General features: G+C 40.8%; 3 protein-coding genes across 11 annotated transcripts; 1 reads left to right on the forward strand and 2 right to left on the reverse strand.

Annotated features, from left to right (window-relative positions):
• Window positions 1-7,434: 7,434 nt before the first annotated feature.
• Window positions 7,435-40,923, reverse strand: RALA (RAS like proto-oncogene A). Of its 8 annotated transcripts, none has more exons than XM_044454279.1 (7): window positions 40,668-40,919; window positions 29,250-29,397; window positions 27,430-27,638; window positions 22,442-22,616; window positions 19,800-19,863; window positions 19,344-19,424; window positions 10,744-10,868 (listed from the first exon to the last, which is right to left on the reverse strand). In XM_044454279.1, exons 2-6 carry the CDS (start codon window positions 29,361-29,363, stop codon window positions 19,375-19,377), a joined length of 612 nt encoding a protein of 203 aa, XP_044310214.1. In that variant the 5' UTR covers window positions 29,364-29,397; window positions 40,668-40,919; the 3' UTR covers window positions 10,744-10,868; window positions 19,344-19,374. The 8 variants fall into 8 exon arrangements, 7 of the variants coding, with proteins under 7 accessions (XP_044310171.1, XP_044310214.1, XP_044310160.1 ...); XM_044454270.1 differs by lacking the exon at window positions 10,744-10,868 and adding an exon at window positions 17,481-17,585; XR_006417014.1 differs by lacking the exon at window positions 10,744-10,868 and adding an exon at window positions 7,435-8,671 and having other exon boundaries at window positions 19,344-19,863; window positions 40,668-40,917.
• A 9,069-nt stretch (window positions 40,924-49,992) lies between these two features.
• YAE1 (YAE1 maturation factor of ABCE1) lies at window positions 49,993-54,542 on the forward strand. 2 transcript variants are annotated; one of them, XM_044454305.1, is made up of 4 exons: window positions 49,993-50,058; window positions 50,550-50,753; window positions 51,483-51,604; window positions 52,771-54,542. In XM_044454305.1, the coding sequence occupies exons 2-4, from the start codon at window positions 50,637-50,639 to the stop codon at window positions 53,207-53,209; spliced, it is 678 nt and encodes a 225-aa protein (XP_044310240.1). In that variant the 5' UTR covers window positions 49,993-50,058; window positions 50,550-50,636; the 3' UTR covers window positions 53,210-54,542. The 2 variants fall into 2 exon arrangements, with proteins under 2 accessions (XP_044310240.1, XP_044310228.1); XM_044454293.1 differs by lacking the exon at window positions 49,993-50,058 and adding an exon at window positions 50,087-50,225.
• An 821-nt stretch (window positions 54,543-55,363) lies between these two features.
• On the reverse strand, window positions 55,364-62,293 carry LOC123017640 (mediator of RNA polymerase II transcription subunit 1-like). Its single transcript, XM_044419126.1, has 4 exons — window positions 62,109-62,293; window positions 60,507-60,602; window positions 57,715-57,820; window positions 55,364-55,499 (listed from the first exon to the last, which is right to left on the reverse strand). Exons 1-4 carry the CDS (start codon window positions 62,230-62,232, stop codon window positions 55,364-55,366), a joined length of 462 nt encoding a protein of 153 aa, XP_044275061.1. The 5' UTR covers window positions 62,233-62,293.
• Between the last annotated feature and the right edge of the window lie 9,351 nt (window positions 62,294-71,644).

Here is a 71,644-nt window from a genome sequence, read left to right on the forward strand (position 1 = left end):
GCTCGTAGAACTCATAGGGACGGACTCAATCGTTCCGCCACAACTCTTCCGGTTCCTGATTGCTCTTGCTTAGCACCTCCATATGCGGTGCAAGAGCAGAGGAGCTGCGTAGGAATAAGGGAATATTTACATAAATTACATTGCTTAGGTCTTTGAAATTATAACATTTAGGATTCAAAAGAAGTCCTTCTTTTTCCCCTCTTCCAGGACTTCTGTACTTATAAGGCATTTGTAAGAAACAAAAATTCTACATACGGGGGAGGGCAGACTTCACCTGTTGAATGTCTCTTGTGTTGTTTAGAATTTTAAAGGTGCAGGAGTTTAACATAAAACCCCACTTTTTTGGAAAGTACACCGAAAACATCAGTCCAACGCCAAACAGGGCAGTTGTGGATAGGACATTCTGGAGAGCTTTCATTCATAGGATCCTCCTAAATCAGAGATGAACTGACAGCACAGAAGCAGCAGCTGCAGCAACGAGTTCTGTTCCTGAGATTGTCTTTAAGTTGATTTTTATTTGTATGCATGCATATAAAACATTTAAGAAACACTCCCATATATGCCAAAACATCTTAAACACAATAGAGCAGTTTAATAATGATAATAATACAGAAATAATAACGTAACTGTAGGTACTGAAGAGAGAGAGAGAATCTGATTGTTGAATAAATCCTAATGCATTGCTAACGACTGATGGCATCTCACCTTTCTCTGATTGCTTTATTATTTCCACTTTAGTTTCGATTGTGATTGTTTTTCTTTTCTTCGGTGCATCACCTGCACTTGCACTGGATTAACGCTGGATTAAGGCATGGTTACAAACCAAATACAGTGGTACCTTGGCTCACGAATTTAATCCCCATAAGATTCAATGTTAATAAGGTTAATCTGTTCTGGCGCTCCAAATGTGGTTGTGAGCCAATTTTTGGTCGCAAGCCAAGTCAAATTTCCCCATAAGGTTCAATGTAAATAAGGTTAATCCATCCTGTAACTATTTTTATCAGAAATTTTGAAACAAAGTGACAAAGAACAAAGTAACAACGTACTGTACAGTACAGGGGAGAACACTAACCTAGGTGGGGGGGGTGATTCTTCTGTTGAGGGAGAGTCCCCCTCCATAAGGACATTGGGGAGATCTCTTTCAGGGGTTTCCTCTCTTTGTCTCTTAGCTGCAGGGTCAATTTTGGTGAAAAATCTGTCTATAGTCACTTGTTTTTTCATGCGCTGCATAACCCTCTGGAAATGAGAGACCACGTTATTGTTCATCAGATTCAACACTCTGTTCGTTACATTTATGTTGGGGTGGTACTTCTCAAAGAAACCCTGGCATGGGCGCACTGCTGCAGGAAAGACCATCCTGCAATCTCAGCCATCTCCCCCCCCACCCCCACAACCAGCACGATCATGGCCATCTCCCCACCCCCACCCCGAGTGGGGAGATGGCCAGGATCGCAGTTGCGTTCATGCAGGGAAGATGTGCGTGATCACGGGTGCGCTCCTGCAGGAAAGACGGGCGCAGCACAGCACAGCCATGATCACACATGTGTTCCCTGTACGAACGCAACTGCGATCGTGGCCATCTCCCCACTCGGAGGCGGGGGGGGGGGGGGGATGGCTGCGATCTTGGTCACCTCCCAAAGCGGAGTTTGTGACCCAACTCAAAATTTTCATGAAATTTTTCTTCGTGAGTCAAGGCGTTCGTGAGCCAAGGCACCACTGTACAATACAAAGGCAACACTAATTAACATGTGACCCAAAACACTCTGGCTTGGATACACTAATTCTGCCATGGAACTAGTTCTGACTTAGCTTCCTGCTGCTTTTTCCCTCCTCCTTCCCTTTCCCTTCTTCCTTCTGCTTTTTCCCTCCTCCTTCCCTTTCCCTTCTTCCTTCTTTCCCTTCCTCCCTTCCTATTCTTCCCTTCCTTCCTCCTTTCCTTTCTTTGCCATCCGGTGCCTGTGAGTGCCTGCTTGCTGCTTGAGGATGAGGCAGAACTTCTGGGTTTGCTTGTTCATAAGTACGGGTTGTTCATAACATGAATGTTCACAACTAGGAGACTGGGTGTACATTAGGCTTTTCACTTGAAACCCAATGCTATGTATGTCAAAATTACTGCAACGGGGTGTTGGTGGGCCTTGTGGGATTGTATAAATCTTTTGCCAGTTCTCCCTTTCTGGCCCATATTCTGAATCTGAAGGACAAACACAAGGTGTACTTCTGAATCCAAGTGTATCAGGAACAATATAAAACACAATGCAATGTATTATGTCTGTTAAAATTGGGACTTCAAATGTCATTTGGTCCAGGAAAAAATGAATCAATACGGTATCACCCTTGAAAACTGAGGGTTAAACTTTAGGTTGCATTCATTTCATATTGAAGGATGGCTATTGTTTTATTTTAGAGTTCATACAAGTAGCTCCAATTTGGATTAAAAGCATCTCATATGGGGAAGGGAAGATTCAACAACATAAAGATATAAAAGGGAGGAAAGCCTCCATTGACACCAGCTGAGCCTTTTCTTCTTTGCTTTGTTTTTTAACCACCATGTAATCTAGTGAAAGGAGGTGGGATTTCGGAAGGGCAGGGGTGATCACATCCAGCATGATCAAAATAGATGTGCAGCTTGACCCTAAGATATGAGAGTGAAGGCCAGATGTGCAACACAACATTCTACCTTGCAAGGATGAGAAAATGTCAGTCCCATATCCATTCTCAAGGAAAGATTTGCTTTGAGTATTTTTTTAGACACTCAGGGTCTAAACATGTTGAGATGCAGGGATAACCTAGGGAGCCACATACTTTTAAAACCAGGAATTATGGGGTTTGTTCAAACCGCTATGCCAAGGCAAAATGTTATCAGTGTACCCTTTTCAAGGTCTTAGGACTTGAGAGTGGAGAATTTAATCAGAAAAAAGTGGGTGGCTAGTGCAAGAAGGCAAAGTGGATTCCTCTTTATAACCTTGAAGAAAGAATCCCAGGAAAGAACAGAACACAACTGGCACCCAAGCCAAGAGAAGCAAAATCAGGAGACAGAGATGAGGTGACAATTGGAGGTGCCACTGCTGGTATTTGAAGAACCTCAGAAGATCAATAGACCATTATGTTTTTGTCAGGAAGGAAATAAAACCAGGACAGGGCTTCTTCTAATGCTCCTTGGGTGCAAACACTGGGCTTGTTTTATAGGGTCATTTTGTAGTGGTTAATGCTTTCCTCCCCAGTTAGACAGCCTCTTCCCATCCCTGGATAATATTGATGCTACCCATGTTTTCACACAATAATACCAGTTTCATCTATACAAGTGTCTGGGGATGGCATGAACTTTCCCCTTGGAGCTAGCTCATAACCTGCCTAGTTTGTCATTTGCTGAACTTAGCCAATGCACTATCTTGCCTATTTGATACAAAGCTTCAGGCACAGTCCCATACCCAAGCCCTTGGTGTACATAAACCTCCAAGCTCAGAGGCTTATATGTATCCCATGCTTGGACGAAAGTGCAGGGGTGGTGATCTCTGGGGCCACCACAGCGTGCCTCAGGGTATTTGTTTTCTAGATGGTCATTTTCAGCTTATCTCAATTTAGTGCTGGGAATGAGGAGGAGAGAAGGCTGAGACATCCATATAGGAATCAATATGAGTCCTTGGCCCCAGCCTCCATTCCCACCCTGCCACTGGCATGTCCCTTTTTCCAGTTGGGAACCCTTTTTGTAAGGGGTTGCAAGGGGCTAAGCCTTCGGAGTTCCAGCTCTGAGATTATAGGATCTTAGAGCTAGGACCCTGAAAAAGCCTGTGTTGGGAAGCCATAGGGTTGTGCCTTTATATGTTTCATTTTAGCACTTGCTTCATGCAGGGTCTTTTGCAGGATTATGTTGAAGAGACATAGTACATGAGCATGAATGAGAGGACAAACTCCAGGGCTAGGTGAGCTTCGGTCAAGGAAATATTCTGGATTCAGCAGTGTGGTAAAGGATTGCAAAGCATTTCCAACACTGCTGTTTTTTTGAATCAAGAAACAAAAAACATCAAAGCAATTATGTCTCTTTTCAGCTATCATGGAACACCCAACTTGAATAGTTTCCCAGAACACCTTGTCAAAATGGGGCACTGATTCCACCATTTGATCCGGTACTCATGATTTTCAACATTGGGTAAAATCCAAAAATGTGAGTGGGTACTTTCAGACAACAATTTGCACAGCAACCTGCTTTTGAAATATAGGTGACTTTTGAGGAAAAAATGCCATATATCTGTGAGTTACAGGTGGGAAGGGTTGCTGTTGGAAGGAAGGAAGGAAGGAAGGAAGGAAGGAAGGAAGGAAGGAAGGAAGGAGCGAGCCCCATGGAATGCAAAGAAACTCATACAATGATATAAGAGGTCTTTTTTGATTTCATGTTTGGCTGTAACATACCCTTACATTTATTCACTTAGTACAGCACAGTCCTGACACTTGTAACTTTCTGAACTTTGCAGATTATGAGCATCCAACAGGGAATGGAAACCATGAATCAAAAGGTTGCTTCCATGCTTGCCCCTCCCTGGAAAACACGATTAGCCAATTTCAGCCATTCAAGTCTTTCACCCCAGCACATGAGAGCCCGAGCAGCTGCCATGCTATTCTGGCAAAGCCTCACTCCTCCCCAATCAATCTATCCCTGGGAATGCCCACAACCTCCAGCTCCAAGGTCCACCTTCCAACCTTGGAGCCATAGCCAGCCCAATTCTTCCCAAGGCAGTTGTGCAGGTGGAGGGAATGTGTTTCTGAGGTCAGAGCTAGGACTCCAGCTCTCCTATGACTGTTTAGACTTTGTCTATGATTGCATTACTTTCTAACAATGAGAACAGAAGAGGAACCATGCTGGACTGGAACAAAGGCCTGTATAATCCAGCATTCTGATCACACAGTGGTGAACCAGCAGCTTGGGAGGAGCTTATGAGCAGAACATAAAAGCAATACCACTCTCCTGCTCGTGTTCCCACCAACTGGTATAGATGCATATCACTTCAGATATTGAGTTATAACCAACATGGCTAGTAGCCATCAGTAGTTTATCCTCCGTGAAAATTACCTTATACTCCAAATATATACTGCCTTTCCACAAAAGTTCTCAAACTATTTTACCCACTAAAACTGGAGCTGTTGTAATAAAGATTGCCTTCTGTTCACAGATTTCCTTTCTGCTCACAAACATGCATGAATGTAACCATGAGAAGGAGAATCAGGCCACCAAAAGAGTTAACAAATTGTCAAGCCTGCACCCACATTCAGTTTTCACACATTTCCAGAGTTGCACAAAGATTTACATCATCTGCAATTTAATCTATGAAAGAAATTTGCACAACTTTGAAAACTGAACAAGTTGGAAACTTTTCCATAGCTTTCTAATTTGATTGCTATTTATTTTGTACCGTTTTCCTATGTGTCCAAAATGAACAGCGATTGCAAATGCAAATCAAGGAGAAATAACCAGTAAGCTGCTGTTCAGAGAATCCTGGCAAACATTCACCCATCTCTAAATGATGGTGAGGAAGCCATTTCCTTCTGTCACCATTGTGGTCTTAGCCCATGGAATCCTATTATTGCTTATGAAGGTATTGCTGGCTAGTTCATGCCAGCTAAACGATAAGCTGGAGATGAGACAGAAAAAGGAGAGCAATGAACATTTCATTGTGTGGTGTGCAAGCATGTGCATATGTTCACCTGATTATTTCATAGTTATTTTTCTCTATCTACTTGGAAGAGCCAGCCAAGCCCGGTATGCACAGAACTGAAACCCTAAGGCAGCCTACCCTAACCTGGTGGCCTTCAGAGGCATTTGGATCACAACTCCTAGATTTCCCATCCAGCAGGGTCATTGAGTGGGAATTCTGGGAGTTGCAGTCCAAATGTGTCTGGAAGGCACAAGGCTGGGGAAGGCTGCCCTAAGGAACAAGTGCCTCTGCCTTCTTGTGTGAATGCCTTGGGTATCTATATAAGCATGAATGCTCTGGGGCTTCTGGGATGCTTTTGCGTAGGTTGTTGTCACATTCTCCTTCCTGCACTGCTTCACACGTACTTGGCACTCCTGGTTCCAAAGACAGTTTATCCAGTTTGTTGCTGGAATGTTTAAAAGCATGGCTTCAAAGGAGTGCTTTGCATGGATCACTCTGATTAAAACTTATGAATGAATGGATTTTGCACATTCTAAGAACTTGCTGCTGTGCCTGACTATGGGTTATGTTAGTACTGAATGCAGTCCATTGTTGCTATACCCATATCATTGGTATTTCTTATTGTTAAATTAAGTCATGCAAGTAGTATTGTACTTCTACTAGTACGTACTCCAGAGAGTTGTAATCTAGCCAACTAGTGGTCTGGGTTGCTTGTACATGTGCTTGTTTTTAGGAAAGTGTGTGTCAGGGAATGATGAAGTGATCAGTGAAAAGAAGGAGCCTTACTTTCATTTCCTTCATTAACTTTCCTTCTGGTCTCAAAAAGCCAGAAAAATCCCCAAATCCCCATAGTAACCCATGCAACTGATGAAGTGGGCTATAGTCCACAAGGTTGATGCCAGAATAAGTATGTTAATCTTTAAGGTGCCATCATGGTTTTTCCTACTAATGAAGTTACGTGGAGTTGATATTCATGCAGAAGATGGAGGCTATGGATGGTGCTTGAGAAGCAAGAGATGTTTTGCACCCTCTCTCTCTCTCTCTCTCTCTCTCTCTCTCTCTCTCACACACACACACACACACACACACACACACAGAGAGAGAGAGCGAGAGAGCGAGAGAGAGAGAGAGAGAGAGAGAATTCAAATACTAGGAATAGAGTAGGAAGCTCCATACAGGTGGCGACCCCAGGATTTCTTGTGTGTGGCTGTATGGATTACCCACCTCCACCTTTGCATGTATAGTCTGTAAAGTTCAGGTGCTTTAGTCCTTCCATTCCATAGGATGGGTGGCCAGCTCTTGAGGATTCAAAGGCTGCTCTGCCTCTTCTGATTCCTAGCCTCCACCTTCTGAGACTCCTAGGCTCCACCTCTGATGACCTCTCCTCTCCGCCTGCCTGCCCCGCTGATGCCCCATCAGATTGGCTATCAGTCTTGACTGATGATGACAATATCTTTGTTTTCTCAGGATTGTTACTGCTTGTGGCTGCCTCAATGGGCCAACAGCAGCTGCAGAGAAATATGGCCTTTTTCCATCCTAAAACACACCAAGGCAACATAACACAGATCCTTGTGTCCTTGCGAGTTGTGACTTCTCACCTGAGCCAAGGGTATTTTTTTTACAGCTGCATGGCCAGTTTCTTCTTGTTGTTCTTAGCTGCACCATCAGCCAATTAAGGAATGTTAAGTTGATTAATCCTTTGCCTCCAAATTAGTCCATTATTCCCTTCAGTTTAATGCTGCCTTAAGATAGATGTCCTTTTGAAATACTGAAGGTAACAGCTGAATTAGATGCAGAATCTAGTTTTATTGTCAAGACTTGTGTCATAACAAATAAAAACTGAGTGTGGGGAGTTTATCACAAAGATAAAAAGGCCATGCAATAGACGAGAATTGTGTGCCATTTTAAAAAAATGTATATATTATCAGATCATCTTTGCTGTTTTATTGAAGTATTTTATTAAAGTAACTGCCTTAGCAGTTGTCTACTGCCTCCACTTTACAGATATGCCAATTATGTGGAAACTGGGCAAAATCTAATCCAATATAAAGACCAAGTTAGGTATTTCTCTGTAGTGCCCTTTATATAGGAAGAACAGTTGAACAGACTATTTTAAAATGCAACCTTTTGCTTAAATGTATAAAAGGATCTAAGTTTTCCTACCATTTATATTAATCACATGCTAAGAAAATGTAACTTTAGAAGGAAAGTCCATCATTAATTTCCTCTCCCTCATTGCCTGTTACAGCATTGAACTGTAACCTAAAATAATCTTAACAAGATCCTACCAACTAAATTTTGCCTTCATTAATTACATCACTGATAAAATGAATAGTACAATCCTATGCATAGCTGCTCAGGATGATATTGTCACACACTATCAAATTGCCTCCTATTTGTGGTGACCCCATGAAGGAAAGCCCTCCAGAATGTCCAGTCGCCAACAGCCTTGCTCAGCCTCAGCCTCTTCCAATTTCAAGCCTGTGGCTTCTTTCATGCGGTCAGTCTGTCTCCTGTTTGGTCTTCCTTTCCTCCTCCTGCTGGCAACTTCCCCTAGGATGATTGTCTTCTCCAGCGAGTATTGCCTCCTCATGATGTGCACAACGTCCAACAGCCTCAGTTCCACCATTCCTATTTTCAGGGTAAGTTCTGGCTTGATTTACTCTAGGACCCACTTGTTCATCTTTCTGTCAATCCAGGGTATTAGCAAGCCATTCCTTTGGCACCATGTTTCAAATGCACCCATTTTATTCCTGTCAGTTTTCTCCACTGTCCAGCTTTCACACCCAGACATAATGAGGAATAAAATAACATAGAATGCCTTTTTCCAGGTACATGTGCATAGGATCACAGTCTTAAGTTTGCGTTGGCATTTTTAGATCCAAGGCCTGATCCTTCGTATTTTGAGGAAACATTCCTCATGTTTTTGTGCTCTAAAATACAAACTACCAAGCAACCATTCAATCATTTATCTCTCATAGACAAGATAGTTTTTGAAAGAGATGAGTTCGATGAATTCAGCACTTCAGAAACAAAATAAGGAAACAGTATTTGTTATTTAACTATTTAAAATCATTGTAAACAAGGATGTTTAAGGCTGACAACAAGCAAACTTCTAGGTTTGCAAGCCTTCTAGCTGTTCAGACAGGGAAAAAATCCTACTTCTCATTGGGCATGCTGGGAATTTAGGACACTTTTTCTGCCTAAATATGCATGGACTCACACCCAAAAGCGGTAAACATCAAATTGTTTTGAGAGTGGAGTGTGGCAGCAGTATTAGCCTTCTTTCTGTTGGGTGCCCATAACCTTCTGGGCACAGCCCTATTTCTGCAGGACAGAAACAGTCCTATAGCCCAAAAGTTCTTGTACACACTGTATCCTGCATACGTGTTTCCTAGGCAATATAATATAAAAATGGGTGTCATTCTGCCTAAATGGATGCAACCTGTGCAATTCTTTGCATATTTAGGCAGAACAAAGTTCTACAAGAACTTTAGGACTGTAGGATTTCTTCTGTGCAACAGAAATAGAATTGTGCCAGAAGGTTATGGGCATCCAGTGGAAGGTGGGTACTGTCCTCCTCTCACCCTCCAAAACATTTAGAGGGTCATTTTGGGGGGCAGCTAACATTTTTCCTCAAAGGGGAGGCTGAAGCACCACTGGGATGGTGGATTCAGAGGATGGTGTTCCCCTCGCCTCTCCTCCCCTACCAAAAGGAACCATATCAGCTGAGATAGTGCAAGGAAGACCCACCAAGGTATGGGTACCAGCTCTTACCTCAGGGGGTTTTTCCAAGCTCAGGGCTGGGACTACCACCTTTCCCATGGCCTCTCACAAATTGCTAGGAGGCTATAGGATTGCACCTTTACACTCATTAGAATAAAGCAGTAGGATACTTAAGTAGGATCACAGTAGCATTTAGAAGAGCATGCCAGTTAAGAGTACAAATAAATTTGCACAGATAAATGAAAGATGGCTACAGGTTGGTTTAGGATATTTTGGTCTGAGACAACTTGAGCATAGAAAGTGACTAAAAATCTGCACACCTTCCATTTTTATTAACTGAGATGGTATAATTTGGGTTGTTGCAGTGCTTCAGTAAGTGGGCTAGGCATAACATGCAGGAAGTATAAGAAATTTGGGTCATCCAACAGCTGCTGGCTTTCATCAAAAAGTATTTCACCCGTTGAAAACAGAGTATAGCTGAATCAAAGGGTGATTTGTTTTAGAAATGATAGAAAAATCTATGTTTTAAAACTTTATTTCAAGGCCTTGGAAGCTTTCTTCCAAACTGCAAAGAAAATTTGAAAATGCACAAATACTTATAAAAATACTCTAAAATCAGTTGCACTAATTATTAAGCATGGGTGTCACTCTCCCATAATCCTGGGCAGATTAGATCTAGCATTTGCCAAGGAAACAAGTGTGAGGTGTTTTTATATTTTATTTTCACCCCTGAACTTGTAGTATTTACTGACAACCTTGCTTTAAAATAAAAACCAAAACTCTCACAGTTTGGGGGTTGTTGCTGGTTTGTTCATATTGGACTTTGTTTTTGCCATTTTGTTTTGTTTTGGTCAGTTACACAATTTAAGTGAATTGAGAAATCCTCATAATGGGCAAGAGTGGCATCTCATCTTGCCCAATCTTGTTGGCAGAATGTACACTATAGAATAATCTAGGTTAATTATAGCTTGAACAGTTAACCAGGTGTTGACTCATTAAAGCACTTAGTATAAATGATATGGGTGTTGGCCTTTGTGATGAAGGAAGATGAATTCACATAAAATGCAAGATTAAAATGCCTTGGGAAGCAGAAAATCATTGTGATGACATGATTCTGTGGGCTGTTATTAATTTTTAGTTTCTACGGTTACTAAAATCAAATCTCAGGGTGGTTATAGTTCTAAGAAGGCAGGCTGCTTCAGTCTAATTGGAAGTTTTAGCCCTTTTATACTCTGCTGGAATTCAGAGTAGAGTGTTAAAACCTAACTTTTCAAAAGAGAAAAGGAATATCCAGTTTTTGTCTTCATGGGTGGAGATACTGGAAAAATCTGCAAAGGATCCAAATGAATTTACATTTCCATGACTCCAGTCTGCAAGTTGTACAGATTCTGTAGACTTGTGGACCATTTTCTGGATAGGATTTGTACAGATGTGCATTAGTGCCAAGTAGTGCAAGTGGAAGAAAATTCTTGTACATGCTTAAAAAATGTGTTTCTGTGAATGAACAGAATGAAAGACAGCTTACAATATGCAAAACACAGTAAATTCAACAAAATCTGTACATTCCTAATCATGGGAATAAACAATCATAATGAAGCCAAGAAAGTTCACATCCTTTAGGGCAGAAGAGATGTTTTACTGCCAAATGAGTAGTTATTTATGCCTGTTTTATACAAAGAATTATAAAAGTCTACATTATTTATTTCAGCCTTTCAAAAACTCCCTTCAGCCTGACAGATTATATGTGGCATACAATAATAAAAGTACTACATAAATATAAAAACAACACAACAAACTTTAAACAACAATTAAGACTAAAAGGCAACAAAATCGTAAGACTGGCATGCGGGGGGGGGAGCAATTACATCACTGTAAAACATCAGTACAAATAAAAATGCATTGATCTCATGCTAAAAACATTCTAATTTTCAGCACCAGTCTGACTTAGGGATGGTATTCTAAAGTTAAGGTACCAGCACCACATGCATCAATCTGGCTTTGCAATTCCTGTTGGGAGCTGCCACCTGCTGGTTAAAAGTCTTTACTGCAATGCTTCCAATTCCCTGGTGTTTACTTGATTTGCCCCTATCCCTTGCTGAAGCCAGTTATATTACAATGTTCTCACATTTCTACATCATTGTGAATCATGCAATGGATGCCTGCTCATTCATTGCATCCTTTCATTAACTGTAAGTCCATCAGACATAGACTTTGGAACATTTAGACAAGAGGGTCCCAAACTTTTTGGGGCTACCACCCCATTCCTCTTGGGCATCAACTCTAGTGCCCCTATGCCTCTCTCTTTGTATTAGGACAGTTGCTCTTCTGCAAATTTAAAACAACTCCCCCCATATCTTTGGACCTGGACTCGATACCGCCCACTGTGGGAATCACTGGTCTAGGCCTTGAGAGCAGCTGGGAAAGTCCTGGACACACAGGTCTTTTTTTGGTGGTCTATACTGCTAACCTCTTCTTGATACACTGTTGGTTAATTTGAATCAACATTGTTGTTTGCCCATACTTTGTGTGGGGGAGGGGCTATTACCGAGTGATACAAATTAGGATCTCAGGATTTCCTGAATGGAATTTAATATAAAAGAATCCCTAGATAATGAACACAGTCCTGACCTGAAGATTACATCTTTGAATTGGTGCAACCTGGCTCTACTTAGCTAAGCCAATAAAAATTCTAGCCACCAAGTGACGTTTAAGGGTAGCCCCAAATATGATGTCTTATGGTAATCCAACTGGAAGATTACCAGAACATGAATCACTGTAGTCAAGCTATTCCTGACCAGGATCAGCAGAAATTTGTGGAGTGGCTGAAGTTGATGGATCAAGGAGCACTCCTGAACTGTGGAGCTAGACCTGTTCTTTGGAGATGAATAGAACTCCATCCTGAGCTAGTTAAACAGAGATTTCCCTAGTCCTAAGAACTTCCTACCCAAATAACCTCCATCTTGTCAGGGATCTGCTTCATTTTATGAACCCTTATTCATTACCTCATCCAGACAACGCCTCAGCACCTCTACAAATATTGTGGCTAGCTTTTACAATCCAGACATTCCTCAAAAATAAGCTTCAAGATTGCTCCAAAAGCTGCAGGCCAGCATATGGCAATGCAGAGATTCTCATTTTCTCTAATACACTTTAGAGTTGCAGGAGCAATCCATTCGATTTGTACTTTAATGCAAACTTACCAAATTTACACATTGGATTTAATACACACACCAAAACACCTTACTTCTTACAGGTTACACTTCTCTGATTTTTTAAGTGAGTTTTCAAATTTAAAAAGTGTATGACCATTTGTATTTTAGAAGAAAATGCACTCAAGAATGTGGATTAGTAAAAACAAAGTTCACAATTGCACTACATTAGGAAAACAGCTTGCAAAATCAGTGTACATTAGACAAAATTGCATGTGAACATATGTTTATCAAGATGTATACAAAAATATATACACATGTTCATGAGAACTTTTTTCTCAAAGTTTGGGGCAAACAGAACATAAGATAACCATTCAAGATAGTTCAAGATAGACCAAATTTTTAAATTTTAAATCTCTAATCATTTTAAAAGAAAGGGCTTCCTGAAGCTCCTTCCAAAATACATATGTCACAGATTTTAAGACAATGGTTCTCATAGCCTATATTTGAATTACTGGAAATGCTACTAAAAACTGCTAACTCATCTCTCTTGAAACAAAATAAGGTGTTTCTTGATGAAGTACCAACTGAAGAGCTGCTTAAAACACTTAATACACAATTAGGAATTTGGAAGTGTCAATTAGTAAAATATACTGATCACATTAAAGGGATGACGCTAGGACACAAATTGGTTTACAGTGAATGCTGGGAACTGACATCATACAAAAGAAATCTGGTCACTTGGGCAGAAAAGTCTGAATAAGGAAAAGCTATATAGCTAATGCTGAAAATAAACTTTTAATTTTTAATGAACCAACAATGCAGTATCTTTAAAAGCTAGGTATCTGGGAAAATGTTATCCACAATGGTAAAATTATGCTGGCATAATCCCAGGGCCTCCTGAAATTGTTGGATGCAGTACAGGATTATTCAGAGCTGGGATTTTGATGGCCAAGCCCTGCCCGTTCCACTAGTGGCACAGAAAGAATTGTGCTGAGGTTGGAAATTGGCCTTGGGAGGGGACTAAAAGGGGGGATGCAGGGAGCAGGGCATGCAGAAGGCCCAGGATGACAATTTGCACTGTATTCAAGTGGTTCCCCAGCCTCCTTCCCTATCCATTCATGGTGCTTCATCTGGATGGCTGCAAATAGCTGTCTAAATGAAGTGCAGGATGCAAGATGGCAGAAACTGCTTACAGCCGCACTGGATAACCCAGGCTGAAGCTTACATGCACTGTGTGTGGAGGGCATTGTATTGTACCCTAACAGTCCAATGGGACACTAGGTAACATCTAGATGGCCACAGAATTGCTTGGATCCCAACCTAAGGTTCTAAAATGCTCTGACCTTGTAACTAGAAATTGGACCTCTGGCACCTGAGCTATGGGAGCCAATGTAGCATAGTGGTTAAGAGCGCAGGACTGAGACCCACACAATCTGGGCTTCAGTCCTTGCTGAGCCATGGAGCCAACTGGGTGACTTTGGACCAGTCAGACTCTCAGCCCAGCCTACCTCACTGGGTTGTTGTGGAGATAAGATGGAGAATAGGAGGAGGAAAATATGAGCCATTTCGACTTTGTTGTAAGGGAAAAGTGGGATATAAATCTAATAAACAAACCCCTGGTCTCCCAGCATGGGAAGAACTGAACCAGTAGCATCTAGCAGCCCTTTAGTCATGTTTCTGGAGGCATCCCAGGGCACGGAAGGTAAGTCTGGCACCACCAAGATGCAATGCATCTTGGCAGTGCTGCAGCCTTCTCCCACTCCAAGGCACTGCATGGAGACAGCCATCCATCCAAATGTTTTCTGGGAGACAAAGGAGCATGGAGGTGACCTTTGCTTGCACACTCCTTTCACTCTATATACAATGTCCATAACCCTCCTATTTTGGAAGAGTATGGGCATTCTGATTGGACTGCACCCTTGGTTAAAAGGCACATTTTGAGTCAGGGACTGCCTTCTCAAAGAGCAGTTTGTGACCCACATCTAGCCTGAAATGTGTGTAAGCTTATTGTATATGATTCCGTTTTATGGGATTTTTAGGGAGTTATGATTCTGAATCCAAGTTTATGGGACAGTAGATAATAACAATGAAATATTTCAGAAATTGTGTAAATGGACATTAACAATTGAATGAGTTGTTTTTCCTTTTACCATACGCTTCCCAGCTTTGCATGCTTGTCAGATACAACAGCTTTATACCATACTGCAGTAAAATATTATCTTTAAAGAGATAGCACTTAAGATCTTGGAATCCCAAGCATTTATTAAGGAGCCATTAATGTAGCTTTAATATGCTTTGTGTATCACCTTGTTCACATGACACAAGAATCCATCATGGATAATCAGCCATGGTGGGCTTTTATGCCATCCAAACCTGGCATGATTTCTGTAAGGTGGCTTATTAATTTTACATAGAAGCCACACTGAGAACCCATGGCTTGTTTTAGGGTTGCTCTTTCTCGCAATAGCTTGTTGTGTCATCCAAACACAGCATGACAACTTCATTGTGGGCTGTCAAGAATGGATCTGCTTGGCAGGAACAGCAAAACCCTCTGCCAATTGTTTTGGTGATCTCACCAAATGATTGCCCTTCCACCAATGCAAACCTGGCACTTTGCAAGGACCAACACTTATCCTTAGCTTTTCCTTTTTAAATTGGAACCCCAATGCACAATTGGAGTCTTATTTTGCTTTGTTGGCCCCTGAACATTGCAGCTTTTTGAACTGTCAGCCCTTCACAAGTGCACACAAGATGGCTATCTGGTATGTCAAGCCTTCCCTGATCAATTTCTTGTCTGACTCTGCTGTCAGAGAGAGGACAAGGCACGCATGCAGATGGGCTAGTCCCAGTGCCTAGCAGCAAATGGGAAAAAAGTAGGTGCACAAAAGAAAAGGGACAGTATCACCCAATTAACAAGCCCATCTTTTTGTTTATTGAACTGACAATCAGTTCTCAGTGCCCTCCCCCTTTTTAATGTTTCCTTCAGTCTCCAGCTACTTAAAAAAGGAGATATTAACGCCTACCCCTAACACTTAACACTGCTCCTTTTTGGAGTACTTAACTGCTACAGTTGCCCAACTGTTCATTTGTTCTTTCTTTCTTTCAAAAAAACCCATAGAAATATACACAAGTTTAATGGCTGGGAAGTAAATGAAGGCAAAAATTGCACCAATTTAAGGGGGCTGGGAAGTAAACAAGAAGAACTGAGCATCTTCAATAACCACAAAAAGGATTCTGCCCATATTGTATATTACAGAAAAGGAGAACAGGTATTGCCATAGTTATCCAGCTAGAAGATAAAGCTTTCTACTAGGGCACATCTGTTTAACTGTCAATGCACTTTTAAATGCAGTTTCACCTTTAATAATATGGCCTTGAGAAGTGTTATACAAGCCAACTCCATTGTGCATGCTGTTTCCCTTTGAGCAGCAAAATCTTACATCATGTTAAATTCTGGTTTAGAAGCTCAGCTTGTAACAAGGATGGGGAAATCAGTTTGAGAAACAATTCTGAACTTATTTGGAGTTCTTGGGATGCAAGCCAAATGTGCACCAGCTATGTTTTGGCCTAATAACTTGTATGCTAGGAATTGCAAGATGATTATATATTACACTTCTAACAAATTAGACATGTTATTAGTATGTCGAATTTGGCTTAGAGTACTGAGATTTCTTATCATCAAAACATGATGTATGTATTCATGTGAAAGGAATCCATTTTGGGCAGAAGATCCGGCATATTGCCTGGTTCTGGCTTTCCTGACTCCAGTCCACTTTGCAGTGGCCCAGTGTCCACAGCCCTGGTAAGTGCACCCAGGATTCACAAGCAGTCCCATTCTCCCCTGCCCACTGTTGCCACCAGCAGCAGTGAACAGGGAAGAAGGCTGGCTGCCAGAAATGGAGGCTGAAGAAGTTTGCCAGCACACAACTGAGGGTCCACAAGAATTTATAGATTTTCTCCTGGCTTGTCTTGCTTTGCAGGACTAGCCTGAGCCAGAAAGGAAATCCTCCAAATCTGGAGAGGCAGATTCTGAAAGGGTTCATCCCAACCGTATTATTTACTAACTCAATTCTTTCTTCATTTATAGTGAAGAGGCCAAGTTTAGAATGAGTATGAAGCTTTGTGAAGAAAGGGAGCTTTGGATGAATATGAATACAAAGTATATTATTTTAAGTCATACAATGCACTCTGTCCTATCATGCTATTGTTCTTGCTAACAACTCCCCCACCCCTGCTTTGGCAAGGTCTAGCAGCTTATAAGATGATAGGATGGAAATGCCCAAACAATACTCAGGAACAAAATATGTTGAAACTATATCCCACGAGCCAACACACTTTGACATATTACATCAAAGATGGTCCTAATCTGTAAAACATGCAGTGGCTGGCGACAAGAAGTTTATTACCAGAGTTTAAATGTCTACTCAGCAAAAAGGTCACATGCCACATATTTAAAGAATGCCCAGATAGTTAATTCCCACTCTGCTCTAACTTTGTTTATGGATACTTTCTCCCAGACAAGATAATATGTAGAGGAAACTGTAAGATCTGCACTAAATGCAGTAAAACCAACACAAATGCATCAAGGGATGTTCCATGGACTTTTTGGTCTAGCACAGAAGCACTTTAGGGTGCAATCCTATGTACGTTTAGGCAGGAAGAAGCCTTCTCACTCTCAGGATTCTGCATGCACTGAACTGTATCCTTACATACTTCTCTCTCATTCACATGCACACACACACTCAGAGACAGATAAGACAGACAGAGACAGAAAGAGTGTTAGTTTAAAGCCAACATCAGGAGCTGGGTGCATGCCAAACACAGTTGTACAGAACAATGTTTTCATAAGCTTTTATTTTGATTCTGGTCTATAGAGGAGCCATTATGCAGTAAGGAGCATAAGCAGAGTGTCTTAAGACAGACCACAACAAATTGGCCTGCAGAGAGCTCACTTCTGCTGTCAACAACTTAATTTGGGTCTTAATCAAAAATTGTATGCTTCTTGCAAGACCATCAAGGAACTGATCTGCGTGTCCTTTCAAACCAAGGCTGGAAAATTCTGTATTGGAAAATAAAAGAATGTCAAAAAGTCAGTACATATTTGTATTAATTTGCTGTTTGATCTAGTTACCGTATTTTGATGAATATGTGATTTTAGCAATAACTTTGATGGGAAAATTTTCATAAGGGCATACATCTGCATATAAGAAGTTGCCTTGAGATGCAATATTATGTATCAGGTTCTGTCCGTGTAGGTAATTTTCATTAAAAAGTGTCAGTAGTCATTTAAAAGCTGAACTTGTCACACTTGCAACAGTCTGCTATAAGGTATAATAATTCTAAATGGATAGCAAGCTAGCAAAAATAATTGTTCTGTGACTTAGATAACCTTACCAAAGCAATAGTAAAGCTGCTGTGTTGGAATGTATGTTTTGTAATTAGCATTCTACCAAGTATTTTAAAAAATGGAAGTTTATTTATAGTCAATGGCTCAAATTGCAAATAAAAAGTATCTGATAAGGCATCAGCCTATGACAATTGTTTTTATGTGTCCATTGGCTTCATAACACCTTGGTTCCAATTACACAAACATCACAATGTTAGTGGTTAAACTCCCTGGTAAGACAGACTGAAAACAAATACACACTAAGATGAGGACCAGTCTGCATGGCCAGGCACATCAAGAACTAATTCTGCACATAGTAGCATCTACTGAAGAATGCACATACAAAATGTCTTGATAATCAAGTGTTCTACAGCCACATTACTAATGTCTACTTGTTAGCATGTTAAACACACACGTTGTCTATTTTGCTCAGACACATCTTGAACTGACAATTCATAAGTTTACACATGTATATAAAAAGTATTCTTTTTTGGAACTGATCTAACCTTTACACCCATACCCAAGAGGCTTAAAAGCCTCAAAGATAGTGGCTTCTTTTTAGCTCAATTCCACATACTAACATTGTGCTAGTATTCTTTCAAATGCAGAAGAGTTGAAGACAATACATTTGTAGTGTATTGATGAATTTCGGAAGCACACTGTCAAGTCTGTCTATACTGCAGAGCAGGGTGGGTGACTCAATTGATATTTAACCAGGAAACATAGTTGGAATGCTTTCCCATTAAGTAATGCACAGTTCATGTTCCCAAAGTCTTAATGTGAGGAACACAAGAAGAACCAATTATTTATCAGCATTTTTCCAAACATCTCTAAGGGCAAGATAACATATGCGCTACAGAAGTCCACACTGTGCTCCAGCCCTAGGAAAATACCCTCCCTAAACACATAAACATTAAGTACTTGACAGAGGTCAGTGTCAGACTCTGCATTAAATGACCACTTTAGACTGAAATGTGCTGTATCCTTTTCATTTTTAAATTTAACCTCAGATGAACTTGTAACATGTCAGCCTTTCACTTAAAGCAATCTTCACTGAAAAAAGGTAACTCTATGCTCTGGAGTATTCAAAACCCAGAGTATGGCACACTTTTCTGATCATACATACTGCTAGCACACAGCTAGTTTGCAAAATTGCTCACAATAAACTGCACTCCACACTACAGGATATAATTTCACAATGACACACACCTCAGTGCATCACCAGGAAAATATACCCTTAACTACATTAATGTTTTCAGCTTTTAAATTAAGGCATATTCAAATATTCTCATGAGTTTATACCATTTGTCTAAGCTAATTCCTTGTATAAATGACACCCAATAGAAGCAGAGAACAGAGCTAGTTTCTCCTCCTTAATTTGCATAATCTTGTAACAGCAAAAACAAAAACAAAAAAAGGCTTATAAACTACCTTCGCTTAGTTTTGACCACCGCTGTAGTTTTCAAGGCAGTTGAAGACAAAGTGAAGATTTGGTGATATAAAAAGTATATGCTTTAGGAGAAACATAGAAAGTAATGCTTTTAGCTTACAGTTCAAGAGAGACTGCCCGTGAAAAACCCTCTACATTCAGAAGAACTGTGGTGACAGGAGGCAAGTTATGAAATGGGTTGAATTCTGCTTCACTTGAAGCCACATTAAACTTTTTCAGTGAAATACTTCAGTGCTGTCCCAATTCATGCTTTAAGTGGTACATTACAATTTCCAAACTGTTAAGAGTAATTTCAGTCATAGGAGCCTCCAGATGGCATGCTATAAGTTATGGATTTTATTAGTATGGTCAAGGTTTGAAGAGAGTTTGGAATTGTGATTATAAAATGCAACATCTTTCTCTGATCCTCTTGGCTAGACTTTTTCTTTTCTTTTTACCATTCTTTTCTTTGCTGTCTTCCATCTTCCTTGCCCTGATTTCTCTCATTAAGTCAAAAAATACCTAAAGAAATAAAAGAAGTGTTAGTACATATGTAGTATGAAGCATTAATACACAAGTCCAACTCTGTTTCCCAGCTTTATTTAGTTATTCCACCACAAATGATCCTTCATTTCCCTTTCCAGACTGGAAGCTCATGTTCTTGCATTGCACAGAATCCATAAGAAAAGCAGAAATTGTCCTTTTTACCACCATCACACTGCAATAGCATCAGCAGCACCAGTTGATTTACCCTTTTCTGTGTAGCTACTGATGTCCATAAAGCACCAACCAATACCAATTTTCACACACCAAATTCCATGCTAGTAAGTGTTTTACCCACTTACTGCAATCATGAGATACTACCTATGTTCCTTAACCCAATGCTGCAAATACACCATGTTCTTTTTTGGGAATCAGATGCAACTCTTCAGAATTACTGTTAAAAGTACAAGCAGACATGCTAAACATAGCTTGGAGAAATTATAACACAGGTTATAATTCTAGCCAAATAAGGCAGGCTAGAAACTGGTGGATCAGTCCTGCAAGTGATTCAGTATCTTGTGTAAATGACAACAGTCCTGTCACCACTAACCAGAATTACCCAACCTGGTACCCTCTACATGCGCTGGACTACAACTTCCACCATGCTGGCTGGGGATGGAAGTTGTATTCCAACATAACTGGAGGGCACCAGATTGTGGAAGCCTGCATTAAGTTTCAAAACATGCAAGTTAAGCTCACAACTACAGAACCAGTTTATCAAGTTATGAGTCAGGAAAACATCAAGGAAACAGTTGGTCAGCATAATCTAGTCAGTACTGTTTTGTTCAGAGTAAACAAGCCAAGCTACATTTGGTGACCCAATTTAAAATATCTGAGGGGGTTTTTTTTGTTTTTTTTTGAAAGGACTGTGCTGCTATGCAGTCAGGTTTGTATGAGGGTCAGAAAAGAGAGGTTTACATATTAAAACCACTAAGCCCCTTAATGTTCTGCCAGATTTTCTCCAAGGCAAAAGCTAGTAGTTGCGTTCACTAAAGCAGTACTTCTATAAAAGATGTGAAATTTTACACACATGTGTATACATTTTGCCCTTTGTATCAAATAATCAAAACATGAACAATCTTGCAATCTCCACCACTGCCTTACGTCTCATTTGGAAGCCTTTAAAAAAAATAACCATGCTAGGATCCTTCAGCCAGGGTGCCTACTCTAATTTTTTAAGTGAATAAATCATTTTGAAAATTCCAGATTCCTCATGTAAAGTTCTGCCCCAGTTTTCCTAGAAATATTGTAGGATTGATGCCATGCACCCTTGGCATAGGCTCAGTTTGAGCAGGTGACAAAGCTTGATCACCTTCTCTTGTGTATCATCCTGACAGGAGACTTTCTGGTTTCTTAAGTCACAATTCCTGTGTCTAAACTGAAAATTTAGACACAGAAATTGTCTAAATTTAGACACAGGAATTTGTTCTGTACAGTACTTTGTTTCAGTACAGTCTACAATTGTTTGCAAACCACAGCCAAACTAAAGTTTGTGGGCAGCACTTAAAAGTTTCCCAGTTCAAGCATTATGGAAGCTGCAATTTAAAAAAACAATAGTCTCAGCTCAAAATGGTCACATGCATTGCTCACACTTACATCAACAAACTACGGATAAATTTGCTAGTGAACCTGTTGTAAACCACACAGCCAGCTTCAAGCCACTGGACAGTCGAGAGATGATAAACTTTCCTATGCAGTTACCTATTAAAAAGGTATCTAGGGAGGATCTGCAAAATTACAGGCCAGTTAGCATAATGTCTGTTCTGGGTAAACTGCTTGACAGGATCATTGAAGAGAGCATTGAAAACCCACAGAGGGACAAGCCCTGCTGAAAAAGATTCAACAAGGCCTCCAGAAGGGGAGGTCCTGTCTCAATTACCTAGTTGAATAGTGTGAGGGTATTGAAGAGCATGTGAACAGGGGCAACCTGGTAGACATTGTTTACCTGGACTTCTGAAAGGCTTTTTGACAAACTCCCTCACCAAAGTCTCCTGAGCAAACTTAGCTGTTGTGGAATAAAGGGAGTGGTCCTCTAATGGACTACTAGCTAGTTAAAAAGCTGGACAGAGTGGGACTAAACGGGAACTTCTCCAAATGGAGGGATGTCACCAGTGGGGTCCCACAGGGTTGTGCATTGAAACAAATGCTTTTCAACCTATTCATAAATCACCTGAAATTAGGAGTAAGCTGTAAAGTGGCCAAGCTTGCTGATGACACCAAACGATTTAGGGTAGTAAAAACAAAAAAGGAACTGTGACGAACTTCCAAGGGATCTCCTCAAGCTGGGAGAATGGACATCAAAATGGCATATGCAGTTCAATAAGTAAGTAAAGTAAGTGTCATGCTCTCCTGGACCATCCTCATCACCATCACTCCCATCGATGGATTACTGGTCTGACCCAGCATACATTTTCTCATGTTCTTAATTTTGAAAGAAAATGAATGATCCACAAAGAAGTCCGTGTAGAACTCATTCATAACAGGTCTTGGCAAATGATGTATGAAAAACAGGATCAGACATTTATAAAGATGCATTTAAAAAACAAACAACGTTTACCTTGTCAACATTAGCTCGTGTTTTAGCAGATGTTTCCACATAGTTAACATTCCACTGATCAGCTCTATTTTTTGCTTCTTCTACAGAAACTTGTCTTTTGTCCTCCAAATCTGATTTGTTACCAACTAGCAAAAAAGGAACATTTTCATCTTCTTTTACTCTTAAAATCTGTTCTCTGGAGAGGAAAAAAAACACATTTTAAACCCATAAAATTTAGTCTTCTTGTCATTAAGCATATATGATGGTATTTTAGGCATAGAATTACTGATATATACATGTTTTGCTATTACTTACCATCCATTAGCATGTGCGCTATATAGACAGAAAATCTAAGTTGCAGATTTCCGGGCCAAAGAAAATATAAAACTAAAAGAGGAAGCTGGAAAACCAGAAAGCAAGAAATGATGGACATTTAGTTGGTAGCAGGTATGGTGGTCTAGTAATGGCTTATGGGGGAGGGCTTTTAAAGAAGGAAATATCTTTGGACACAATCCCATAATTTCTACCTTTGTTGGGAGTTGTGGGGGGATGCCTACACACGCATCCTTAATGGCTAAAAATATGCTGACACAGGGAGTGACATGTGAGAAGCACTGAGAAAGTAATACTGGGATCATTTAAGATAACCAACAGATGAGCTTGCTCTGAATATTAGAAAAGGACTGCTTTGGAGGCAAGATGGTCATGAAAGGGAAACTAAATGCCTGACATTTATCCAGAAAGTGACAAAGCAAAAGAAGAAAGCAGATATAATACTGATGGAGAAAATTAAGTGGGAGAGTACAATGATCCAGTATGTTAATCTTAAAATAGCAAAATGGGACATTTTAAAATATAATGAAATTGTTTTTCAGTTTACCATGAAAATTAGCCATTACATTTAAATTAATCCAAGCTAGGATAAACTACCCATATTGTTAACTCATAAACCTTTCAATGGCCATGTCCACTAATCTACCAAGGGTTACAACTGCTTACTTAAACAGAACTCGCTATGATCCCTAAAAAGCTATTGTAGGAATTATCACATAGCTTCACTCATATAGAAACTGTCCCAAGCTATACAGACAACTAAGAACTCCTTGCCACTCAGTTTACTCTTTGCAAATCTCTAGTACACATTCTTAGCTGTGATTTCATATTGACAGAAGCTCTGGAAACTGATTGGGATACATATGAGATTCTTCCTGGCCCATACTTAAGCAGAATGATGAAGAAGGCCATACTAAATGTGTTCATCTTACACTGTTTAACAAGTCCCCCCCCCACCCCCTGCCCGACCCCACCACCAAGATCAAAGAAATATTTGCTCACTGTGTTTAGTTTGTTCCTATTAACTAAGGAAAACAGCAGCAACCACATTTGGCAGGTTTCACAAATGAGGAACAGTCACTGCTAGAACACCTTTTGCACTTCTAACCTTAACACTCACCCCACAATCTGCCGAGTGCATTCCATGTTTCCAAAGCAGTTCAGAAAGCTAATTAATCCAGGGATTGTTTTATTCAGTACTTGCCATATCTACCCTTTATCCTGGGCCACATGCTTTAGTCCATTTTGGTTCAGTGTCCCACATTACACCGGCAGCCTGGTAACATGCCCATAAGGGTCTATCAACTCACTACTGGAAATTCAGTGCTTCCAAGACTATTGAACATAATGATATCTGTAGCACAATTTTTAGTCAGTTTTATATTACCTCTAGACTCCTGCATTCTGTTTAAAGAAATGAAAACAGGGACCAGAAATCTTTCATTGAACTGAGGTAGGGATCCTCCTGAAAACTATCCAGTGGTATTGGTGATTCATTGGCAAGATGGGTCAAAAGCAGCCCAGCCCCTCCCTCTCCTTCTGTGGCATAGCAGCACTACAGCAGTCAGTGTTTATGGGTAGCCTCAGCATCCAACACCCTCAGTGCAAGCTCTGTGGCTACAGCACTTCAGAAAAAGTACAGGCATATTGACAGCTAACACTTGGTATTTGCCTGTAAATATTTTAAATGAATAAAATTATCTACAGTATAAGAATGGCATCACTGAGCAGGCAGAAACTTCTCAGTAACTACAATCAGCAAAAATGCAGGTTGCTATGGTTTGGACTACAACCATGTTCGCTTTGGGAATCTTATGTAAACCAGCAAGATGTCCACCAAGAAGTGTGAATCTGTATGAAATGAAGCCATACAGATGAAAGCTGGCTGAATGCACTGAGTGCTTATTTTTTTCTTACTGGTTTTGTCGCATTTTCCTCTTTCATCCTTTTCTCTTATCACTTCTGTTGAAATGCCTCTGTGTATTACTTCACATGCACCCTTACCGCAAGTCTGTGTATCCTTTCCTCTATTCCTAATTAAATTCTGTCCCATCCATGTGGCCATGTTATTGAACATCTTTGTGCAGATCTCCATCCAGAACTCTTTTTCTTGATTTCCTCCATAACTCTACCATATATCTGATGGGAAGTATTGATGAAGATTGCCATCTGCTCAATTTTATTGGAGCATTTCTGAACCATGGTTCTGGTATTCCATAGGTACATGGAAGCCCTTAATTCCAACAAAGTTCCATCATCACAAGGCACTGACTCTTAAATCATAACTAAAAATGGGAACAGCACTCAATCTTCAGAATCAATATCAGATTGTTTTACAACTATGGGGCTATAAATCAATATATTTCCAGCAGGAATTAAGCAATTTAACATTCAGGGTTTTAATTACTTCAGTGTTATTTCAACATCATAAACCTTACAATTTTTTAAGCAAGGTGTCAAGGCATTTTTCATGCCCCCTTGAATCCCAGTGATTAAAGACCAGAACAGTAAATCTCAAACTTAATCCTATTTTTAGGAAAAAGGTAAGTGGCCACAGAGTTATTCACCAAGAGAAGCATTAGGAAGTCAAGAAAGGAAGAAACTGGGACTATGTAATAACCATGATGGAAAATACATCAATGAATCAGAGTAACCATATATGCCCATAACAACAAATTGGAAACAAAGTAGAGAAAAGAGGTAAAGAAAGCAGGGAGCAATAATGAGTCTTCACAATTGTTTGGCTGGAAAACTACATGAAGACATTGGCCATATTTGCATATCACACTAAGCCACCTTGAGAATAAGTCATATAGTGTGAATTGTTCACAGAATGGAGCACCTGACAGACTGTTGTGCTCACTGTGGCGTGTTCTCCCCTTCAGTTCTCCAGCTATTATCCTAGTGTCCTTCACTGCACAACTCATCCTGTCTGTTCCTCTCTTCTGACTGCTATCCCTTTTCATTTACTACTTTTTAAAAAGCAACTTCAAAAAAGCACAATGAGTTTTATTTTTGGTGCGTTTTATTTTTTGGCCCAGAAAATTGAAAAAAATATATGAATAGATATGCACAAACAATTGAATAGAGGTGCACAAACAATCAGTCACTCTTTTGCAAGTGTGCACTTATGGCTGTCTGATAAGTGTCGGCATGGAGTGGAGACTGAGCTGTTTGAGTTGTCTGACTCACAATGGATTGTCATCCAAACCTAAGAAACAGATTCCATCATGAATTGCAGGAATCAGCTAGGACGCCACTAGGCAAGAGAAGCAAAACCTCTTTGGTGCTGTTCACAATATAATCTGTGCTGATGCTCGTGATACCACCTCCACGAGTGTTCAAGAAACACTTGGGCAAGATTGTCACTATTTACTCCCTTTTACTTTTTGCAACACCAGAAATGTCTGTAAATATACTTCAATTTTTAATAATCATTCTTTTACAGCTGCACACCCATGGCCTTCCAATATATGATGTCATGCCTGGTCAAGGACCTTATAAAGGGAGAGGCAAAGCACAGTATGTGACTAACAAGTCAAGACTATATATACTGCAAAACTGCCATTTGAAAATAACCAGTAAAGGTGAAAAAATTAGATGCCGTAAAATACATGGTGACAAGATGTCCTCATTCATAATGTAATCCTTTCAATTTCAAATGTTAAATCAACAGTTCACAGTGCCTTCCACATTTGTGACATTTACCTGGGTCTCCAGCTGCTCCAGAAAAGATTGATATTAACCCACACCCCACTTTACCACTCAGAGCTGTGGTTATATTCTGATTTAATGGACAGAAAATAAACAGAGGGAAAATATAATGCAAATTAGACAGACTCATGTACAGCTAACAGGAGATGTGTTATAGATGTTCAGTATATCTGCAAGTTTGCTTCTTCTCCCAATCCACTAGCTCAAGTGGAAGAACTACTGTGACAAAGATCGGAAAATGAAAGCGTTAACAGGTCACTATTTCACTTTCCGGTGCCCATGTCCCTTGTTCCCTATTAAGGGAATTACAAACAGGTCAACTGCACTTACACAGAGGAAGACCTGCATCAGCATCCCCACATGTTAAATAAGCACTGTACTATGACTGAAGGTTAAGACACTGCAGTGGACAGTGTCCAATGAGAATCAATAAAGCCCAGATTCAAATAATAATATGCAACTCTCTACGGAGCCTTGGGCCAATTGCTGTCTCTCAAGGTAATACTGTGAGGATAAAGGGAATGGTGGAAAAGTACCACACACTACTCTCAGCTCACTGAAGGAAGAGTAGGATAAAATGTAATCGATACACAATGAACCAATAAGGATTTTTGCATTCATGCTAACCAATTAGTATGGCTGAGTGCCTGCTCACACCATAGTTGGCCCATTCGTCACAGTGGAAATGCCTTTGGCTAATATAAGATAGCCTTTGGACAAGTTCCTCCTGCAGACATTATTAGCTCTCTGCCTCATGGCAGCCAACGACTTTGTGCCAGCCACAAAATAATGCAAAAGAACAAGTAAAGAACGCAACGAACTTGTTATGTAGGTTTCTCTAAGTTGTCAGAAATAAATTTTAAAAGACAAGAAAAGTGTTAAAGATCTAGAATCATTCAACATCAAAGAGATGTTCAAATCATCAAAATAACCCAAAATGTTTCTCTCACATATCTAATTACCTAAAGTCGGCTGTAGCTGCAAAAGATTCAAGCTCTGTAATGGAAAACACACAAAGAAAACCTTCTCCACTTCGGAAATAGTTGTCTCTAATTGCAGCATAATCCTCCTGTCCTGCTGTATCCAATATATCTATCTGGACTTCTTCCCCATCAAGGACCACCTTTTTTCGATAGCTATCTGCTTTGGTAGGTTCATAGTCTTCCACAAACTGTAAAAAAAAATGTATTTTAATCGTAAACTACTGTTTGTGATTGCAACCACCACATTTCTTTATCAAATACTACTATCCTGATAGTACTTCAAGTATTCAAAGTTGTCCAAATGCATTATGAAGCTGTATTTCTCCCAACAACCCTGAAGAAGCAGTCTTTCCCAACCTGGTGCCTTTCAGATGCCTTTGAGCACAACTTCTCTTTGCCACACCCCATCCATGAGTGATGGTTAGAGATAATGGAAGTTTCAGCTTACAACAACTGCAGGGCACTATGATTATAACAGGCAAGCTGTTATAAGGTAAGCCAGCATTATTATACCCTATACTGTTGAGAAAGACTACGTTACCCATGGCCACCCAATGAGTTCATTGGCAGAGGTAAGAACTTCCTGATCAAGAGCCCACTCTTAGTCACTATGCTACACCAACTCTCACAAGTAATTCTGGATAGGATCCAGGCTTAGTCATACCTCAGTCCTATTGTCTTCTCCAAGTATTACTATATCTGAAGTGAATTCACTGTTTAGCAGTAGTACTGAAGTAGAAGCAGATCCGATAGAACATTGTTAGCAACTTAAAAACTTTGCCTAATAGCAGATTCAAGTTGGTCACTGCTCTTTTCATTTTGAGTGTCAGAATGACAAAAACTAGAACTTCAACAAATACTTTTTAACTTTTCCATAAGTATTGGCTAATTAGGCAGTCCTGGACATTTCCCAGATCAAAAGTGGGAAACTAAATATTCAGGTGACAACATGAAGCTTCACTGTGACTGAAAAATTAATTTGGAAGCTTTCTTGAAAAGAAGGAGATCACACTTTATGAATTCATGCATCTAGCCAGGGTGAATAAAAATTGACAAAAAAGTATCAAGTGAACTAGATGAGTTGTTGTGGCCCTACCCTATGTTCAAATTTCCTCTGCATAGTAGGCTTTTCCATCTAGACTCGCCTTGCCCAAACAAACACTTTCCAGAGACTTGTCAGACTTTAACTCCCAGCACCCTCTGCACCCAGTCAGCATAGCAAACAACTACTGAGAGCTAATTCGGTTGAAGAGCACCAGGTTGGAGAAGGCTGCATTAATAATGCCTGGCTGTTTGATTGAGATATAACTTAAGTATTATCTTATGCTAATTTTATTATAATATCATTACATTCTTAAATGTGAACATACAAATATTTTGTTTGATTTGAAAGCCACTTTAAATAAAAACACACTGAAAAGCTTGGTCACTGAAAAACTATTGTTGGCCATCATCATTGGTCTCCTGCAGCCCTAAAAAATATTTAAGAGCAACCGGGCAGATCTTGCCCTTTATAGTATAGCAAATCTAAGACCTTCCACATTCAGAAATGAAAGACTTAATGGTAAAGCAAATCCTCAAATACTATAATGCAATATTGAAAATTCTCAGCTAGAATGCTTAGCTAGGCTGAACAAGTTACAAAATTATTCTTGGCTTACACCTGAACAGCTTCAGTCACTGGTCATAGCGAAACATTACAAAACTACTCTAAAAGTTAATGATTCAACTGCTTGTTCACATACAGCTTCAGAACACACACACTTTTAAAAATTAAGATTATGAACTAAAATTCTTACCTCATCATACATGAACTGCAGAGTTAATGCAGATTTTCCTACACCCCCGCTGCCAACCATGATGACTTTATGAAGAGCCAAAGAATTTTGACTTTTGGGCTTATTTGCTGTCATTTTAATATAGCAGAATTTTCACAGAAGGAGAAATCTGAAAGAAAAATATTTTGCATTATCAACAACCATTTAAATAGATTCTTAGCGAGGTTCAGTTCTGTTCAGTAACTGAAACAACAGATCAATTGACATGAAGAAACCATATGGTTAATATAAGCTCTGGTTCTTATATTAGCTACAAAACATATAACCACATTTAAGTCCGTGCACCATTCCTTCATTTGGCAGTGAACCCACTTTTCAAGACCCAAAAGTTTCTTCTTTTGTAGGTGCTGTCTTGCTGCCTTCACATTGAGTGAAACACCCATTGCTTCATTCAAGCAAAGTCCACTTCAGTGGTGCTGCACTATCAGTCTGGGACCTCAATTCATCTCCCCAGGTACTTTCAAACTGATGGCATAGCCACAGTACTAGATTTGTGGGCCTTTGTGTACCAATCATCTTGGGTGACTAAGCCTTCTTAGTTGAAGTAAGCAGTACAGCTCTTAAGGACTATTTGTTTTACTCTTCCTGTGGCTGAGGTAAGAACCAAGGACATTTTCCTGGGGCTGTGCTGCATCCTGGGCTAGGTGCATCTAACACCCATCTATCAGGAAGTGAAGCTCTTTGTTTTCTCCCTTCTCTAGCACAAGTAAATATACCTATTCTGACTCCCAGTCTTCTTGAAACTCCTGCAACCCCTTGCATAGCCCACCCCATACCAGAGAAATTGAGGTTTCCCGGTTTCACTTTGATCTCCCAAGACCAAACCACACACCAGCTTAACTTCATAGCTGTGCCCTGGAATGGAGCATGGAAAGCAAGGAGGCCTATCAGCCACCCCTGCTGTATTCTCAATCTAAATATTTTCTATTGCAAAAAAGGCACCATTGCTGACAGGCCCTGTGCCAGCAATGGGAAGGGGTTTTTGCTTTTGTTGGGGGAGGCAATGAAAAATAGTGTAGGTATTTTACTACTGATTGGGAGGGCAGCAGCGGCAAAGCTAACCTATACTAGGACTTTAGTCCAATCTGGAACCCCTGGACCAGTAATTTGTTGAGGGCATAATTAATGAAGTTTACAGTCATGTTTGGTTTGGCTGTTTTGTTTCTAAAGCAGAACTGAAGCTAGAAAGAATTTTGCTTTATTAAAACTTGCATGTACCATTCACCAGTAACTGTCATAGAACTAAAAGAACTAAAAGAGCAAAAATTAAGTGCCTTAAATTTATTCAAGGTAATAAAGAATGAGATACAGTAGTTCTACCAAACATAGTTACTCAAAGATTCCTATGGAAATGTATGTTGAATACTCATTTCAGTTGTTATGTGCCATCAAGGAATCTCCGACTCAAGGCAGCAGGATGAATTAAAGCCCTTGATAATGTCCTAAACATGACATCCTCAAACCCTTTTTTTTTCCTTTGCAGGGGGAGTGTTTCAGTAAGAAATTGACTCTATTGTTCCGTGTTCCAGTTGCCTGTGGCACCAGCTATAGCATTCATCTCTTCTAAACCAGGATCAGAAGCTGTTGTTTGATCTGAATTTCTGATTCTGGTTTGTAGACAAATGAAAAGAATTTGCCAATAAAGGCATCACATACACTAAACTTGTCAATCCATGGCTACTGCAGGCAAAGGTATGCACAAACAGAAAAGAAGGAGGGCATATTCTTATTTTTGATCCTCTAAACCATAGGTTTTCAACCACTGGTCTGGGGACCAGCGCTGGTCTGTGGGAGATTTCCTGCCAGTCCATGAGGGCCTGCATCCTGCTTGCTGCAGATTGGTGTGAGGGATGGCTGTGGTCCACCACCTCTTCCTTGACTGGCATCATGACTGCAGGAAGTGCACCGGGGGAGTGGAGAGGAGCTGGGAGCTGGCTGGGAGCCACACTGAGCCCAAATTTGTTCTTTTGTTGGCATTTTTTGTTGTTTGGTTTCTGGTTGGAGAACCTTCCTTCCTTCCTTCCTTCCTTCCTTCCTTCCTTTCTTTCTTTTGGTATTGTGTTTGGAAACTAATACAAAGAATACTGTATTATATGTACGGTATTTTTTGTTTCTGCCTCAGTGGTTACCAAGGTGGTTTTCCTGTTTTCGCCAGTCCCCAGCTGTGAAAACCACTGTTCTAAACCATCATCTTGAATATTCATTTGTTTCTATATTGTGTAAATTTTCATAACTAAATCAGAATGTCTGTGTCTAACATGCCTACTTGTATGTGGAAGAAGCACCCTGAACAGTTTGGAGGATCATCTAAAATGATCTTGTCTTAAAAACAGTAAGGAAGGCCTAAGTCTGTTCATAGACAAAGGGCTCCAGTCTTGTTAAGAACAAGTCAGGGCAAGAAGATGACAAAGGTAATGTCAACTTGCAGTCATTCTTGAAAGAACAATTTCCGCCCTTTAGCTAACTTACTGGCAGTAGGCACGAACAGCAATGGGCAGATCATAGGATTCTGGCCTCTCCCATCCACTATCCTGCCCCTTTTTCACCCTCACCAAATTCTCCTGTCACCTCAGAGGAACAGTGATCAGTGCAATTAGGAACTACAGAACTACTCTGTTAAACACCTTTGATACACAAAAATATTTTGAGCATCAAGTATAAGCCTCAATTCAACCCTATCTCCAACAATGCAGTTCCAGTTTCCTTTTGTTTATCAACAGTTATACAAACAAGAAGTGAGTTTATATACACAACAAAGTCAGTAGGAAAAACCCAATCACCTCTGCCTTTAAAAAAAATAATGGGAAATTGCAATGGGGAAGCTGTAATGTATGCTGTTGCTGTTTTTTCTTGTGGAGCAAATAGCAGCTTGGTTGGTTGGGGGACAGACTGGGTAAAAAGAGATCATGTGAGGGAAAGTGGGTAGGGGTGCATAGGCAGAGAATGAGATAATACTGAAATCAGTGAAGATTCCCAACGCAATCGTAATCTGCCCCTGCTGCACAAACGCTTCTTCCAAAAGTAAACTCTGAAGAGGTCAGATAACAGATCACCCATGTCTCATTTATTTTGGTCCCCAAACTATTAGCAAACTGAGACAGTAAAGTATATGCTTATCTTTGGCTCAATCACACCTTGTGGCTTAATTCAATTTAATAATGTATTATTGTTTCTATTGGCTGTAATAAATTCCAGGTTAATTCTATTTTCAGTTGATCTTAATAGTTCTTATAGGAATGAAAGGAACAACTAGCCATTTAATGAAACTCTCCAGCTACATAAAGAAAATTCTGAAAGCTAAACACTGATTCTAAGTATCCTAACGCTATATTCAACCGAGCATATTTCCAGGTAACCATATACAAGATTGCAACTTTAATATTTAAGACACAGACAACAGAATTCCCAAGAAAACGTAGCACTTGAAAGGACAGACTATGTGTAGCTGGCCACTGTAATGACAGAGGTACCTAACATGTAACATTAAAGTTAGATCGCTGCAAACCGCAAGACAATGATTCTGTGGCATTCAAATTTATACACTTGAATCGATACATATGCTTCCTGCTCAGTTGGAATGCTTGGCTCCTAAGAAGCATTTGAGTGTGCACACATGTAGTTAAATTACTGATTTCAGATTGACAGTAGCAGAGCATTTCTCTGAATAGTAAAAATTACTACAGAGACCTAAGTTCTGGAACTGTTTTAAAGCTCTTAAACCAAGAGAAATTCCTTACTCCCAGACGAGATAGAAAAAACAATACAGATTAGCAGGAGAAGAACAAAACAGAACATAGGAGAAAAGGGCAAAACTTGAAAAATCCTATTAAGTGCACATTTTGGGAGCAACTGTATCTCTGTTAGCCATCCTGAGGCTGCTGCAAAGAACTGAATCCTGGCCATACAGTTTAGCTTTTTAAGAATTAGTTTCAGGAAAGTAGGGGTCTAGCCTTAATAATACAGCATGCAGAATTAAATGGAGCTCAGCCATGGAGCTTACTGGGTGACTCTCAGCCCAACCTACCTCACAGGCTTGTTGTTGTGGGGATAAGACTGAGAGCAAAAGGAGGATAATGATTTTTAAAAATTCAAAGTAGCTTAGAAGAAAAAAGTGGGTTATAAATCTAATAAATAAATAAGGTGTAATGTTAGCACGCTACATTGAGGCCTAGGGAAAAAGTCAGGTATCTAAGTATATTGCTACCTTACATGGTTTATCTCTGTATCCTTTGTACTTCACCTTTTAATGCTGGCTGACTGACAGTGACCTGGGGAGTTAAAATAAAAATCTTTCCTACAAGGAGAACAGGGAGTTTACACTTTGAAATAATTCTGTGAAGCAACAAACTACTCACACAAACAGCGAGATATTTTTTTTTAAAAAGGAGACTGCTGTATGAATACAAAAGAATAAGCTTGGAATTTAGAAGATTAGTTAGCAGCCTACTTACCTAACACAGGTGAATTTCCTGGGATTAGCACACTGCCAAGCCCAAGTATACTGAACAAAAAACTACAAGTAAGCCTTCCTCAAAACATGCATTGATGCTGTTCTGCAAGGTTTAGCAGAGATACTCCATAAATTTTTCTGAATTCCAGACGTTACCAAGCCAGGTAAGAGAAAAGACTATTATCAGCAATACAGTAATTAGAGCCAATGCTGTAATCTTGGTCAGCAAGACTGCTCCATAGTCTTCAGATTTAGACTTGTGGCGAACTGTTAAGAGCTAGGCAAAGCTATACAAGACATCATTCATGAATCATGCAATATGACTTGAAAAGGAGATCAATTTAGAGGTGGAGAATGACATAATGAAAACTACCTGTTGTGGAGTTGGAGTACATTTTACTTGCTCCAGCTGGAGCTGATATAGGTATTACTTGGTTTATCAGTAACTTGCATAAAAAGGTGTACATGAACATCAGAAGAGGAGGAAATCAGAGGACCACCAGATAGAGGGCTTTTAATGCCAACAGTTAGAAGGCATTTTGCAGCTGTTCCATCTTCTCCTCTTTAATGAATGTTTGCTTTTGCCTTAAGCTAACACAAAAAGAATTGCACCCCTCTTATGTTTTCCTACAAATAGAAGATAACACAATCTAGATTTTGCCAATATCCATAGATGAGACAAGATGATACTGTCATAACAGCCTCATCTAGAAGCACCCCTATAAAAGCCACAATATAAGATAATTCTAGATAAAATGCAAAAAAAAATCTGCTACCCAGGGTAAAAACTGCAGAAGATAAGAATGCCAATGTTCAATGTTTCCATTATCCATGTCATTTATCAGTCAAGCTTACCTAATGTAAAGAGATTCCTGAAGTTAGTATTTTTAAATACTAGTTCTAGTACTTCCTACTATTTTCTAGAAGCCAGAAAAATCTCTATTTATGCTTAATAATTTCCAAAGGGGTAGCAGTGTTTGCAGCAAAAACAATGAGACTTGTAGCATATTTAAAAATAACTTTTATTCTATAAGCTTTTGCAGGCACCAGCCCATTTCAGCAGATGCATGAAGGGTTCCCTTGAGTTCCAAGTAGATAAATGACACATGTACACACTGAACTTAGAATGATCTGAAATGCCACCTTGTTAATTTATGTGAAAGGCTCAATTTCAGAGACATCCTGAGTCAGAGTTCAGTCTCTCAGCCACTGTGCAATACTATCCAAGATTATGTATCCACATAAGATTAGAGGAACAATTATTTGCCTGCCTGCCAGTAGCAAGATAAACTCTAAGCAAGCCACCAAAGCAGCAAATTCCATCACATGAGGAACAACAGGGAACTCACAAGCATCTATTTGGAAATGTAACTACAGTTGACACATCGCAACAGCCAATCATTTGCAGGGACATACACTGTGTACAAAACACTTCCAGTTTCTGTAAACAATCTGATTGCCCCAATCATATTTCTTAGTGTACTGACCAAACCCAGTACTCTGGGTTACTTATGAGTTAAATAACCCATGACTTGTTCTTCACTTAACTTTGTACTGTTTAACGCAAAAACATCCCAGGGTGTCTGGATTCCAATGACATGCTCACATTCTACTATCACAACAATTAGAAACTGTCTACAGAAAACAGAAGCAGCTCATACACAGCACATACATAAGCTGGCCCACAGAGTATGTTCTCTGGTAAGCCTGTTTTTCTGTCACACAATTGAAACATATGAGTAGTTTGATAAGCAGAAATAACTGTTACGGTTATAAGAATTCTTCCACTGTAAACTCCCCTGGGTTCTGAAGTGGATATCCTTCACCTGTGGAGGTGTGAACATGCCCACCAGGCATGTTTATCATGATAGTTTCAATGCCTAAGGTTTATGAGCCACTTTTCAGTTTTTCTTTTATTGGGATATGTACTTTTCAGGGCAAATTCACATTTTATTCAGCAACCCAGCTATATATTGCCTGAAATAAATACCAGTGTGACTTATGAAAGTTGTACATCCACTAGTGCTCAAAGATTCACCAAGGAATGGAAACTTATTGGCCATGTCTACCTATGCCTGCCCTTCACACAATATGTTCACTGCAATAAGCACTGTTATGTCCAGTCTTCAGCATTAGTGGCTATTAGACAGCCTTCCCCAATCTGATATTCTTCAGAAGTATTGAACTACAACTCCCATCATCCCAACCAGCATGTTCATCTTTATCAGGATAGCTTGTATTTGCTATTGCCATTATCAGAAAACAGAGAATAATTTTTGCAGCATAAGAATGCCAACAGACTGTGAAAACAGCAAATCATACACTGCAAGCAGATTTACAGATGAGATACCTGACCATAGTTGTCCCTAATACCTTGAAAGTCATTTAAGTTCTGGAAGAAAAAATAAAAAGTCACAACATATTTTGTACAAACAGACTATTCACTGGATAAATTAAAGTATTACATTCCACTTTTCTTGGTCCTGGCCTCTATACCATCACAAGAAATCCAAGTTTAGAATGCACACATGTAAGTGCTAAGAAGCTTAGAACAATTTGCTCATGTTGTTGCTAGCAGGTACAGACTGACAAGAATTCATAGATGTATTTTTAGCTCAGGGATAGGTTTCATGGGAATATTTTACTTTGTTCACACCCCAAACCCAGTATAGCTTAATGCAATGTAATGTAAAGGAGACTGAGAAAATTGTTAATGTTTACTGCACATTTATCACCACCTGCAAAGGAATGTAAAAATCTTTCTTCCAATTGCATTTCTTAAAATAACACATTGGCTAGTGTCAAAAACAGGGGAATATACAATCTACTGGATCTACTGGCAAGGCTCTAAACAGTTTATAGTAGAAAGGCACAGATACCTGATTCCCAACTGTATAATAGGAGCAACAAAATTACTCTCCTCTTCCCCAAATTATACTGCTGAAATGAGGAAATCTTGGGAGAGGGAAATAAGTAGAAGATTTGTGCATTGTAGGATTGTGAGTTCCATTCAGTTCACTCCTGGGCTTAGAATTCTTTAATTCTGTGTATTTTGCACTTGGCCATGGTTGGTAGATCTTAGGAACTCTAGTAAAAACAAAATAAATCTTGCAAGCCTGAGGCCTACCCACCCCAGTCAAAAACCCATGATAGCCATTTAACATTCACTGTAACAAATACAGTCTAGTACATTCTTTCCCTAGGCTTTTATACTAGAGAAAGTGAACTGCCAGAGGGACATATCTGATATAAATTACACATAGAATTAAAGGTTAGTCTTAAAATCATGCCAGACTTACTTTTGAAATTCATCCTAACTATATTAAATGCATAGAATATAAATCTATTTCATATAGTGAGTGTTGTAGGAATCTGCGTATTTTAATAGTGAAGTTGGAGAACTTGTAAGGAACCAAGCCTTACAGCCAGAATCTTGTTGATAGGGCCTTGGCTATTTCAAATGACAGTTTAATTATGAAGTCAAGAAGTGGCCTTGGGCCAAGGAATTCTCTCTCTCTCTGATCTCTTGCCTATGCAAGCAGCATTGAAAGGTGCAATCCTATGTAAGTTTACATAAAATAAAGACCTGCAGCTCTCATTGCATATGGGGCATGCCTGGAGTTATAAGGCGTTTTTCTGTCTAAACTTGTACAAGATTGCTTCTTAACTATGAGGGCAAGGAGATAACAATTAATAGTCTCAAACCATAGGCAGTGAATGGGCTGCATCTGTTTACCTGTCCTTCCTGAAGCAAAACAGCAGCATTTCGTGCTCTGTTCAATGCTGCCTCTTTTCATCTACTCTGCAACATCCCACACAGATGAACTATGTGACACAGAAAGAGGGTCATTTATGTTCCCCAAGGATAGGACTCAGGGAGACAAAAATAATGAAGGAAATTAGTCTTTCCTAATGCTTTCCCAGTGCCAACAACAGATATCCATTTCCCACCACTTTTTCTCTTCAGGATACATCAGCCAGGTCTACATGACCACAGAGGAAAAAATAAGCCACAACAAAGATGGGTAGCTTACAACCACTCTGAAATCCATGGCTTGTTCTAAGGGTTCAGGGTGCAAGAATTATTATGCTAATTAGGCTGCTCACAATGGCTCATGTAGGGAGGAAAAATAAGCCATGGTTACTTATTTTCCCTCCATGATAATGCAAAGCTGGTCTATTTCACAATAGGCAGATTCATGCAACCCCCACCCACATTAAAAGCTCATGATGCATGTATTCAAATATAAAAGGTCTCACACATGTACAGTCATAGTCACATAGTGCACTTTCATGCAAAGAGTCTCCTAATTGGCCTTGGACCCTTCTCCTATGGACTTCTATTCAGATACATCTCCTTCTCAGCATTGCTAAATCATGAGTGTGAGATAACCCACACAGCCTCCTCATATACACTGGGGATTTGTGAAGGAGTCTGAACTCCCTTATTGAGAATTTCTCAAGGTTAAATGGGGACAGGACCTGCACACTAGAATACTGAAAATATCGGATATACTGGAGGTAAATGTAAGTGGGGTATGTGATCTTAAAATACCAACTAACATACATTTCCATGTAATAACTAAAACGGGACTTGTTCTACAGTGGTAACAGAGAACTCACTATAGAGGATTCTGTAATAGACTGAACTTTATCCAACATATTTTTGCAGTATTCTCATCCAAAAGAGCTTCATTCTCATAGTCATCAAGACTAAGGCAGAATTAGAAGGCACACCATTCTACATGTAAAACCAGTACTGCAGAAATAGATAAGATCCCCAAATCACATAGTGGGCAACACCAGGAGAGGGGGTAGCAATTCTACAGCAAGAACCATCCAGGTGATCTGACTACAACTTCTGTCACGGAGTAGTTGTAGACCAAAACTGTCTGGGAAGCCTCAGGCTCTTCTCCCATGTTTTATAAGCTAGGCAGGAAAAGAAAGGTTCATATTTATAGAAGTAGCATCTTTTCTAACTCCATTGATATATACTCTTGAATATTTTGAAAGAAATATTCAACAATCTGCTGCTGGAGACCTTTTTCTAATTCCAGTAAGTCCAGATATTTTAATTACAGCACAGTTAGCTACTGACAATATTTACTATTTAGAATGGTTATACAAAGTTTTCCAAAGCCTATGAAAGTAAGGTACAAAAATTAGTATTTATTTTCCACTGATCAAATTAAACAAGTGGAAATTATTTAGAAAAGCACTTAGTCTTAATTTTAATCTAAAAGATATCTCATGGTTAAGCATTAGAAAAAATAGGTAAAAGAAGGATGGCATGATTAGTATCAGAAACCAAATAGCAGACTCACAATTAAATTACAAGTGCAATTAAATACCCTACCACCTCAGGCTGGTTCAACGTAATTTCTGCTCAACCAATCTTGTATTAAAAATATTTAGAAAGAATGGATAATCCTATTACAATATGAATGAGTAGTTCAGGTGTGTTCAAGCTAACTGACCTGCATTAAATTGAGTTATTTACCAATATAGTTCCTTGTGATAAATGCTGAAAACCTTTGAATATATAACAAGCTAAAGTCCAGTCTAGAAATAGACATTTAGCATCACAAATTCCACAATCCACAAACAGCTCAAAATATTTTTCCTGAAACAAGCAAACAAATTGACAGGTACTATATAAAAAATCCTAAGGTTTCATAAACCTTGAAAATACTTGAAATGTCAATCCCAGTGAACCTGTTTCCATGGTGGTTTTGCCTTAACTTGAAATAGTCTAGCAAACACTGCAAACTTATACATATCCAGTCTCAGGTAATTCCAACTGAATTCACTCCACCCCACTTGAAGCATCCAGCCAAGTGGGCACAGGATTGCAGTCCAAAAGAATAGCAAACTGGGTTCTTCAGGAAGTTCTATTTCCCTAGAAATAAAGGAAACCATTTAAACTACCACTATCTTGATTCCAACAATCATGCACCCAATAAGCAATAGAAGTATTGGTCTTCGTTTGAGTAACAACAACAAACTAGAAAAGGAACAAGGAATTAATTTTCCTGCAAATCCTCTGAAGATGTATGGTTTTGCAAAGTTAAAATCCTAGACCCTGTCTTTGCATTACACGAATTTAACTCTAGAATATTAAGCGGATCGCTTCAATAGCTTTCAAAAATTAAAGAACTCCACAGCAAACAAGCCTATAAACACATATTAAGCATCGACACTAAGTAGAGCCTCCATGTTCAGAGGCAGTGCGTATGCAGCAGACAACAAGGGCTTTTGCACCTTGGTTGCGAATTTCCCGGAAGCATCTGGCTGGTCACAACTAGAAATAGGACACTGACCCAGATGGACCCTCGGTCTGATCCAGCACGGCTTCTTCTTTGTTCTCAAGAGTACCACATACATGACAGTTCGGCCGCCCCTCACTAGTGAAGAGCAACCACCAAGTCCACCAATCTGGTCTCAAACACAGGCCCAACAGCTCTCCACACTTTACAAGTTCAGCACTGCGGACAGATGGAAGGCGCCGAAGAGAGACAGACCGCGTCCGGAGAACCCGAATCTCTATCTACATACTCCGAGCAGAGCAGCCCCTAATCCGCCCACAGCCAGCCGCCCGCACAGACCGCAGCGACGCCGGTCGCGCCCATGCAGGCGGCGAGAGAGCAGGAGGGAGTGCCCCGGCGGCCTATTCCAGCGGCGAAAGAGCAAGGACAAGGAGCGGGAAACGGAGAGGTGGGGAGGGGCAAGCAGAAGGGCTCCTTCGGCCTCCTAAGCAGCCTCCCCCCCCCCCCACGCGCGAACACACCAGGCCCCCTTTGCCCGCCACAGCTCCCTCAGACCCCCGAGGGCCGGCAGCCCGCCTCTCTTAGTCGGTCATATCCCGCGCCGTGCTGCCAAGCTCGGGAGGCACCGCTGAGAGGTCTGAAGGTGCGCCCGGCCAGGCTCACCTGTCGAGGAGGCGCCGGGCCCACTTCGGCGGGGGAAGGAAGAAAGGAAGCGCAGCGCCCGCACCGGGGGTGACTGGGAGGAAGGGCAGCTCGCCCGGCCTGCAGCTGTTTCTGTCTAGCTCCGGGCCGGCAGAGGTTATGCGGCGGCAGCGATCCCTCAGTAGCTCGCTGGCAGACGCGCTCTCGTCAGCGACCCGGCTCCTCCTCCCAGAACGAGAAAAGAAAAAGGACGCGGCTAGGTGGCGGTGGACGGGGTGGGGCTCGAAGTGCGCCTTCCGAGGGAGGAGCCGCTGCGGAGGGGCGGGGCCCTAAAAACAAAATGTGGAAGGGCGCGGCTCTTGGAGATAAGACGCCCGAGGTTGAGCTGGTCACTTACAGCCATAGAGGAAAAAAAGAGGTAGAGTGACGCGCAAACTGGTTTTAAATTGAAAGGGCGCCATTGGCTGTGGTCCTTTTATGGAGGAGGCGTGGTGGCGCTCTACATTTGTAAACTCTATGGTGAACGCCCTGTGCGCGCGCTCGCGCTCTATATTACCGAAGCTCGAGCTCTTTTAGTTTAACGTTCTGCTCATTTGGCGGTGGTTTGCGTCCTGATGGGAAGCTGGGAGATTTTCCTTTTTATTAAAAAAATGTTTCCTGGGCCAAAGGCTTTGTTTCCTTTTACAAAACAATGAAATCCAGTAGAACGAATTAAAATGATGTTTTCAGAAATCAAGAAGCTGTATTACTTTTTAATAGACAGCACCAATAAGGACATGAATTGGACCTTCCTTCCATTTGTTCCTTCTTTGTGCTGACTTCCCCCGTCATAAAGACATCAACCCTGAATAAATCCAGGATGGGTTTATAATCATGATATACACTTACTTCCAAGTTATACTGAACAAAATGTGATTTCTAAATCAAATTTATGCGAATGTGATGTTAGCTTTCAGTTTGCTTACCTAGAAATAAGTTAAAGTGATTTAAATAGGATTTTGAAATAAGGGCAGTCAACATGCATAGAATCGGAATATGTAGATTCATATGTAGCCTGATCCTAAAGATCCTTTCTTAAATACATCACTGAATTTAATGGGGCGTATTACCTAGCGTGTTTAGAACTGCAGTCTAGGAATCCTCTTTTTTCCATGTGCTTGTTTTGCTAGTTTGGGCTGGTGTCCTGAGACTAGATAAGCAGATATGTACATTTGGGACCACATTGTGAAAATAGTCTTTGGGGTTGCTTCCCTTCTTCATATTTGCAGCCCTGCATGGTCAGAGCACCTGCCTCGTGCTTTGGTGCAATCAACAGTGGTAGTGAGAAGGGAGAACAGTAGATATCCCTCTTGACTTGCTCAGGCGGGCTCCGTTAAACAAGCCTTAACAAGCAGGAATGGAGCTGAAAAGGCAGATTCACTGCGGGAGGGGGCCCATTGAAGGTTATATGCCCAAGGGATCTCAGTGCCTGGAGCTAGCACTCTTGGTACGTGGTAATGGCTAAACAAGATGCAAAGGGCAAAGATTTAGGATTGGATCCTCCTAATGCTTTAGGGTTCCTTCTGAGTAAGTATGGAGAATAACAGATTGGACAGAGGGCAAGAGTTGGAGAAAACTGTTGAAACCTTAGCGTTGCCTTGGAATACCATTCTCCCCAGCAGGTTAGAAGACATGCCCATCACCAAACCATACACTTTTTAGTTCACCTAGGCATGGGATGCAGGCCACAAGAATTTGTAGAGCTGGACAGAGCACCAGTACTGCAGCAGCCTTAGAGAAGAACATGAAAGAGATGCTGTGGGTGGATTTACTCCTTGTATTTATTTTCCATTTTTCCAAGGAAATTAGAGTGAAATTTTAGCCTTACTATAGTATATTGCAAGGCAGACTAAGCTGGAAGAGGATGATTTGCCCATCTCAAGTGTTTTGTAGCTTACTGGAAATCTGATTTCACCACTTACAAACCCAACTGGAACCCAGGGTGTGGCCAACCTTTTTTCAGTGGGGCAAGTCTGTTACAAATAAAGTCAAAAGTATGAAATAGCATATTATGGAGATAGCACTCCATAGTTTGATGTGATTTTGTCATCTGCTGTGTTGTGGGATGGGCTACATTGTGGAATTGGAGAAGCATGCAAGAGTGTGGCCCTGGCTATACTAATAGCCCACAGTCAAAACTCTACTACTTACAACCGTTCAACAGCTAACATGGCTCACTAAAAGTATTTGCTCTATCTTGTCTGCTGTTTTCAGCTATTCCACAAAAACCTCCTGAATCCAGATTAAGTAGCTCTTAAATTGGACCTGGCCAATAAAGCAAGTAAAAACAACCAACTTATGTCTCACTGATTTCAATGGATCTGCTGTAAGTATCACTAAATCAGGACCCAGCCGTTTTTCATCTGCTTCTTCCATTTTTTCCCATATGCGCAGTTCAATATGTAATAGTTCTTTAGAAGAATTATTAAGAAAAATGCAAAAGGCATACCTAAAAAAATAAAATGTTGAGTATGTCCAACTCTCCAGAAAAAAGAAAACATTCTCCTGCCAAATGGGGCAAGAAGTGTCCTGGGTGGGCTTAAGAGGGTGAGAAGTGAGGAGAGGCATTTTGCCTTTACTGCCTTGCAAACAGGGTTTTTGGGGGTGCTGGGTGCCTTATTGGGGGGATGCATTGTGTGTGTTGCCTGGTGGGTGGTTTCTGATGTGTCTGTATGGGGTTTACATATGTGTTTTTCTGAGCCTCACCAAATTATGAAATGGCTAATTTGGTGATTTGTTGTGCTTCTTGATGACAAACATGCTTTGGCATCTGGGGATCAGATCCCACTTTTGCCTCTGAGCCTCATTAGCTTGCCTTCTACAGAATAGGTGTTGAAGCACAAAACTGTGAGTCTACAAGTTTTTGGAGCTCAAACCCCCATACCTGCTTTTTTCTTAGGCAAATTATTTTTGCTTTAGCCTTACTGGTTTTCTTGCTGAAAAACAGGTGTTTTGTGATTGGCTATGGTGGTGGCCACTTTGTGAAAGCAGACATCTAAATGTACCCACCAGCTCAAAAAGACTGAAGATTCTGCTCTAAGGTTTTTTGTGAAAAAATGTTACTTATTGCATATTAAGGACACAATTCTGTGCACACTTAGACAGAAAAAGGACTTCAATTCCCAGCCAGCAGTAAAGTTCTAGAAAGCTTTAAATGGAGACACTGCCTAGGTTGAAGTCCCTTATTCCATCTATTTGCATCCCCCAGATCCTGGTTATATAACCAATGTACTATAACCAACTACATTCTTCATGTTTAAATAAAAATTGTGTACTGATGAGTGGATTTTAGTAGACCCAATTATCCCCCAGCAGTGTCTTTGTAATTTGGTTAACCTACTGAAAAAATACTAAGTATAGCCTTGGAATGCATAGCGCAGAAGCAGACTTGAAAGCTGCGTAAACTGTAATTAAAGCCTAATCCAGAGTTATTACAGTTTGGTATACTCTTGCTCTGGTATGAATAAACGGATGAACAGGTGGTTGGAAGTCAGCCTGGCTGCTGCTCCAAAGAAGATCTTGGGCAGGAGATAGTTGGAGCTGGGATGCCTTTGGAGCTGCACCGGCATTGTGTTCTGGCTACAGCATAAGTCACAGTGGCCAATTACCACTGCTCAGTTCAGACAACACAACAAAGCAAAGCAACTGTGCGGGGGGGGGGGTCATTGTTTGCTTGTCATGTCATACGAGTTTAGTCACTAAATCAGAATATGGGTCCATCTAACCCAGTTTTGTCAACACAGACTGGCAGCAACTTCCCAATGTTTCAGGCAGGAGTTTTCCCCAGACCTACTCAGAGATCTGAGAAACCAAATCTGGGATATTTTGATGCACTAGGGCCCAGTGGGGGTAAAAAGTAAAAGAAAAAAGGGAACCAGTTTGCAATATTCCCCACTAGCCCTACAAGCCCTGCCAAAAAGTGTTACATAGCCACTTTTTGACTTCGGTGTATCTACTGCCCTTACTGAGTCATATTTGGTATATAACTGCACCACCTTAAAAGGGAAAGTGAACCTTAATGCTGCTACCTCTAACAATAATTGATGGCATTTTAGCAACAACTGTTCAGTGGAAATGCTTCTCCACCCACAGAAAGCAGCAGATATCTAACTTACACAGATTCTGTTAGAACTCAAATGTGTTATCCACTCTCCACTATACATGCAAACACAGAGATATTATACAGCAGTTGCACAAAGAAATCCTTCTTAGAAGTTGAAGGTTTTTTGAAGTTGAACGATTATTGAAGGTTTTTTTTTTTCATTATTTCAAACCATTTGTATATACCCCAAAGTGATTCTGCAGTCTCACACTATATACTCCATTGATACTTTGCTTTTGATGAGCAGGAGAGATTTCTGAAGAAACAAGGCCTCTGAAGCTTTAGCTTCTAAGCACTGTGATTTGAAATGGAACAGGCTGTTTGCATCCTCTTCAAAGCAAGCAATATTGAAAAAAATAGTGTAGTAGAGGTAGTTTTAAGGATAGTTATCACCTTCAGTTGTTTCTTTTAGCAGTATGCTCTTATGGCAAATTTCCCTTAAAAAATATTTTTGTTTGAGCATTTCTACCCATTGTCATAGATTCCGAGTGTCTTTTGTGAGCTCTTCATGGCAGATGGGATCATTAGATTAAGTATACTTTGAATATTGACCTCAAAAGCTGTAGAAAGGATGGCATAGCAAAGGAAGATATAGCCTGTTGAATTCTTCCTGATTATTGGGAGTGCAATGCTTTTACTCAGCTTGTTCTGATTCCTTGACTGGATAGCAATCCTGCAGCTTTAGTAGCCTTACCATTTCCCTCCTCTTTTCCCTGTTGAACAGCTCCCAAACTTAAATATCAAGAGAGGCTCCAAGTTCTGTGTTAGTAAGAACAGGATACAAGAATCTTTGGTCCCTAGAGAAACATTCACCTGATTTTGGAAGATGTGGGTACTTGCAGCTGAGCATCTTCATTCAGTCAGTTTCATATGGGAGTAGGCATTTCTTCGGTAGGTTGAAGCTCATCCAGGTATCACTTCACACTCTGGATGGGTGTGACCTGAGGCTTCCTATCAGAATATCCCTGATTTTCTCCTTAAAGAATTGAGATCATCTGTTATTTTTTCACATGCCTACTCTTGATTTCTACTCAGAATGAGCATGCACAAAGTCTTGAAATAATTAAAAAACATGAACATATTATTGTTTCCTGCATTTTTATCCTGTTTCTCAGACAATTATTGTCTCTCAATATGGCTCACAAAAAGAGAGAGGCTTACAGACTTCAATGACAAGACCCAAAAGGAAGGAAGTGGAGGGGAAAGGAAGAGGAGGCCAGTGTTTCAATGCTAGTACAAGTTGGTGTGCCCTAAGCAGTCATCTAAATGTACTTTATCCAGGCTCATCTTGCCTTGCTTTTGTTGTTGTTGTAGTTTGTTTGAAGAATCAGTTGCAAGTAATAAAATAGCTGCAGGACCCACCCAATCAGTAAAATAACACGTTTTTTCTTCCAAAAGGATGGTGGGAAAATAACATTTTAACAGACCCTTTAAAAGACTAAGACAACTTGATGGGCTTCCCTAAGGAATAATTTGATCAATCTGGCACCACAACAGAAAAATATTTTGCACTGTGCAGCTAAAATCTGATGGGAAGAAGTACCAACTATTGGTGGTATAAGTTTGCCACCAATAGTTTTGGCAAGGGAGCTAACAGAAGCCTTTGCTCATCCCCAGGGGCAAGAAATAATACTTGGATGTGTATCTGTTGAACAGAAGCATTGTGGCCAAAGATCAGAAGTACACGCAGGCTTCTGAACACTTCTGCTTTGCCAGTACAGGTTGGGTAGCCACCTCAGGGTTGACACAACTGAAGGGAGTGCTGTCCCATCATCCCAAACTCAGGGTACTCATCCAGGGTTTTGAGCTGTGTTTGATGCAGAGTTCAGTTATATGTCCAGAACCCTCTAGCTTACAGTATGGCATCCTTGAGCATATTTTCGGTTTCTGTGGGAACATCCTTACCCTGTCCAGCCTTGTGTGGGGCAGTAAGTAACCTGGAGTCAGCCTCGTCATCTGGGATTAGGGCTTCCATTACTTGAATGTTAATTCCTACCAAACACAGGAGGCCCTGCATCTGAGTAAACATGCATAGGATTGGCCCAGAGGAGTTCAAGGACAGCCAATGTTGTAAAGTTGTAATGTTTTCACATTGATAATTCTTGTTTTCTGCCCTTTATACATCTCAGCACAGGATTTTGAGGGAAAAAATAATCAGAGTGATGTAATTGTCTCCAAAAAATCAATACCAATACAGATGCTCCTAACCTGTTGCTAGGAGACATTAATCCTCTTGCTAAGTTGCAAGGAAATTGCTCCTGAAATCCTGCTGGTGATGGGGAAAAATCTTAATCAACTGGAGCAACTACAACATATTGAAGAAAGTATTATTTTTCTGCTCCACTGCTCTTAGCTAAACAGAAAAGTATCCATTTCACCTGCAACAATAAATTGGACAATTGAGCCAACAGGAAACCAGGTGAAGGAATGGCCAAAAACCATACTATTAGGAACAAAAGTAAAATCACACAGTTGCTAATGAACAATTGCACTGATTTTCTGCACACCTGTTAACTGCCCATACACACCTGATTTTCTCTATACCTGCAGAGTAAACTTTCTCTGAAAGGCAATTTTAAGTTTTGAAATTTGATATTTTTTACTTAAGCAAAAATATAAACAAAGCCAAATAAATATAAATGTACATTAATGTAGAAAACCAGACATAGGGGAGAAGTTATACTAAACAGGTAGGATATAATCTTCTCAATAAAGAAATGGTTCACATTTCAAACAAAAGCTAGACAAGAGACATAAATCAATGTAGTTTTGTAGGGATTAGTATATCTGCAGGGAACACTTCTATAATATATAGGTACTGATTGACCTCAGTGGGCTTTATTCCCAGGTAAGTATGTTTAAGGTTTCAGCCCAAATATTACTTTTAAAACTTGGCATACTATTGCTAATTACCACCTTATATTTTTAATCTTTTTCATCTCTCTGTTTACATCACTCATCCCCCTAAGGAGCAACTCTGTGCATTTGGCTTTTGGTCTGATATGCTTTTTTTACTTGCTACAGCTACAAACAGTGGTAGATTTCATTAAGTAAACTGTTATTTACTGTGCTATTTATTAATATATTTAACATATTTAAAATTTTAATGTAAACAATAAATGATTATTAAATAAACTGTTATTTTACCCATGGTAGTGAATTCCAAAATTTAACTACATATTGTGTGAAGAAGTGCTTTCACATGTTTATCCTAAAATTTTCCCCATTCAGTTTCATGGGATAAACCTGTGCTTGAGTGTTATGGGAGAGGGAGAAAAATGTCATTTGTAAACAGTCATTTGCCTGGTTGTCTATGGAAAGTAAAACTTCTTCCAGGTAGGTGATCACTTATAGAAAGTTGATTCTCTTTTATGAGATTATATATTCTAACATTATGGAACTTATTCCCATATATAGCTAGTATGATCACCACAGACACTGCTTACTAGGCCCAGAGGCCTCCAATGAGTGATGCCCTTGCCAAAACCTTTTCCATGCCCCTGCCCCTCCCCTCCAATAGTATGCCAAAGGGAGTTGATTGCTTGGAGACCAGTTGTTCTCCAAAGTCCTCTTGTCCTATACCCATTCACCTTATCATTCATGGACAAAAGTGTTATCCTCTTGGTGGTATTCCAAGTCAATTTCTGTATACTTAACCAAGGTGAAAGTGCAGTTTAAGTGCAATTTCCAAGTAAACATGAACAAAATTGGGCCAAAGGTTTCTGATCTCTACCTTTCAAAACCTTGTTGCTTGCTGACAAAAGGTCCTAGGGTCACCAAAATCCCTTTTGTTGCATTCCAAAATCCAAATTAAGCAACTATGTTAATCCAAGCCAAGATAAAAGAGCAATTTGACAGCATAGCTAGACTCATCTTTCCTTATAAAGGCACAGATTATTGCAAACCAGCTACCAGATATACTTTCAGAACCATACCTGTGTTCAAAGATGGTTATTCTCAATTAAATGTGTAGCCACAGGTCTGAGATTATTGCCCAAGTGTTACATATATGAGTATGTGTGAGAGAGAGGAACAAGGTTTACTATCAGATGTACACTTAATAAGGAGTCACAGCAAGTTCAATTTCTCCAGCAATTTTATATGGGTACCTAAAAACTAGGAAGGTTGGAGAATCAAGACTCCAAAACAAAAAGACAAACAACTTTAAAGAGAATATTAGAGAAACAACCCCAGGTGGACCTACTGCCTGATCTCTGCATTTTATCCTTTTCCTCAAAAATCTCCTGGAAGGTAAGGGAATAAGGGAATTTTCTGAGCCCAGCAACATGTTTTTCAATTAACCAACTAGAGAAAATGTTGGCCATTGTGGAACATAGAGGTGGAAGTGGCATAAGACAACAGCTTTGCAAGGGAAGCTGAGCAAGAGGCGCTATTGCTTTCACGGATGGCATCTGCTTAAGAGTGGAGGTACAAGAAAACTTTTTTGGGGGGGGAGGGGAATGGAAATTAGGCTTCGGGAGAATAAATTTTGGAACCATAGCATATTCATTCCAATGTGGTATACCTGACAGTAAGATTTATTGTGATGTAAACTTTCCTGGATTAAGGACCACTGTCTAAGTTGTCACTGGCTAGCAGACACACAAAAGCAAACACATCACGCTATAGCGAGCAGGCATGTAAAATAACAGAGCCAAACGGCCATGGAATCCGTAAACATTTTCCCTTATTCTCCAATTTTTCCACTCTGAAACCGTATACCAATCAGAACTTACGCATCTGAGAAAAAAAAAAATCTAAGGACCGAATCTGTTAAAGCGTGGATACATTTAAATGGGCGACTCCGGTTTCACTCCTATCAATGTGTCTACTCTAAGTAGGACTAACATTGGATTCAGCTCTTAATCCAAGAAAGCCTTTTTTTTCCTGTTTTGTTACAGTGAATGTTAGCCTTCAATGCACTACAATACTTTTATTTTAGGTCATGCAGAGTCCAAATTTGATGCTTCCGCGCTCTGAAAACCGACGGACCTAGATGCATTCCTTCTTTCCCCTTCAACTAACAAATGCCTTCAGAATGTGCAAATAGATCTTTCCTCTAATCCACTCCCCCTACAAAAGAAAGGAGATCGCGCTAGTACGCAGGCGCAGCCAACCCCATACAGCGACCCGCCAATCGGGTTCTTGATCCTGATCGCTTCCGCGGTGGGCCGGAAGGAACGCTGGTGTTTTCGCTTCCGGGTCGCGGCTTCCTGCTCAAGAGGAGCCCTTCGGCGCGTGTTTATGAGGTGCCGCCAGTTTGACGGGAAGGTTAGTCGCGCTGCCTTTGTTCGGTCAGTGGTTGAACGGAGGAAATTAAGGCGACCGTTGGCGGCTCTTGTGCCGCGGGCGGCTCGGCTCCTCTTCCCTTCTCCCTCTCTGGAGCGAGAAGGCGACACGTCTCCCTGCAGACGGTTGTTCGTCCTTTCTTTTCTAGAGTGAATACGGACGCTGTTGCCTTGCCAACTCACTAGCATGCGGTGGGGTGATAGAGACTGGGATCCTGTTTCCTTTCAAGCCTGTAGCTTATCTGTCGCCAGGGCTAAGTTTCTCAACAGTGACTTGCTTCTTGAAGCTCGTTTGACGCTTTTAGTTTTGCTAAGGCGTCGCCCTTTGCATGTTTAGACAGGAAAAAAGCCTTACCACTCCCAGCTGGCTAGGGAATGCAGGCAGTAGTAGACCTTTTGTTCTTGTCTAAGCATGCAAAGGGTTGTTCTCTTAACTGAAGATGTTTCCTTCAATCAATGTTAATTTTCTTGCAGGATTTATTTGGAGGGCTCAGTCCTTTCACCATGCTAGAATTCAGCTGTTGCTGGTCATAGTCCTCCCTGCATTATAAGCATAGCCAAATGTCGTGGGTGCAAGGTGTGGTTAACCAGCGGGGTGAAGATGTGTTTGATGAAGAGGCTGATGAGATGGAACTTGTACACAAGGAATGGAAGACTGCCATGGAGAAACGAGTCAAAGTAATTTTGGATGTTTAAACTCCATTAAAAGTTTATGGATGGTTTATATTAAGGTTGAATGATCTGTGCATCATGTTTTTGATGTAAGAATTAGCTATTGAAGGCACTAGACTAAAGCTATCCCAGAGGAGTTTCAGCTCAACCCTTTTATCAGCCCAGAGGTAAAATGTGTGGATGCAGTATTGGCTGTCGGAATGAGATATTGCATCCTGGGAGATAGGGTGTCTTCTGGCCTTCTCTGCAGGGTCATTTTTTTTGTAAAATAAGTTGCTGCCTAAGGGATTTGGTTACTTCCATTTTGCAATTAGGTGGTGAGTGCCTTTATAGAGTGAAACTGATCCAGTAACCAACAAAATAGTTAAAGCTTGGTAACACCACATGGATATTGTGTTGAGCCATGCCATGCAATCTAATTTCCTTTGGCTCTTTCTTAGTCATTTGGAAAGATTAACTTCTTGTTTACCTGTTCAGCCCAGTCTAGCATAAGGTTTGGCAAGGTTGACACGTTTGGTATATTGTTGCATGTCATCAAATCCGTTGATACTTTTTCATTATGCTCTTTCTGTAGAGCTGCATAATCTATAAAAGGCATCTATATACAGGCATTTTAAACAATGTAAATAAAAGATTTCACTTTAGTTTATGGTGTATTTGAATTAGCTGGCTACATGCCAAGAATGCCTTTTGGATTCATGTTCTAAAATAGTCTCTTTGTGACCTTGCTTAAAGGAAGGCTATAGAGAAGGCGTTGAAGCTGGGAAGCAGCTGACACTTCAACAAGGTTTTAATCAGGGGTATAAAGAAGCAGTAAGGATGATGTTCTTCTGTGGCCAGCTCAAAGGAACCATAAGGTATGTGTGCTGTTAGATTCCCACAGATTCTTATGTTGAGGTCAAGCCTCTGCAGAATAGTATGTGTCAGTTAATATGTATTTGTTGAATACAGTGCCTATTAAAATGCTGAACACTGACTTTGTATTCATTATAGCTATCTGTCCTGATATAGTTTCACATCGTGCTACACTTGAGTTAGTGAAGAATAAGGACAGATCTAAACAGTTATTCTAATTTGCAAAAGATGCTGCATTTTTCTTTTACGCTTTCTACATGTTTTGTGTTCTAACAACTTCTCCTGGGAAAGTTGCCCCTGAAGCTTCCTCTGTAGCAAAGATAGAAAACCTCTACCTGCAACCCTTCCCTATACAGACCATGGTGTTTCATTTGATTCTGGTGCTGCATCCTGGAGGACTCTCCACTGTGAACTCTTATTGGAAGCAAGAGAAGTTCCCTTTGCACTGCTCCTACCAACTGGGAGGGTGAACAGAATGCAAAGGAATGCCTTGTTATCTCTCATGTCTGCAAAGCAGGATATTTAGCAGTCACTAGGAGGAACTGCTCTTCCGGGGATCAGCCAGTTCTTCCTTCACATGCTTCTCGCCACTTCTGATGAAAACTGAGGGGTGTGAAGAGGTGGGACAGGCTGCATCCATCTGTGTACTTTGTGCCATCTCTATTTGGGACATCAGGTGTTTTATGACATGGAGCTCTATGCCTTTTGCAGCATTAAGAGAAGCAAATTAGTGGGGTCATTTAGCCAGTAGTTATCTAACTCTGCTTTATAGTTTGCAGAGTGGCAGGAGGAAATTTTTACCTTGCTACAAGCCCAGTAAAATTTTAAGCTGTTAAAGCATGCTGTCATAATTATTCTCTACCACCATTGGCACTAAGAACCTGATCGTTCCATGAAAATATAGCACAAATCCATCAGATATCTGCTAGAAAGGATCAGATTCTCTTCTAAAAGATCCCTATGGTTGGTGTGATGCTGATTTCTAGGTTTGTTTTGTGGGGATAGAGCTTCAAATTGGAAAACAAAGCTTTTCTCTAGGTTAACATTCTTCTTGAGCTTACCAAATCTGAATGAAAATAAGTTAGAGTGGTGGGGGAGGGCAGTTCTCCAGTACTTTTGTATGTAGTCTTAAAATTCCATATTTTTCACACTTTTTTGTTTTTTATAGCACTCTTTCATCTTGGTGTCATCATAACGAATGCACATCGGCAGTGCTCTGTGAAATGACCGACCTGCTGAAAGAATTAGGAAAATATGAAGAGGAGGTGCTTAAGAATCTAAACCGTACCCATCCACCGTCCTCTGTTGGTCAGTTGCTTGACACTGTTGAGGACATGGATCTTGATCATGTACTCTTAACTGAGGAACAATGCAATGGAACTACAAATGGAACAATCTGTAAAAGGGACATTGAGTTTGGTGGGCATTGTTGTAGCAACGACAGCAGGACTGATTCCATCCAAGGTGGATGCTGTAAAAGGACAAAAGAAGGCCCAGAATCCAGAAGACCAACACTTGCCTGGCTGAAAGAAAAAACTATCAGTTTAGTAGAGCAATTAGGTCTGTCCCCGGACATAGTAGAACATATCCAGCTGTTGCAAAATTAATTGTGTAAAATGGGATTTACTGGTGGAGTGTACTTTTTTTGTTGGAATGATGACATCTCATTAACTAGTTGCTGAAACACAGAGATCCTGCATTCAAATATTCCTTAATAAATTACCCTTTATGTATATTGGAAGAATAGGCAACCAAAATAATCAAAGAATTGGAGGAACTTTCCTATGCAGAATGTTTTGGGGCTTCTTCACTCAAAAAAGCAGTGAGTAAGGGAAAACATGGAGGTATATAAAATAATGTATGATGTAGAGGATGCCAGAGTTTTTCCTCCTCCTTGTAATGCTGGAAGTTGAGGTCATTGAACAAACCTGAATGGTAGGAGATTGAGGACTGCTAAGAAGTATTACTTCATGGAGCACCTAACTAAAACATTGAATTTGCTGCTGTAAGACATCAATTATTTTCTATTTTGAAATTGGTATTTCCTGAATAAGCATGTAAACACAGGTTTACCACTAAAAATAATATAGGAGATTGTGCAGAAAGGTTACTTACACAACCCCACATGATGCTTGCAAAGCAGAATATGGTTGAGACAAATTCTTGCTTGGTGTCTCTGTCCATGTGCAAGCAATGAGCATTAAGTAGCCATAGGCCTAAACTTCATTCCTGCCCTATTTGGAAATTAGGGCAGAATCCTATTATGACAAGCACCCAGACCTGGAGGCTTGTGTGTATCCTATGCACCCTATCCTAGGGTTGAAGAAACAGAAGAGGCAATCTTTTGCTGCCCTGACCTCTTGCCCTATATTTTCTCTGAATGGGCATCTTTGCCCAGTGAATGGAAGGATTTCAGAGGGGGATAGAAGGAGGGTTGAGAGATCACAGAATAGCTTGTATCCTAGCCTAGGAAGTCTTCTCCCCTACTGCTATAATGCCCCCTTTTCTCCTCTGCGATTGTGTTCCTGACTGTAGGCAGTTGGCACAGTTCTTTCCTTCCCCACTGCCCTAAGGTTCTTTCCCTGATGCACTGGGAATCGAAAATATGTTATATTCAGTGAGGCTTAGGGAGCAGTGCTGTGATCGAGGGATCATAGCATTGCTCCCTAAATTTGGTGTATGGAGCAGGATTTATGTTGAAGTCAACATGCACATGAACAAGCTGGAATAGGTATAAAAGAACACAAGCTGTGGAAAGGCTCTGTGTTAATTTTACAAAAACAATAAGTACCTCTTCTAAAATGGTTTCTAGTTTATGCTATTTATTTTAATAAAGAAGACTTATGGGAGAGTTGTTTTTTAAGTCAGTTGTCTTAACCTATCAAGGGTTATGTCTTAGTTCCAATTACTTTTTCATTAATTAAACACTACAACATTAAATCCTTATTTTGAGATTAAATATATTTTACTGCTTTGGATTTCTATGGCACCCAGGATTATAACTGGATGATTTGGTATTCCAGTCTTATACCATCCAACTACCTGAGCTCTACCATGTTCTCAGTTTCCAAGTAGGAACTTTAACAACACAGACAATTTCTATCTCATAAAAATGGTACTTTTCCCAGTAACTACTAATCTTTACTTTTAGAAGTTTGGGTGCATCTAGGCTAGTGTGGCTAAATGGAAAAGAAAACGGAGTTCCTGGGCTTTGACCAGTTGTAGACTGGAAGAATTTAGGCAATGTAAATTTTAGCAAGGTATGCATGCTAAAATTCCATTTTATATGCCACTAGTGAAACTGCCAGAGCCCTATATGAAGCCTATATTTTGTTCTGGACAAGAATCCCTATAAAAGTAACATATTTGAAGATCTTATGAAATCCACAGTTTAATAAGGTAATCTGGCAGTGTATTTGGTACTTGCAATTTGACTTGTCAATTCTGCACATTCAAGTTACATTTCATACTTCTAAGAAAACAACCTCTTCCAATAATTTTTATTAAGCTGATTTTTCCTAGTTGCCCAAACTTTGAGAAATCTACCAACTATTACACAGAAGTATCAAACTGAAAATTACATGTCATTATACTGTGACTTTCATTCTATTCTGTGTATGCAGTTTCTTCCATGTAATCAACTGAAGTCTTGGAATTAGCTACCGTGTACCCTTCCACCTTCCCCCACTGCAATAAATATTCAAGCCAAGTGAAAACATTCTCTAAGTTTCACAACACCAGCATTTTTCAAGCCAATGCTACTACTCCTGGGTGGTTTCAACTTGAACATCACTGGAGCTTTCTTCAGTGTTTCTGCCTGTGCTTTGAGTAACTTCAACTTCTGGTTTGGTAGCTTTCTTGAAAATAGCTCTCATGAGGATTGGGACAGATGTGCACCTAAGGAAGCAAGAGAGGACTAGGAGTCTTCAAATACTGAAGGAACTTCTAATTCAGTCATATAACCTGGTTGTCCTACACAGAACAATTATGCATGTAGAGTAATGTATCACCATCATCAAAGTAAAAGTTATTCTTTAGGCTGGATGTATGTGTCATTAAAGAAACCCCTAAGAAATGTTGACCAGTCCTTCAACTCCTCCAGGAGCATTTCCTCAACACTTCTGGAGCCTTGAGAAGTGCAAGAGAGAGAGGAGGGCTGCATGAGCATGCCTACACCAGCATGGACATTTGTTCTATGACAGGGATTCTCAACACATTTGGTCTGTGGGCACATTTCAAAATTTAATATGTGCTTACAGTTGCGTGCACCACCATAGAGTGGTTGCCACAGGGACACAGGTAATCAGACCAGGAACTTTCTGAAGAAACCTAGAACAAGGCAGAACTTGGGTATGAGCTTCCACAAAGTGCCAAAAAAGTCTGTCACTGAAGGAAAACTCATCATCAGAGAACAGGCAAAAGCCCCTTCCTAAGACAGTATGCCCTGCAAAAAACCAAATTTACATATAATTTTTAAAGATTTTTTTAGAGTAACTCATCAAAATCGCATATCTTACAGAGGTATTCCTAGATAACTTACAAAATTTCAGAAGGATAGGTGAAGGTGTCATCAAGTTGCATGAATGAAAAACAATACTTTGCAGCTCAGTTGATAAATTCCTTCTACATTCCCACCCTCTAAAAAGCACTGCAATTAGAAATAAAAAACCTTGGTATTCTTATTCTGTGGTTGGAAGCTAGGGCCATCAGAAAGAATGCACCACTCCTGCATGTTTACACTTACAGAGTGTTCAGAAGGGAAATGTGATTCTTTTTAAAGGTAGTCTGCAATTCCCTGCATCCTTTGAAGTCTCCAAGGTGGTTCCAAGAACAATCCAGCTCAATTTGAGCCACTTAACGGACACCATATTTCATTTCAGACAAAGCCTGACTTACTTCAAAGCAGCCCAGTTTAGTTCTGAATTCAAATTTTGTGCAATGTGGTTGCATTCCCTTTGTGTAGACACATTCCTGTGTTATGTTAAGCAATTGATAAATATTATAAAATGCAGTAACCTCTTCTATACCCATCTTACATGCAAAGTAAGCCAAGAAAGACAAGCCTTTTGGAGTCTTAGGTATTTCTATAGGAACTAAACCTGCACCGTTGGAGCTTTTTTGACTTCCTGATGAAATGACTGGTCAGTTCAATTTAGTACATAAGATTTATTCAGCAGTAGTAAAAATGAATGTATTAGACTGACTAAATGAATTGTACAAGTGCAATCACCTTCTTTTAAAAAGTGTTTTTTAAAATCTATCCCCTTTGAAATAATGCATTACAGCAGGGGTCCTCAAACTTTTTAAACAAGGGGCCAGTTCGCTATCCCTCATACAGTTGTGGGGCTAAACTATAGTTTGAAAAAAATATGAACAAATTCCTATGCACACTGCACATTAAAAATTAATTAAAATTAATTGAACATTTAAAAATAATTTTAAAATGTTTGCTCTGCTTGCTTGGGCTGCAGCAGAAGCCCAAGATGAGGTGGGGAAGAGCATGTCCATATTCAAGGGACATGCCTACAATGTCCGCTGTCATGCTATTGAGGGGGGGGGGGATGGGCACGGTCGCGCTCATGCAGGGAAGGTGGGCTCAATTGCGGTCGTGTCCCAGCACGACTGCGATCGTGCGCATCTTACCTGCGCAGGCGTGACCGTGATCACGGTCATCTCCCCTGCCCCTCAGCACGATCGTGCAGGGAAGATGGGCACAATCGCGGGTGCACTCATGCAGGAAAGGCGGGTGCGATCAAGGCCATCTTCCCACTGAATACACCTGTGCTGGCTTAGAGCTTTTGGACTCTCTTGGAGATGGTTTTCTCCCAGCGAGTCCAAAAGCTCTGAGGCAGGCCGGATAAATCAACATGGTGGGCCCAATCCAGCCCACAGTAGTTTGAGGACCCATGCATTACAGTGTTTAAAGCTAAAGAAAAATTTTGGGTAATCTCCCCACCCACAAATACATTTTTATTCTTTATGACACTTTATAGTTTCTGGATACTGTGGAAAGATATAAAAAAACAAGTCAGTCCCTCCTCACTGGCTCAAAAAAGGGGAAATGGATAGGAAAGGAAAACTTGTGCTACTATCAATAAGAAGTTTCACTTACCGCTTCATGACTCTTGTGAGATAGTCATTGCTGCAATTTAAGGAATCTTCAGAAATTGGAAAGAGAGTGCACTGAATTTCCCGTGAGCTCAAAACGTTGATCATTACTGAATAAAAGAAAGAAAATGCTATTGTCTTAGCAGTAAAAATAGTTGAAGAGTTATTACAGAACAGTACATCTGTTGAAATAGCAGCAGTGGCAACATTTTCCTGCTCTTTTTCCTCCTGTGAGGGGCCCACAGCAGCTTACTTAATCCTCTCCCTCTTCATTTTATCCTCACAACACCCCTGTGAGGTAGGTTAGGCTGAGACCCACCCAAAGCAACCCAGCAAACTTCATGGCTGCATGAGGACTTTAAATATGCATCATATTTGGATTTTCTTTTTCTCCTGAAATCATGTGTGCTTAGTGGGCACATTCATACTCATCTCTTGCTGGCTGTGGGTTGGGCCCAGAATTATGGATCTGTAATTGACTGACAGGCAATGCTTTCTAACCACTTTCCCAACAGCTGCCCCTCCAGCCTCTTGAGAATGCAAAATATTTGGGAGACCTTACTGCATGGAGTGAGCTGTATGGCAGGGGGAAAATTAGGCAAAGGAATCTTCTGTGAGTGGAGCTCTTCTAACTGAAAAGGGATCCTGTTTCCAACCTCGCATGCAGATCAGTCACTACACATCAAAATTTCATATCACCCAGTGTTGGTTCCAACAGTGTTTTCAGAGTCCTTTCATACATGCAAAGGTAAAGGTTTCCCCATGACATTAAAGTCCAGACTCTAGGGGGTGGTGCTCATCTCTGTTTCCTAGCCGAGGGAGCCAGCGTTTGTCTCCAGACAGTCTCCGTGGTCCTGTGGCCGGCATGACTAAACACCGAGGTGCACGGAACGCTGCTACCTTCCCACCGAAGTGGTACCTTTTTATCTACTTGCATTTGCATGCTTTCGAACTGCAAGGTTGGCAGGAACTGGGACGGAGCAACGGGAACTCACCTCATTGAACAGATTCGAACCGGCAACCTTTGGATCAACCAGCCCAGCAGCTCAGCAGTTTAAACCACTGTGCCACCCGCAGTCCACTTTCATACATATACAGGTTAAAGTGAAGTGAAGTTTGAATTAGCACTAAGCTGTTCATCATCCAAAACCAGGAATTTTTTAATGAGGCATGGAGCACTTAGAAAGGTGGCAGCCCCTTTGGTGGGGGTAAATGAGAGCCAGTGGTGGTGTGGTATAGTGGTTAATAGTCCCTGCTTGGCCATAGAACCAACTGGGTGACAGACTCTTAGCTCAACCTACCTCACAGGGTTGTTGTGGGGATTGAGTGGCAGGAGGAGCACGATGTAAACCACTTTGAGTATGTTGTAAGAAAAAAGTGGGATATTAATCTAATAATAATTAAATGGTTTAATTAAAAGTATCACAACAGCTTCTAGTTGTGATACTTTTAAACAACTTCTTATAATGAATAAATTGTGTATAGTCTCACAGTGCTCAAATACTCATAGAAGTTAAATTAACTCCGAACTATTTTCATGGCCACTTACACACTCCTTGCCACTATTAACAAATGCAGTTACATTTTATAATCCTAGCCCTAGATATAATATTTAGGATCACAGATGTGAATCTACACTAGTCAGCTATGTTGTTTTTCTTCCCACTCCAACTGATACCCCACCCAAAGTAACATAATACAGAACATGAATATTAGTATTAGAAAAACACAACAACATATGTTGCAATAGTAGGGCATGACAATGGGCTTTTCTATGCCAGACATTTATTGTGCACCGGTGATTCCTCAGTTATGGCGGTTTGCGAGTGCTTTACATGATGTTGTCATTCTCCAGGGCCTCTCCACTCGTTTGCAACCATTTCCACAGCTTTTGTTTAGCTCAAAGAAGCTATGATTTGGAAATGGTGAAATGAACTGGAATGAGACCCTTGTGTGTTTATGTAACTCTGCTACACCAAAGCGTGACCTTGAGGATGTGTCAAGCACTATACAGAAAGGCAGAGAAAGACAAAGCCCAGGCAGAAAGAAGAGGTGTAATGGGACCAGTCTTAATCCCATGAAGAATCTGGAAGCAGAAGCTTCAGTAAAGTGGTAGATCAAAAGCCTCATGTAAAAGAGCCCAGTGGGTTAATACAGATGACCAAATGGTAAAAACTGGGGACATCTGCAAGTTTCTTAGGGTGTACCAAAGTTTACGAGCCCTTTCATGTTCAACTGTGCTCACATAGGGCTGTCTAAGTGACTGGGACCCCTAAACAAGATTTTTCAGGGTTCAGTTATAAATGTGTAGAGATGTCACATGACCTTGATCCCGCCCTCCCCATTTCCATGTATTTAGCTAGCAGGGCAGTGTGATGCAGGAGGGTGAGAACAGATGAAGAAGAAATTTGTGTCGCAAGAGTTAAGGTGTTGGCCCCTAGTGGGGTGGAAGAGGTCATGGTATTCTGGATCTGCTTCAGCCAGCAAAGAGCTGGCATGGTTCACACACAGATGAAAGGAACTGCAAGAGTCTACACTACAGGCTGTGCATGGCCCTGCTCTGGTTTGTTGTGACTCATTTGTTGTGTTAGCATGTGCTGTGAAAGACTTTTGACAAAATGCAGCGTTTTGTCAAAACAAAGGCTTTCCCTGAACCCAGTCCAGACTAGACAGGTGACACATACAAGGCCAAATGGAGCGAGGGCACCATCACACCCTACCTGTTGAAATGTGTTTCTGCACCCACCCATATTCTTCACTATTCTATCAACACACCAGTTTGCTTCTGAGACCTACCACAGGTAAGGCTTTCCTTCAAAGGATGCTGGAATGTTACTGAAAAGCTAGTGGCCTTTTCCTGAGAGACTTCAAAATGAAGCTGTTCCAATGGATCTGGAAGGAAGCAATGATTTAGTTTTTAGATATAGCTTTATTGCTACAAAGCTCTTCTAAAACACCGATTGATTTCACTGTAGCTAAATGGATATAAGCAGTTAGTATTTTACTGGTTTTCAAATATTTTGTATTACTAACACTTGGAAGTTTTTAGTGATTTTATTTGAAAGCAGCAGTGACTTACGATAAACACAGTTCAATTGTTCGAGCTTCCCATGAAATCTAACAGGAAATATCCTATTAGTATTCCCCTCCTTACCCCAAAGAAGGATGTCTAAAGTACCAGCATTTGGGATTTAAGTGGTTTTGTTTGCCTAAAGAGATTCCATCCACATGCGGTACTTTAACCCAGTTTATCCCCAGAGTCCCGTTCACCAGACAGTCCCATAACTGGCATCACAGTTCTTTGCAAACTGGCCATTTTGTATGTTTATGTTGAGAAAGACTTCAAGCAGGCTATCTTTCAAGATGATAAGCCTATAATGCAATCTGAAAAGGTATACCGGTTGGCTGCAATGAACATTTTTTCCTGTCACTCTTTTGTATTTCACCAAAAGTAGTGGTTTGAGCAGGTGAGCCGTGCTGAATTTTGGGCATGTATTATTTGTATTGGTGTTCGCGTCACTTTACCACCCTGTCTGATACATTCTTCGTTCAGCGCTGATGGCAGCAAGAAGCTTGCGCTAGGCTATCTACCTTTGCTGTCCCACAAGTTCTTTGGTCTTCATGTCCTTGACTGCAACGTAATCAAAGGAGTTGTCCTTCCCCAGTATGCAAAGTCGGCAACTCCTGGATACATGTAAATACCTTCCTGCCTCCTAAGCTGCTATCCTACTAAAGCAACCCAGAAGGGTACCTTCTAAATCAGCAGTCCAAAACTTGGGTGAAAACATGGTCCATCCCAAAGAATGTTCACCTCAAGATAGATCAGCAGGTCAAATTACCACTTGGACGCCTATTTTGTTCTGAGTAGCTCCACCTCTTGGAAAAGGGACTTTCACAGTGCTTGGTCACTTAGCAGGGCCAGCTGTGCCATTAGCCAGACTGAGGGAGCTGCCTCAGGTGGTCGATTTTGAGAGGAACGAAAGGGTGCAAGATGGTTAGTTCTTTAACTTATTGCCCCTGCACTTTTGCTGAGAGTGATGGGCAAAGGTGCTTGTGGGTGTATCTGAGATGGCTTTGGATACTGGGTGTGTGGATTTGGGAGAATATAGCAATGCTGTTTCTCTGTTCCAGCAAAATGCCTTGGACTGTACTATCAGTTAGCTTTATCTCTCAGTCTTGCAGCCAGGATTCCCAAGGAAGCCTTCCTTTCATTCTCCCAAGCCAAGTGAAGGATCCCTTCCTTCTACCCCATCCCGAATTACCCCACAATTACTGCCTCCATTTTCCCCCAACCAGCAGTGTTTAATCACTCATGGGTATCCAAGAACCCAACATGCCTTTTTGCCAAGTACAACCACAATCAAAAGGAGGCAGCTGAAAGATGTGAGAACACATTACCGTCACATCCAGTCTTCTCAGACACGCAACTGCTAATGAGGGTGTTATATGTGGCCTGATGCCGGAGCACCTCAATCATATCAGGCACATGTTTTGGATGTGTGAAGGGGATTTCTGTGACCATTGCTCCAGTCAAACCAGGTTTTTCTGAGCCTTTATCTATGAAAAAGCTGTGCTTTGGACAATCTGGAAGAGACTGAGTAGAATATACATGTTTTTCTCATGGGGGAGCTGCTCCCAGGACAATATTTTTTCCTGGCATTTCAATCAGACTGAAAAGATGGAACTTGGAAGATGCTCTGCCATCACCACCATGCCTGCTTTAAAAGAAAGAGTAGGAAAGGAGAAGTAGCACACAGAAAGCATTAATGAATAAATGAAGCTTCCCTTCAAGAACAAATCACTCAGACTGGGCAAGGCAAGGGCTCTTCCTCCTCCTGTCCTCCAGCCCCTCCCATCTCTTCTAAAATATTCACACTCTCCTGGTCAGCCTGGAAACCTGCAGGCCGTGATCCTGAGGATGCTTCAAAGGCCTGAGCTTTTGCTTGGTCTCCTAAAACTCCCATCTCTGTCCCAAGGTCCCATTCCTCTTCAGAATCCCAGTCCTGTGGACCCACAAGTACACTTGTGCATACTTGCCAAGAGTGATGGCCAGCTCCACTCACTACATATACACATGAACATACTATCCCTAAATGTCTAACCTGAGGGAACCCCAAAGCAGCCCAATGAGGACTGAGCATGCTCAGCTGGCATCTCACTTGCTTAACTGGAATGCGGTACCCTTGAAATTAATGGGACAACTTAAACACAAATAATTTAAGTTTCATTGATTTCTGAGTCTACTCAAAGCAGGTGTTTGTTTTGTTTTTACACAAGGCTGTAAATTAGTGGTTTCTGTTTTGGATTTTATTGCAAGCACTACACGAAGAGCATTTTTTCCTGCTTTCCAGTACAGAACCAGTACAGAACCTCTAGGAGGCACTATGGTATAATGGAATACCACAAATAAGAGGAAATAATGTTTTCTTTCACTTTCACAATTAAATGCCACATTGTTTTATAAAAGCTTGCCAAAAGTGCTAGTTGGACACAGAAGCAAAACTGCAGGGTCACAGCATCATCTGAAAACCCTGATGAGTAGGGAATGATGAATGTACAATTAATGTCTCATATAGAAAAGCCCAAAGAATCCAAATCCAACCCTATATGTGTAAATAAATAAATAAATAAATAAATAAATAAATAAATGATTACATACATAGAAGGAAATTTTCACGGTTTAAAATAGAGTTGGAGGAATGATGACACTTCATTTTATTAATTGACAAGGTCAAGTGGACTGCAGGTGCAGTTTGCACATTAGGATTAGGTGGAACTCAAATGGGGGAGTGGCAAAAGCAAGTCTGTGCACTGCATTGCAGATCTGCCTATGTCAAGGTGGATGCTGGAAATTCAACTATGCTAGATCATCTGTTTCAGAAAATCTGTAGGTATTTCAAGAATTCATCTACACAGCTTAGGTGATCTGGAAAAACTTGAGTCATTTATCAGCTTTGTTCTTGATCTCATAACCATTACGAATATACTGACCACAATGAAACAAGAGCTGCTTGCCCTCAGATCCTCCGTGTGCATCTCTGAGAGGGCGGATTGAACTATCAATCCATGTAGAGGAGCTGGCTTCAATCCATCAACTGGAATTCCTGAAAAGAAGTTTTCCTCTATGAGTCCAAGATAATCAAAGTTGGGATATCTTCAAAGAGAGACATAGTCAGAGAGGCCATAGAAGATGCAGTCACCTTGTTACTGGGATGTTAGCAGACCCGGACAGATAGCAGAACAGAGCTAAGCAGCTTAAGGTGCCAAGTGGACGAGAGCTCAATGGGAGGTTCAGATAAATGCTGAGCAGAACCGCATACACATTGGCCAGGAGCAGCCAGACCAGGTGCATCCCTCCTGTTCCCATTGTTCTTCTGTTGGGTCTCTTAGAGTGAGGTTCCTTGGCTCATTGTACTTGCTTGGTAACCAGTATAAGGACGTGACTCAGTGTCTGACAGGGATGTGAAGGAATAGCAATCTCAGAGGTAAACCATACAAGGGGGACTGAGCCAGCATCTTTTAGGATGGCTGTGTGGTGATCATCTTTCCAGGGGAAGGCAGTAATTACTAATATCTAAAAACCATGGCTGGCCACTGAGTCAGAAGGTCTGGATGGGGTGGTCCATTTGCTAGGGTGATCAACATTTCTCTTACATGTGATTTTTTTAGTCATATAAATTAATTAATATCAACCCTTAGAATTGCATCCCACACTCTTCCAGCATTACTAGTTTGGAGCAACTCCATGAAGGACACTTAGCTCCATTGGAGTCTTGCTTCCAGTGCTTGGGATTAAAGCTTGTTAGGAAGCAAGTGGCACAGGGACGCAGCTGGGTTTTGTCCACAAGAGATGCAAGTGGTACTGCCAGCCATTCTGCTCCTTTCCACAGCTGGCCCTCCCATTAGGCAGCTATTTTGGGAGGGTGTGAAAAGCCAGTTAGGCATTTGTTTTCATATGTTTATGATCACTGTACTTTTGTTGCATTTTTACTGAAGAGGCGCTTGTGGGACTTTGTCTCAGGTGCCAAAGTAACTTGAACAGACCTGGGTTCTTCACATCTTGTCTGGACTAGGGGATACCATTTGCCTCAGGCAGAGGAATGACCTGGGATGGCCTTGCCCCCCCATCCCCCCAAAAAATCCTACATGCCTAACCTTTTACCAGGTTAAAGCTGTCGAAGAAACAAGCAAAGGGGTTTCAAATCAAAATGGCAGATTTGTTCATAGAAGTCTAGTGCCTGGTCCTGCCTTATCCTGGAAGTTAAGCGGGGTCAGGCCTGCTTGAAATTTGCATGGGTGACTTAAATGTTGTGAAGCGTCCAGAGAACTTCAGCTATAGGCAGTACAGAAATGTGAATGACAAATTTTTATTCTTATTATTAATGTTGTAAGCTGCCCCGAGGCTTTTTGCGAATGGGGCGGCATAAAAAATGGTTTAAATAAATAAATTACATTTACTAACTTGAGCACCAACACCACAGCCTTGTGGGACAGCAGGAGAGTGTCTCCCCAAGCTAGTTCTCTGTTATTTCTACCTTTCTGGACTACCAATAAGTAGCTGGGGGAACTTGCATGCAAACTGAGTACATAGGACATTATCTTATACTGAGATGCGATCAGGCATATCTGGGGCAGCACTGGCAGGAGCTCTCCAGGGTTTCAGGCAGGAATCTTTCCTGCCTTATCTGGAGAAGTTAGGGCTTGAACCTGAGACATGCTGCATGCAAAACAGGTGCTCCACCACTGACCTAAAGCCTTTCCCCAAACACTGGAATCCCCCCTCGCTCAAGAGAACAGGCATTCATCCTGCACGCTGCCCCGACAATTGCCATTCCCCTATTCTTGGGCTTCCTACTGTATCAGGAAAGACATCAGTTTCTCTGGTTCTCTCCATGAAGTGTTTTTTGTGTGCCCGCAGTTCTTCACTCACAGTAGTCTGTGGGAACTTTAGACAACACTGTCATCCTCCAGGGCCTCTCTCCCATGCTTTACAGCCATGTGCATGGCTATTTTTTAGAGCAAAGAAAGTCAGGTGCCATTGCATAATCTCAGCCTAAGGGGCTATGAGAAGCGAGTAGATTTTTGCAATGCTGCTGTATCACTCAGCTATACTGCAGCGCCACCTTGTGATTGAGTGAAGGAATATATAGACAGGCAGGAAAAGCAAAACCCAAGACCCACTCCTGCGAAGAAAATGGAAGCAGAAGTCTCAGTAAAATGGCAAGTTAAAAGCCTCATGTAGAGATGCCCCCTTTGATCCTAGGTAAAGTCGGATGCACCTAAACTGTGCACAGAATCGGGATCCCCATCACCTACATGTGTGTTTAAAGCAGCCCAAAATGGAGACATTCACAAAGGAAAAAATTAAACCAAATATCTTTCAACTTATTGGAAGATTAGCATGTTGGGAGAGGGGGTGGAGAAAAGCTTTGTAAGTACTAAGAAATGTTTTACTAAAGCATGCCTGTACGTTTTTGTAGTTCATGGATACTGGATGAAGACATAGGAAAAGGCTGGGGAAACCTCAGGAAAAAACAAGCCGGCAGTGTTGCAAAGGTCACTTCCATCAGAGGCAAGAAGCTAGGGTTGCTGGAGAACAGGAGAACGCCACAATGGTTTTACCATACTACCTTCATTTCCCTGGAGAAACATATATAAATGCATACACAGAACAAAAGAAGAAAGCCAGAAAACAGGCTGTTCATCAAAGGGTTGCCAGCCCAAACCATGTTAAGGAAGTCAACCAAAGCACTGGCAATTCAGCCTTGCTGCTAAAAGGAACAGGTCAGACAGTTGCTAGGCCTAGCACACTTCCCACCACTGAGGTCTACATCTGCCTCCTATTTGCCATCTTCTGTAATCCCATGTTATAGCCTTGTTATTTTGACAGGGTGGCAGGTCGTCTCTGGACAGAAACTCTCTATTTGTGAATCCTTAATTTGGAGGCATGCTCTGCCAAATGCCAGACCAGAACTCTCACTGGCCTGAGGATGCAGACCAGGAAGTAAGTGAAGAAGAGTTTTGGAAGGTGCAAATCCAAAGAAATTTGACATCTAATGCTTGCCTATAGTCCTCCATGGAATAGAACCTGTGTCAACCTGTTAAAGATTTCCATATTCAGTAGCACATATCAGGATATCAGTAATGCCCCTCACTCTTACCCTGTTTCACTAGGAGGATAATCCACAATTAAGGGACAGAGGGGAAGTTTGTGGCTTGTATCTGTTGCTTGGATTGTTACAAACACCTTCCTGCCAGGTATTTGCAACCCTAATGAAAAAAGAAACAGCTAAGATAAACATTAGACCAGTGTATTTTCTTTTTTATTATACAAAGTAGCTTGGAAACCTTTTATTCAGAGCTAGGACTTTTTCTAATGCCTTGAACTTGGATTGGGAAGTGGTCCACCAATTTAGGTTCCCACAATGCCACGGAGTGATTCAAAATGGTGGGCAGCTTCTTTACTGCAATTGTCAGGTAAACAGGACCGTCAAGATGATATATAGTAGTGTTTCCCAACTACATGCCCTCCAGATGTTTGAATTTCAACTCCCATGAGCTCCAGCCTGCATGGCTAATTAGTTAGGCATGCTGGGAGTCATAGTCCAAAACAACCAGAGACTGATAAGTTGAAAACAGTTGGTCTGGGACTGTGGGAAGTTGGGGACTATTGCAGGGACCTCAACAAAAGCCCCAAAACGTGAGGTCCTGATTAATTTTGTTGAAGAGTCAAGGCAGGGGCCAACAGCATGTCCAGGAAACAATGCAATCCTATGTCTACTTAGAAGTGGGCCCCACTGCTTTCAAAGTGAATATCTGATTGCAGCCTGAGTAGCCCATTCATTTAAAATGGAGCTTACTTCTTTTAACAAGTATGGACTGAACTAGATACCCATGGAAGTTTTCTAGGTGGTTAGTAATTCCCCCATCCCTCCCTCCCTCCCTCCCCTGGTACTCTTAATGTCACTGGGAGGGTCTCTGTGTGACTACCCAGCTTCTTTCACCATTACCTGGGGTGAGTTGTTCTTCCAGAATTTGACATTGTGAGAGATAGAATTCAAGGCTCAGGGGAGTTCCTGAAAGGATAAATTTAGGCAGTTAAAATCCACTATATGCTCTGTGATAGAAAACAATTTGGCATGTAACAAGGGGAAGGTTATTTGGCTGAATTTAATGGCAAGGCAACTGTCTCTAGGCATGACATTCAGTAGTGAATGACATGGGCAATCGGCAGATAGGTGAGTCTGCACAAAGATCTTGAGCCTGGATCATTCTGGGACAGACATGCCAACTACATGCAACACTGACTCTATCATGAATACTACCTATACACTCCTGAGGCTAAGAAGAAGAACTCCCAAATCAACAATTGTCTCTAGCTTTTATCTCAAATTATGCTTGGTAGCCATGATTTACTGAAGCATCTGCTTTGGTCTGAAGGAAAGAGGGGAAAATGGTACCTCCTGAACTCGGTGTTAGAAAGCCTATTTTTCCATAGAGTATTTCGGTGATTCTGTCCATTCCTGATGTTCTGTTTTTAAAGAACACAGTGATCAGTGAAATCAAGCATCTTGTCCAACTTTTTAAACACTGTGTTAATTCTGCAGGGGCAAGGAAGGCTTCTGAAATAAAACTGAATTGGTGCGCATAAAGCCCACCTGGTCTGTCCACACACTGTCCATCTGTATACCAGATCTTCCTAATACCAGACTTTACTTACTATGAGACAAAAACTGCTAAAACAGCTGGAGAGCATGGGAAAGGCTCTGGAGGATGACAATGTCATGGAAAAGCCCCATGGCTAAGGGATCAGGAGAGCAGAATAAATACCTTGTGTACAAAACTGCTAGATCATGGTCCAGTCAAGTGCCCAAAGCCAGCCTGTTCCTTTCCATTAACATCAGAGCAGCTTCAAAACATTATAAGTTTCTTTCATTAATAGCACTTCTACATAAGAAGGAACATGCATGAACGGGGTAGATGTGGCATGAAAACATGCAACCAAAGCTTGGTTGGTATTCTGACCACTCTCTGGACCAAACTAACATTTTTGCTCATCATTCATAGCAGATCTCTGCACAATTGGCTTACTTACTTTCATGTAAACACAGAACTCCTGATCTGAACTGGGACAGTGGCCATTCGAGAAGGGGGATATAAGTTTCTTCCAGCCATTTTCATGTCAAAATTCAACCTACTACCCATTTGTGGTGGCGCTTAAAAAAAAGGAAAACAAAACCTCTTTATGGCTTCTTCTCTAGTATCCCAGTATTCTTTGTTGAATTATTAACATCACTATATAACTGTGCGGCACTCCAGTCTTAAACTGGGTATTTTCTAGTTTCATGGAAGATATTTGTTCCAGGAGGGCTGAAGGTATCTCTAAAAGGAAGTTCAGCAAAAAGAATTAAAATCTATAGAAACTGGGGAAAGGTGCACACCATTTTGTTTATTGAAAGCATGTCTGTACTGTATCTTTCTCTTCTTCCTCCTCTACTTAATATTTCCTCTTAACAAATAAGTTGCAAGAAAGGATCAGAGCTGAGAGAAGCCAGGAGTATACCACAACTCCATCTATGCAATACTATCACTTTCGTGAGCACTTCAGTATATTTTCATAAGGACACTTCTTGATTTTATTCATCCAGTTGTTTGGCATTCTGTTAGTTTAAACAGGTGAGCATTAGATAGACCTGTTCCAGGGCACAATTCATGATTCAATCTGGAATCCCAGTTCAGGCCTCAGACTCATTTTCAGAGTTCTATGAAAGATGTAACATGTACCATAGTGTACATCACTTTTAAATATGAAAGATAACAGTTAATAGTGAAACAGGATGCCACCTGAAGTATAAAGAAGATTAAACAGGGCATATGTTTGAGGCCCCAAAAACATTTATTTATAGACATCTACGTTTAAGTCCCTCTTTCTTCAGGGTAAGCATATCCAAGACAAAACAACTGCTTTTCTGCATACAGTTCTTAGAAAACCGTTTATTGAAGCAATGCAAACCTTTAAACTTACATCTCCATTGCTAAACGTACTTGTGCAAAGTAGACAGCAAACAGAGATCTTTCTCTAGAGACTGCAAGGCTGCAAACACACTGGCTTTGGTTTCACTAGAAAAGAGAAAAAATTTGTTAGAAGGGGAGACTCATAAATAGTATTTGCATAAGCAGTAAAACACATACCTGCTTCCTGGAATTTGATAAATGCTTAACAGCTCTTCCAAAGTCTTTCCAAGGGAATCATATCTGTTCATTCTAAAAAAAGGAAGAATACAAGCAACAGACGTCAACAGTAGGGTGCTAAATGGAGTTGGCTAGCCAAGGTTTAGAAATGGGTTTGATTTGGCAATGTGTTGAAATAGGTCAGAGAGAAGGGGAAGGTGGTTTTTGACATGCTTTTCAAGGTATACGTATTAAATATGTTAACCTGTTTTGTCACACTGAGCTTAGATCTCAGCTCTGTAAGGAGACTTTTTCCTTTCTTGCCATTCCACTACATAACCTCTAGGTGGTATGTTGTTTTGCAGAATAATGTAAATATGCTAGGAGAAATGCCACCATCTTTTCACCATCAGAAATAATACTCATTTTCCCTGCTCTAAACAAACTCACTGAAAATGCTGTTTACAAACAGCAGTGAAACTGGAGAGTCGCAATGTTGTCTAAGGAACTAAACAATTGTGAATAGGGAATGATGAATGCACAATAAATGTCTCATGTAGAAAAAGCTGGGTGCTCCTAAAAGAGGTATTTAAAAAACAACAATATTGTGCCTCCAGGTCATCAAACAGAGCCAGTGTGGTGTGGTGTAGTGGTTAGGAGCATGGGACTGGGACTCAGACGATCTGGGTTCTAGTCCCTGCTCAGCCATGGAGCCAACTGGGTGACTTTGGGCAGGTCACAGACTCTCAGCCCAACCTACCTCACAGGGTTATTGTGTGGGGATAAGATGGAGGAGGAGAATGATGTAAGCTGCCTTGAGCCCTTTGTAGGAAAAAGGCAGGATATAAATCAAAATAATACATAAACAAATAAACATGGCATCTAAAAATGGCATCTATATATAAGTTAAGCATGTTTACCGTGATCATAGAAAAGCACATGAGAATATGGCAAAGCACTTTTTATTTTTGCAATAAAATAAAAGAACAGCATCAGCTAAGAATGCCCTGGGAACAAGCATACCTTAGAAGCTGCAACAGATCTTCACAAGTCTAGAGGACAATAGAGCAGAAATTGTTATTGCAGTGGCAATGGATGAAAGCGATTCCTCAAACACAAATGAACAAGTTGCACAAGCCAGAGCAACATTAGTTTATACTCCAAGGTTTGCTGAAGATCTTCTGCCCAGCTCTGATCTACCCAGAGTTAGTCACCTCAGTTTATGCCCAAGAATCAGGATGGATAGTAAGGTTCCACTTCTCCCCTTCTCTCTCCCATCTGCCGGCTCCCATTCCTGAAATGTGTGCGTATCAGTGCAAGCCCCACCTCTTTCTGCTTATCAGATAACAGCCGTAGAAGTGTTTGAAACACTGAAATCAGTAACATGCAGCCCGTACACTGCCAAAGGGAGAGGAGGGCAAGCAAAGTGAATCATCCCTGCATGTGTTCCTCCCACAGACATCTACTCCCCTTGGCTGCTTGCCAGGCTCGGAGGAACACCCTCCCTCCCTCCCTGCTCAGTAGGAAAAGGATCTGACCTTCTCCGCCTCAGAAGCCTTTGAGAATAGTGTCTCTCTGAAAAGGTGACTTAAACAGAGGTTTTCTAGATGAGGCATTTACTGGGCACTCATGATTTCTTACTCTGGGTCCTTATTCTTTCAATGACATCATGACCCTCTTCTGGTTTTTTTCCACAGTACCTTCTTGTGTTTTGTTTTGGTTTTCAGCATGGGGAAAATGAGGTTTTCAGTTACAACAGGGAC

The sequence above is a fragment of the Varanus komodoensis genome, unplaced genomic scaffold (genome assembly GCF_004798865.1).
Source record: "Varanus komodoensis strain SLA01 unplaced genomic scaffold, ASM479886v1 scaffold10, whole genome shotgun sequence".
In the NCBI taxonomy this organism is placed as follows: Eukaryota; Metazoa; Chordata; class Lepidosauria; order Squamata; family Varanidae; genus Varanus; species Varanus komodoensis.

Bases quoted from the DNA above. Each gene is read 5' to 3' on its own strand.
- RALA (XM_044454236.1), bottom strand. From the start codon at position 29,363: ATGACAGCAAATAAGCCCAAAAGTCAAAATTCTTTGGCTCTTCATAAA. The intron at 27,639-29,249 runs GTAAGAATTTTA...TTTTTTTTACAG, and splicing joins TGCAGTTCATGTATGATGAG to TTTGTGGAAGACTATGAACC. The intron at 22,617-27,429 runs GTAATTAGATAT...TTTCCTCTCCAG, and splicing joins GCAGCTACAGCCGACTTTAG to AGAACAGATTTTAAGAGTAA.
- YAE1 (XM_044454305.1), top strand. From the start codon at position 50,637: ATGTCGTGGGTGCAAGGTGTGGTTAACCAGCGGGGTGAAGATGTGTTT. The intron at 50,754-51,482 runs GTAATTTTGGAT...CCTTGCTTAAAG, and splicing joins CCATGGAGAAACGAGTCAAA to GAAGGCTATAGAGAAGGCGT. The intron at 51,605-52,770 runs GTATGTGTGCTG...TGTTTTTTATAG, and splicing joins CAGCTCAAAGGAACCATAAG to CACTCTTTCATCTTGGTGTC.
- LOC123017640 (XM_044419126.1), bottom strand. From the start codon at position 62,232: ATGGTCACAGAAATCCCCTTCACACATCCAAAACATGTGCCTGATATG. The intron at 60,603-62,108 runs GTAATGTGTTCT...GCTTCCTTCCAG, and splicing joins TGAGAAGACTGGATGTGACG to ATCCATTGGAACAGCTTCAT. The intron at 57,821-60,506 runs GTAGGTCTCAGA...TCTTTTATTCAG, and splicing joins GAAGGAAAGCCTTACCTGTG to TAATGATCAACGTTTTGAGC.